We start from the raw sequence: 71889 nt of genomic DNA, 5'->3' as shown, positions 1-71889 counted from the left end.
GAGGAGCCTGGTAGGCTGCAGTCCATGGGGTCGCTAAGGGTCGGACATGACTGAGAGACTTCACTTTCACTTTTCACTTTCATGCATTGAAGAAGGAAATAGCAACCCACTCCAGTGTTCTTGCCTGGAGAATCCCAGGGACGGGGGAGCCTGGTGGGCTTCCATCTATGGGGTCACACAGAGTCAGACACGACTGAAGTGACTTAGCAGCAGCAGCAGCAGCATTGACCAGGAGAGATGAGATTGAAGAGGGAGTGTGAGTATGAGAAGGATCTTGTTACTTAGGAACCAAGAAAGTCATCTTCGTGTTGATCTTGATTCCACGGAGATGAGGATGTGTCTGAGCTCAGGGACTCTTTCTTTAGATGAGTAAAACAGAACCAAAGGTTTAATAGAGTCGACTCTGTGACGGCTGACAGGGGTGTGCCTCAGGCAGTCGGCTGTCCAGGGTACAAGAGCTGGGAGGTGATCCAATGTCAGAATCCTGGTGGACCTCAGTACTCCACATCTCTGTGGTGTTGGATTCCCTGTGGAATATTTCCCAGGTTGTACATATGGTGTAACCTTTTATGTACCAGACGCAATCTAGGAGTAATGATTTCAGAATGCATGTTCATGGTGATGGTTCATATTAAGATGGTTTACAGACTCTGTGATTCTATTGGGCACCTCTGATTCCACAAGTTTTGTCTTTAGGGGCTTCAAGAATCAATTTTTTAATTTTATGTTGGATTACAGTTGGTTAACAATATTGTTTTGCTTTCTGCTCTACAGCAAAGTTATTCACACAAACATGTATATATATGTGTGTGTGTATATGCACACACACATATATATATTCTTTTGCATACTGTTTTCCATTATGGTTTATCCCAGGACATTGAATACAGTTGCCTGTGCTCTACAGTAGGTCCTTTTTGTCTATCCATCCTGTATGCGATAGTTTTTATCTCTCTGTTAATCCCAGACTCCCAATCCATCTCCTCCCCTCCCGTTAGTAACCACAAGCATGGTGTCTGTGTCTGTGAGTCTGGGTTTTGCAGATAAATTCATTTGTGTTGCATTTTAGAATCCACACATAAATGGTATCATATGCTATTTAATATTTCTCTCTCTGACTTACATTACTTAGTATGGGCTTCCTGGTGTCTCAGACGGGAAAGAATCTTTCTGCGATATGGGTGATCTGGGCTTGATCTCTGGGTCAGGACATTCCCTTGGAGAAGGAAATGGCAACCCACTCCAGTATTCTTGCCTGGAGAATCTTTTGAAAAGAGGAGCATGGTGGGTCGCAAAGAGTCGGATACGACTGAGCAACTAATATTCAATATTCAGGTACTTAGTATGATCATCTCTAGATTCATCCACGTTGCAGCAAATAGTATTATTTCATTCTTTTTTATGGTTGAGGAATATTCCATCATACCTATGCATTACATCCTTTCTTTTTACCATATTCATGTGGAAGATAGTGTTTTTATTTCCTTTATTTCTTCCATTTTGCCTCCACAGCAAAATAGAAGCCAGAGTTTAACTTAGATGAGTGCCATTCTCTGACGCTGTCTTAGTTTAGAAAGTTTAAAGATCACACTAAGACAAATTGCCTACTGAGGGGGAATATAAAATAAATGCAAGTCTCAGACTGTGGTTGGAAGGCCTTACAGACAGGTTCTGTAAGAATTATGTGAGATTGAATAGTGGATTTGAAGGACACGTGAGTTCTCTTTACTCACCATTCTCCTGGAGGAGGGGTGTGTGTGGACAAATGTGAGGTCAGGACTGATGGGAACACAAGTTTCCACCAACTTGCGGGGATTCCTGATTCTCTCTGATGACTCTGGTCTGCAAGATTCCTTCAGATTAAAACTTTCTCACCAAAGCGACTTAGTATTAATCAGCCAATCATTTGGAACTTTAATATGACTCAGTGCAGTTCAGTTAAGTCACTCAGTTAAGTTGTGCCCAGCTTTTAGCAACCACATGGACTGCAGCACACCAGACTTCCCTTCTATCACCAACTCCCGGAGCTTGCTTAAACTCATGTTCATCGAGTTGGTGATGCCATCCAACCATCTCATCCTCTGTCGACCCCTTCTCCCATGTTCCATCTTTCCCAGCATCAGGGTCTTTTCCAATGAGTTGGTTCTTCAGAGGAGGTGGCCAAAGTATTGGAGTTTCGTCTTCAGCATCACTCCTTCTAATGAATATTCAGGATTGATTTCCTTTAGGATGGACTGGTTGGATCAAGGTTGCAAAGTCCTTGGATCATTGCAGTCCAACGGACTCTCAAGAGTCTTCTCCAACACCACAGTTTCAAAGAATCAATTCTTCGGTTGCTCAGCTTTCTTTATAGTCCAAGTCTCACATCCATACATGACTACTGGAAAAACCATAGCTTTGACTAGATAGACATTTGTAGGTAAAGTGATGTCTCTGCTTTTTAATATGCTGTCTAGTTGGTCATAGTTTTTCTTCCAATGAGCAAGTGTGTTTAAACTTCATGGCTGAAGTCAACATCTGCAGTGATTTTGGAGCCCCCCAAAATAAACTGTTTCCACTGTTTCCCTATCTATTTGCCATGAAGTGGTGGGATTGGATGCCATGATTTTAGTTTCCTGAATGTTGAGCTTTAAGCCAACTTCTTCACTCTCTTCTTTCACTTTCATCAAGAGGCTCTTTAGTTCTTCACTTTCTGCTATAAAGGTGGTGTCATCTGCATATCTGAGGTTTTTGACATTTCTCCAAGCAATCTTGATTCCAGCATATGCTTCATCCAGCCTGAAGAGGGAATTCATAGGGCCTGGACTCCATCTTAGGCCTGTTCATGCTGATCATGCTCAGCCACCTCTCCAGTGGACTCTGAACTCTGTGCTTAGTGCCTATGGAAACTGCAATAGAAAGATAAGACCCCCTCTGGACCGGGAATCTTGAAGATCACATGCATGTTACTCATCGCCTAAGAGAAAACATAGTCTAATCACCCCTGCCTCCGGACAGGTCATAAATTCATTTCGTGTCTATCAGAATGTAATCACAGTCTTATTGAGTATTAACAGTTTGAACACCTAACACATGAATGATGGGGTTATTGTGATTGTATTTACCCTTCCTTTGTTTTAAATAAGTCTCAAGGAAACTGGGGTGGTGGATTCAACGAACACATAGGGTATAAAAGATTTTCGCAAATGGTGGTCGGGGTCCTTGGTTAAAAGGAGACTCTGCCTTGGACCCACTGGTGTAATAAACTGAACTCCACTATCTGCATTGTCCTTCTGAGTGAGTTTGTTTCCCGGAACTTGTGGCTATAACAAGCCCAGCGTTTTTCACGATGTACTCTGCATATAAGTTAAATAAGCAGGGTGACAATATATAGGCTTGACGTACTCATTTCCTGATTTGAATCCAGTCTGTTGTTCTATGTCCAGTTCTAACTGTTGCTTCCTGACCTGCATACAGGTTTCTCATAAGGCAGATAAGGTGGTCTGGTATCCCCATCTCTTTTAAGAATTTTCCACAGTTTGTTTTGATCCCTAAAAGTCAAAGGCTTTGGTGTAGTCAATAAAGCAGAAGTAGATTTTACTGGAACTCTCTTGTTTTCTTGATAATCTAACAGATGCTGACAATTAAATCTCTGGTTCCTCTGCCTTTTCAAAATCCAGCTTGAATATCTGGAAGTTCACGGTTCATGTACTTTTGAAGCTTGGCTTGGAGAATTTTGAGCATTACTCTGCTACTGTGAGATGAGTGCAATTGTGCGGTAGTTTGAGCATTCTTTGGAATTGCCTTTCTTAGGGACTGGAATGAAAACTGACCTTTTCTAGTCTTGTTGCCACTGTTGAATTTTCCAAATTTGTCGGCATATTGAGTGCAGCACTTTCACAGCATCATCTGTTAGGATTTGAAATAGCTCAACTGGAATTCCATCACCTCCACTAGTTTTGTTTGTAGTGATGTTTCTGAAGGCCCACTTAACTGCATTCCAGGATGTCTGACTCTAGGTGAGTGATCACACCACCATGATAATCTGGGTCATTATCTTGTTTTGAACAGTTTTTCTGTGTATTCTTGCCACCTCTTCTTAATATCTTCTGCTTCTATTAGGTCCATACCATTTCTGTCCTTTATTGTGCCCATCTTTCCATGAAATATTCCCTTGCTATCTCTAATTTTCTTGAAGACATCTCTAGTCTTTCCCATTCTATTGCTTTTCTCTGTTTCTTTGCACTGATGGCTGAGGAACCCCTTCTTATCTCTCCTTGCTAATCTTTGGAACTCTGCATTCAAAGGGATATGTCTTTCCTTTTCTCCTTTGCCTTTAGCTTCTCTTCTTTTCTCAGCTATGTGTAAGATCTCATTAGAGAATCATTTTGCCGTTTTGCATGTCTTTTTCTTGGGTATGATCTTGATCACTGCCTCAGGTACAATGTAATGACCTCTGTCGATAGTTCTTCAGGCACTCTGTCTATCAAATCTAATCTCTAGAATCTGTTTGTCACTTCCATTGTATAATCATAAGGGATTTGATTTAGGTCATACCTGAATTGTATAGTGGTTTTCCCTACTTTCTTCAATTTAAGTCTGATTTTGGCAATAAGGTGTTCATGATCTGAGCCACAGTCAGCTCCCGGTCTTGTTTTTGCTGACAGTATAGATCTTCTCCATCTTTGGCTGCAAAAAATACAATCAATCTGATTTCGGTGTTGACCATCTCGTGATATCCATGAGTAGAGTCTGATCTTGTGTTGTTGGAAGAGTGTTTGCTCTGACCGGTGCATTCTCTTTTCAAAACTCTCTTAGCCATTGACCTGCTTCATTCCGTACTCCAATGCCATATTTGCCTTCTACTCCAGGTAGCTCTTGACTTCCTACTTTTGCATTCCATTCCCTTGTAATGAAGAGGACATCTTCTTTGGGTGTTAGTCCTAGAAGGTCTCGTAGGTCTTCATAGAACTGTTCAACTTCAGCTTTTTCAGCCTTACTGGTCAGGGCATAGACTTGGATTACCGTGATATTGAATGGTTTGCCTTGGAAACAAACAGAGATCATTCTGTCGTTTTTGAGATTGCATCCAAGTACTGCATTTCGGACTCTTTTGTTGACTGTGATGGCTACTCCATTTCTTCTAAGGGATTCCTGCCCACAGTAGTAGATATAATGGTCATCTGACGCTTGCTCCTTGGAAGGAAAGTTATGACCAACCTTGATAGTATATTAAAAAGCAGAGACATTACTTTGCCAACCAAGGTCCGTCTAGTCAAGGCTATGGTTTTTCCCGTGGTCATGTATGGATGTGAGAGTTGGACTGTGAAGAAGGCTGACCGCCGAAGAATCGATGCTTTTGAACTGTGGTGTTGGAGAAGACTCTTGAGAGTCCCTTATACTGCAAGGAGATCCAACCAGTCCATTCTAGAGGAGATCAATCCTGGATGTTCATTGGAGGGACAGATGCTAAAGCTGAAACTGCAATACTTTGGCCACCTCATGCGACGAGTTGACTCACTGGAAAAGACTCTGATGCTGGGAAAGGTTGGGGGTGGGAGGAGAAGGGGACGACGGAGAATGAGATGGCTGGATGGCATCACAGACTCTGTGGACATGAGTTTGAATGAACTCCGGGAGTTGGTGATGGACAGGGAGGCCTGGCGTGCTGTGATTCATGGGGTCGCGGAGAGTCGGACACGACTGAGCGACTGAACTGAACTGAACTGAACTGAGTTAAATTCACCCATTCCAGTCCATTTTAGTTCACTGATTCCTAGAATGTCGATGTTCACTCTTGCCACTCCTGTTTGACCACTTCCAATTTGCCTTGATTCATGGACTTAACATTCCAGGTTCCTATGCAATATTGCTCTTTGTAGCATCAGACTTTCTTTCCATCACCAGTCACATCCAAAGCTGGGTGTTGCTGTTGCTTTGGCTCCATCTCATCATTCTTTCTGGAGTTATTTTCCCACTGATCTCCAGTAGCATATTGGGCACCTACTGACCTGGGGATTTGATATTTCAGTGTCCTATCTTTTTGCCTTTTCATACTGTTTATGGGGTTCTCAAGGCAAGAATACTGAAGTGGTTTTCCATTCCCTTTCTCGAGCAGACCACATTTTGTCAGAACTCTTCACCGTGACCCGTCCATCTTGGGTGTTCCTACACGGCATGGCTCATAGTTTCACTGAGTCAGACAAGGCTGTGGTCCATGAGATTAGATCGGTTGCTGCTACTGTTAAGTCACTTCAGTCGTGTCTGACTCTGTGCGACTCCATAGACAGCAGCCCAGCAGGCTCCCCCGACCCTGGGATTCTCCAGGCAAGAACACTGGAGTGGGTTGCCGTTTTCTTCTCCAATGATTGGTTAGCTAGATTGGTTCTCTGTAATTGCAATCTGTCTGCCCTCTGATGGAGAAGGATAAGAGGCTTATGGAAGATTCCCGATGGGATAGACTGACTGAGAGGGAACCTGGATCTTGTTCCGATGGGCGGAGCCATACTCAGTTCAGTTCAGTTCAGTTGCTCAGTCGTGTCAGACTCTTTGCGACCCCATGAACCACAGCACGCCAGGCCTCCCTGTCCATCACCAACTCCCGGAGTTCACTCAAACTCATGTCCATTGAGTCGGAGATGCCATCCAGCCATCTCATTCTCTGTCGTCCCCGTCTCCTCCTACCCCCAATCGCTCCCATCATCAGAGTCTTTTCCAGTGAGTCAACTGGTCTCATGAGGTGGCCAACGTATTGGAGTTTCAGCTTTAGCATCAGTCCTTCCAATGAACACCCAGGATTGATCTCCTTTAGAATGGACTGGTTGGATCTCCTTGCAGTCCAAGGGACTCTCAAGAGTCTTCTCCAACACCACAGTTCAAAAGCATCGATTCTTCGGCGATCAGCTTTCTTCACAGTCCAACTCTCACATCCATACATGACCACGGGAAAAACCATAGCCTTGACTAGTGGGACCTTGGTTGGCAAAGTAATGTCTCTGCTTTTTAATATGCTATCTAGGCTGGTCATAACTTTCCTTCCAAGGAGTAAGCATCTTTTAATTTAATGGCTGCAATCAGCATCCTAAGTGATTTTGGAGCCCAAAAAAATAAAGTCTGACACTGTTTCCACTGTTTCCCCATCTATTTCCCATGGGCCATACTCAGTAATTCGTTAATCCAATTTTCTGTTGATAGGTGGAACTGTGTTCCCTCCCTGCTATATGAAGTGAAGTGAAGTGAAGTGAAGTGAAGTGAAGTTGCTCAGTCGTGTCCGACTCTTTGCCACCGCATGGACTGCAGCCTGCCAGGCTCTTTCATCCATGGGATTTTCGAGGCAAGAATCCTGGAGTGAGTTGTCATTTCCTTCTCCAGGAGATCTTCCCCACCCAGGGATTGAACCCGGTTCTCCCGCATTGTAGACAGACGCTTTACTACCTGAGCTGCCACCCTGTTATTCACCTGGGGCCAAACTGTGGTGAAGGTAATGAACTTAATGGCGACCTGCTTCAAAACATCCCATGCATGTACTGCTACACTCAGAGCCCCAACCATGCAGCAGGCCTCCACCAACCCACACCTCAGCCAGAGAGTCCCGAACACCCACAGGCAAATCCAGGACAGTCTACTGTAGGGTCACTGCTCCTTTCTCCTCGGTCCTGGTGCTGAAGTTTGTGTTGTGCCCTCCAAGAGACTATTTCCCAGTCCTGTGTACGTTCTGGCAGCTCTGTTGTGGGGTTAATGGTTACCTCCTCCAAGAGGGCTTATGCCATACCCATGTGCTGCACCCAGAGCCCCTGTCCCTGCAGCAGACCACCGCCGACCCATACCTCCACAGGATACACTCAAACACAGTTCTGTCTCAGTCTGTGTGGGGTCCCTGGGACCTCGTGCCCACAAGGTTTGTTTGAGCTCTCCGAGCATTTCTGGTGGGAATGAGGTTTGATTCTAAACGAGAATTCAACCCTCCTATCTGAATGCAGAGTTCCAAAGAATAGCAAGGAGAGATAAGAAAGACTTCCTCAGTGATCAATGTAAAGAAATAGAGGAAAACAACAGAATAGGAAAAACAAGAGAGAGACCTCTTCAAGAAAATTAGAGATTCCAAGGGAACATTTCATGCAAAGATGGGCTTGATAAAGGACAGAAATGGTATGGACCTAACAGAAGCAGAAGATATTAAGAAGAGGTGGCAGGAATACACATAAGAACTGTACAAAAAAGATCATCACGACCAAGATAGTCACAATAACGTGATCACTGACCTAGAGCCAGACATCTTGGAATGTGAAGTCAAGTGGGCCTCAGAGAGCATCACTACGAACAAAGCTAGTGGAGGTGATGGAATTCCAGTTGAGCTATTTCAAGTCTTGAAAGATGATGCTGTGAAAGTGCTGCACTCAATATGCCAGCAGATTTGGAAAACTCAGCAGTGGCCACAGGACTGGAAGAGGTCAGTCTTCATTCCAATCCCAAAGAAAGGCAATGCCAAAGAATGCTCAAACTACCGCACAATTGCACTCATCTCACACGCTAGTAAAGTCATGCTCAAAATTTTCCAAGCCAGACTTCAGCAGTATGTAAACCGTGAACTCCCAGATGTTCAAGCAGGTTTTAGAAAAGGCAGAGGCACCAGAGATCAAATTGCCAACATCCGCTGGATCATGGAGAAAGCAAGAGAGTTCCAGAAAAAACATCTATTTCTGCTTCATTGACTATGCCAAAGCCTTTGACTGTGTCGATCACAATAAACTGTGGAACATTCTGAAAGAGATGGGAATCCCAGACCACCTGACCTGCCTCTTGAGAAACCTGTATGAAGGTCAGGAAGCAATAGTTAGAACTAGACATGGAACAACAGACTGGTTCCAAATAGGAAAAGGTGTACGTCAAGGTTGTATATTGTCACCTTGCTTATTTAACTTATATGCAGAGTACATCATGAGGAATGCTGGGCTGGAAGAAGCACAAGCTGGAATCAAGATTGCTGGGAGAAATATCAATAACCTCAGATATGCAGATGACACTACCCTTATGGCAGAAAGTGAAGAGGAACTCAAAAGCCTCTGGATGAAAGTGAAAGAGGAGAGTGAAAAGGTTGGCTTGAAGCTCAACATTCAGAAAACGAAGATTATGGCATCTGGTCCATCACTTCATGCGAAATAGATGGAAAAACAGTGGAAACAGTGTCAGACTTTATTTTTTTGGGCTCCAAAATCACTGCAGATGCTGATTGCAGCCATGAAATTAAAAGACGCTTACTCCTTGGAAGGAAAGTTATGACCAGCCTTGATAGTATATTAAAAAGCAGAGACATTACTTTGCCAACCAAGGTCCGTCTAGTCAAGGCAATGGTTTTTCCCATGGTCATGTATGGATGTGAGAGTTGGACTGTGAAGAAAGCTGATCGCTGAAGAATCGATGCTTTTGAACTGTGGTGTTGGAGAAGACTTATGAGAGTCCCTCATACTGCAAGGAGATCCAACCAGTCCATTCTAAAGGAGATCAATCCTGGATGTTCATTGGAGGGACTGATGCTAAAGCTGAAACTGCATTACTTTGGCCACCTCATGCGGCGAGTTGACTCACTGGAAAAGACTCTGATGCTGGGAAAGGTTGGGGGCGGGAGGAGAAGGGGACGACAGAGAATGAGATGGCTGGATGGCATCACCGACTCGATGGACATGAGTTTGAGTGAACGCCGGGAGTTGGTGATGGACAGGGAGGCCTGGCGTGCTGTAATTCATGGGGTTGCGGAGAGTTGGACAAAACTGAGCGACTGAACTGAACTTAACCGTCTCGCTGGGACTTCTCCTTTGCCCTTGGACATGGGGTATCTCCTCAGATACTCAGATAGGCTACCAAATACAGAGTGTCAGGTTAATCTCTTAAGAAATGTTGAAAAGCACTGCCTTGCATAAACAAGTCAAAATATTCTGAAACATCATATGCCTACATATGCATTAATGTATATAAAAAAAAGCAGAGACATTACTTTGCCAACCAAGGTCCGTCTAGTCCAGGCTATGGTTTTTCCATTGGTCATGTATGGATGTGAGAGTTGGACTGTGAAGAAAGCTGATTGCTGAAGAATTGATGCTTTTGAACTGTGGTGTTGGAGAAGACTCTTGAGAGTCCCTTGGACTTCAAGGAGATCCAACCAGTCCATTCTAACGGAGATCAGTCCTGGGTGTTCATTGGAAGGACCGATGCTAAAGCTGAAGCTCCAATACTTTGGCCACCTCATGGGAAGAGTTGACTCACTGGAAAAGACTCTGATGCTGGGAGGGATTGGGGGCGGGAGGAGACAGGAACGACAGAGAATGAGGTGGCTGGATGGCATCACCGACTCGATGGTCATGGGTTTGAGTGAACTCCGGGAGTTGATGATGGACAGGGAGGCCTGACATGCTGTGATTCATGGGGTCACAGAGTCAGACATTACTGATGGACTGAACTGAACTGAACTGATAGTTATATGTGTGTGTGTGACTGTATGAACTTGTGATAACTATTACTAAAAAAAAAAAAAAAAAGGATTATCACCACAAATCCAGAAGACAAAGAACACGACAAAACTATAAACAGATGTTGTTTTTCAAATTAACACTGAAGATGAAATTTACACATTACCTCAAAGATGTGTTACTAAAATTAAAACACAGTGAAACAGAAACTTTCTAATGTCCTTTATCTATTAAAGAAATTGAGTACAATATTCCAGAAATCTGCAAGGCAAGAAGACTTAATTGAAAATTTTCCAAGAGGTAAAGAAGAAATATCTCTAGACTCAGACAAAGCCATCCATGTGGTCATATGAGTTACAATTAAAGTATTTTCCATTCAAATTTGATCCTTAATCCCCTAGACAGAATTAGGTACTTCTGAAAGTTTTCATTAAAACCTATCTATGCAGAGAAAACAATAATTTCAAAATGTACATCCACACTAATGTACAACAGCAGTATGTTCAATAGCCAGGAAATGGAAGTGAACTAAATGTTCACCAACAGAGCAATGGATAAAGAAAACTTTCTAACAATTCTGTATACATATAAATGTTTTTTCATTAATGCACAAACATACTAACCTACTGGAAAGATGTCTTTGTTATATACATACATGAGAATTAAAATATAAAAACAGTCATATTTCTGTTTATTTCAAGCACTAATATTTTTACAGATTCTGTGAACTTATAGAGATCTAATGCATGAATGCAATTACTTATATTCCCCCTATGAATATTTCAGAGCTGCTGCTGCTGTTGCTAAATCACTTCAGTCGTGTCCGACTCTGTGTGACCCCACAGACAGAAGCCCACCAGGCTCCCCCGTCCCTGGGATTCTCCAGGCAAGAACCCTGGAGTGGGTTGCCATTTCCTTCTCCAATGTGTGAAAGTGAAAATTGAAAGTGAAGTCGCTCAGTCGTGTCCGACCCTTAGCGACCCCACGGACTGCAGCCTACCAGGCTCCTCCATCCATGGGATTTTCTAGGCAAGAGTACTGGAGTGGCTTGCCATTGCCTTCTCTGATTTCACAGCTACTAGATTGTAAAATCTATTTGTAAATGATTTACCACCATAAGCAACAAACCAGTTAATGGTTTTTGTATATATCGATGGTTTCATCATTTCTTTTAATTAAATGCCTTATCAAAGTGAATGCACTTCTAGAATCTTCCTTGTGGATCCAGTGGTTAGAACTTCACCTTTCAATAAATAGGCTGCAGGTCCCAACACTGATCGGGAGCTAAGACCCTACATGTATCATGTTACAAAAACAAAAACTTAAAATAGAAACAGTATTGTAACAAATTCAATAAAAACTTTAAAAGCGGTGCTGCTGCTGCTGCTAAGTTGTTTCAGTCATGTCCGACTCTGTGCCACCCCACAGACGGGAGCCCACCAGGCTCCCCTCTCCCTGGGATTCTCCAGGCAAGAACCCTGGAGTGGGTTGCCATTTCCTTCTCCAATGCAGGAAAGTGAAAAGTGAAAGTGAAGTCACTCAGTTGTGTCCGACTCTTCACGACCCTATGGACTGCAGCCTACCAGGCTCCTCCGTCCATGAGAGTTTCCAGGCAAGAGTACTGGAGTGGGTTGCCTTTAGGGTACACGTTAAAAAAAAAAAAAATCTTAAAAAAAAAAAAAAAAGGGTGAATGGACTTGTAGAATTTTGATAGATAAACCAACCAAGGGTACTTTTCAAAACACATCTGTGCTTTCTTATCTTGTCATATTTTGTTCTTCTCACAGATTCACACTTAACTCACTCATCCAACTATCCTCAGAGCATCGCTGAAAACCATCTCTATGGAAATATTCCCTTCCTCGGAAACAGGACTAAACTCACTCTAGTTCTCACCTTTCTTTATTCTTCATCCTGCAACATATAAAGAGGGAGAGGGTAGTGAAAAGCTGACTTAAAACTCAACATTCAGAAAACTAAGATCATGGCATCTGCTTACATCACTTCATGACATATAGATGGGGAAACAACGGAAATAGTAAAAACTTTATATTCTTGGTCTACAAAATCACTGAGAACAGTGACTACACCCATGATATTAAAAGACACTTGATCCTTGGAAGAATAGCTATGACAAACTTAGACAGTCTATTAAAGAGCAGAGAGATTACTATGCCAGCAAAGTCCATATAGTCAAAGCTACGGTTTTTCCAGTAGTCATGTATGGATGTGAGAGTCAGACTATAAAGGAAGCTGGGTGCTGAAGAATGGATACTTTTGAACTGTGGTGTTGGGAGAAGACTCTTGAGAGTCCCTTGGACTGCAAGGAGATCCAACCAGTCCATCCTAAAGGAGATCAGTCCTGAGTGTTCATTGGAAGGACTGATGCTAAAGCTCCAATACTTTGGCCACCTGATGTGAAGAACTGACTCATTTGAAAAGACTCCGATGCTGGGAAGGATTGAAGGTGGGAGGAGAAGGGGATGATAGAGGATAAGATGGTTCGACGGCATCACCAACTCAATTGACATGAGTTTGAATAAACTCTGGGAGTTGGTGATGGACAGGGAGGCCTGGCCTTCTGCAGTCCATGGGGTCGCAAGGAGTCAGACATGACTGAGCCACTGAACTAAATTGAGGTAGAGAGCTTCTCCAGGATCAGACCTTAAAAGATGGGCTTGCGGTTCTTTATTTCAACTTAGATTCTAAGTACGCTGAACCTTGGTCAGGAGTCCATGAGGGAACCTGGGTGCTCTTGGTGACCAAGGGCACAAGTTAGCTTGCATTATTTAGATAGGAGTTGCATAATCTAAGACATAAAAACGGTGACCACAGAGAAACATTAAATTAAGACAAAATGAATAAATTGGGTAAGAGAGGCTTCGTACTTCCAGAAATCTGGAGAATCAGAGGAGACACCAGGAAGATGTACCAAGCATGGTTTATCATTATTTGTTGGGGGACTACAAGATTATTGTTTGAGTAAGATGATTCTGCTTTATTAATAAATTTGTTGCATAGATTTTTTGTCACTATTTATGAAGGAGACTGGATTAAAGGTCCTATGACTTCCTTTCGTTACAAACAAGCAGAACTGCTAAAATCTGTTGCAATAACCTCTTGGAGAAACTGTGTTTAATACCCCCCCTCACTTGACTGGCAGTTAGAACGGTCTTTCTGAGATGGGATGGTCCAAGAACACACTCCCAGGTGACATGTGTTGGTAAGAATCTGAAAGGAACACGTGAGAATGTTAGAGGTGCCTAAGGAGAAACGGAAGGGTGATGACGGGTAGATAAGAGGTGTTAGCTGGGATCACACTCCTGTTAAAATGATCTGAATCACGATGACCCTGGTGGTCCCAGGGTTAAGACTCAACACATCCACTATGTGAAGTGATGATTCCACCCCTGGTTGGGGAACTAAGATCCCTGGTTGAGGAAAAAAACAATACAAAGTAGAGATTCTTTGGCTATTTGAGTGACCTTGATAGTAATGAGATGTATAGAGTTAGGAAATTTCCTTTCTTATTTTAAATTCTACAAGTTACAAGAAATACAGTCTGGCTTTTTCACTTCCTTAGAAACAATTGACTCAATGAGTAAATGATATATCACAGATTAGATGGACAAAGGATGTCTTGAAGGGGAGAGATGAACAGAATTGCTCACATGCCTTTTTCAGACACGAGGGTAAGGGGCATTTGGACAGAAGCTCCTCTTAGCTATAAGGAGGACAGGGCTCGCTGTGGGGCAGGAAGAGGTGATAAACACTTTGTGCTGATGTGTTCTTCCCCTCAGAGAAACAGGAGGCTTTCCAAAGGTCTCTTCAGAAATATTTTTAACTTTGTTAAATCACACACTCAACTGAACTTTAGAAAATAAATTTTAGACTATCTCCTAAATGTTAAGGAAACAATACAGGAGTTGGAGATATGTACCTTGGACAGATTATCCCAGCTTTACCTCAGGATACAAAGGTAAATAAATATTCCTGGCCTTGAAATATCAGAGTGTATTGTGATATCTCACTCACTCTGTCACATGTCGTGATCCTCTTAAGCTTCTCTTAAAACAATCCTCATAATAAAGATAACAAAATGATATAACAGCCAGTCCCTGCCAAACAGGATACTGAAGTTGACTTCTGTGTAACCTTGGGCTTAGGAGGAACAACCATTGCTTCGTGACACGTCACACCAACATAATGATCCTATAAAAAGTGGCACAATTCAGACCCTCTCCAACCACTGGGACACACTCAATCTTGACAGACGAAGGACCACGAGAGACAAGATGAAGGTTCTGTTCCTGACTCTTCTCCTTGGTGTGGTTTGTGCCGCCCAAGCAAAGGAAGCTGAGCAAAATCTCTCAGAGGTACCAGGGACGGTGTGATCTGGGACGGGGCCTTGGGTGTGTGGATATGTTTGCGTGTCCCTTTTGTAGTTTTGATATACGAACCCATGAGCCGATCCTTCTCCCTTTGACTCAATACTGCTCCATTAACTGACTCTAGACCTGCTCCATTTTGTCTCTGTATCATCTCTGCTGCTGCTTCTAAGTCGCTTTAGTTGTGTCCGACTCTGTGCAACCCCATAGATGGCAGCCCACCAGGCTCCCCCGTCCCTGGGATTCTCCAGGCAAGAACCCTGGAGTGGGTTGCCATTTCCTCCTCCAATGCATGAAAGTGAAAAGTGAAAGTGAGGTCGCTCGGTTTGTGTCCAACTCTTCATGACCCCATGGACTGCAGCCCACCAGGCTCCTCTGTCCATGGGATTTTCCAGGCAAGAGTACTGGAGTGGGGTGCCATTGCCTTCTCCAACTTTATCATCTCTACTGTGTATTAATTGACTCTCATGCATTTTTACTAGTCTTGTAACAGAAAAAGAGGATCAGCCAAACAGCTGTTGATTTTGAGATTTTTATTTGACATGAGAACTCAAGCTATCTCAGAAATGTCTCAATTCCTTCTTTCACGCTGACTCAGCTTTGTATTATTTCATAAATCCTTCTTTGTCCAGTCAAGGTAGATAATGTGTGCTGACTTGCACTGGGGATGGGAAAGTGATGACTGATGATGCTGGATGAAATAAAAAGAGAAGGACTACACTTTTTTAGGGGAATTTTGCTTTCAGCTTTCAGATCAATGGAGAACAGTGTACATGGGATCCACTAACCCAGAGAAAATCCAGGAGAACGGACCATTCAGGACTTACTTCCGTAAAGTTGTGTTGCATGATGAAAAGGGCACACTGGACTTATACTTTTATGTCAAGTAAGTAAAAATAACCAAGAAGGAAAACACATATGCAAAAAAAAGACACAACTGAGCAACTATCACACACACACACACAAACACACTTTTGAATTTTCATATGGCTAATCCTTCTGAATTCAACTTTATTGAAGTGAGCATGTGGCTTCCTAAGTTGTTTCATAAGTGTCTGACTCTTTTCTAATATATGGCCTGTAGATGACCAGGCTTCTCTGTCCATGGGGATTCTCCAGGCAAGAATACTGGAGTGGATTGCCGTGCCCTCCTCCTGGGCATCTTGGCAATCCAGGGATTGAACCTGCATGTCTTGTGTCTCCTGCCTTGGCTGGTGGGTTCTTTACCACTCGCACCTCCTGGGAAGCCCATGAGCAATTATTATATGCAGCTTTGTGGAAGACATAGGGCTTCCCTGGTGGCTCAGATGGTAAAGAATTTGCCTGCAATGCAAGAGAACTGAGTTTGATCCTTGGGTCAGGAAGGTCCCCTTGAGAAGGAAATGGCAACCCACTCCAGTATTCTTGCCTGGAGAATCCCATGGACAGAGGATCCTGGTTGGCTACCATCCATGGGGTCGCCAAGAGTCAGACGTGACTTAGCAACTAATTCTTTCTTTTGTGGAGTGCATAGTTGAATGTGTTTTGACAGGCGCACATCTCTTTTCGTGAACTCCACTGCGCAGATACAAAATTTCTCCATCGCTGCCCAAACTATCCTCTTCCTCAAAATTAGATGTCTACCCACTGAGTCACAGGTTAACAACAGATCTGCTTATCGTCTCCTCTCTTACAACTTCAGATGACAAGATTACCCGTGGGGATAAAACAAAGAGAATTCCAAGTATATGTCTACTTTTTTCATTGCTTCAACCACCCTGTATATGTTTTGTTTTTAAGGCGGAATGGAAAATGGGAGAATGTACATGTCACGGGAACAAAGCAAGATGATGGTACTTTTGCTATTGACTGTAAGTAGGACTGCTTCACTGGTCAGAGTACATTTGGGTAGAAATGTTGGCACAATTGCCTTCAATAACCCACACACACATGAACTCTACTCCTACTAATGATTAGAGGGTTGAGCAGGCTCCAGTCCTTAGGACATTCAAGCACTTCGCTTTGTTATGAGACGACGATTCAAACACACGGCTTGAAGGTCTCCTCCCAATCAGGAGTGTTAACCACTGAGAAGAACATGTGTAGACCTGTATTTCATATGCTTCTCAGACAGTTTACAACAGCCTTGGGAATTAATGTCTCAAGGGTCTATCTTGAGTCTTCACACCAGTGTCAGTCGCTTTTTTCAAACAATTTTAAACATCTTAACGCATCCAAAGTACAGAGGATGAACTTGAACCCAAGGAAATTATCTTGAGTTCAACCATAAAGGAAACTGTTGGTTAAAGCAGTAGGGATGCTGGCTAAGATTTTAAAGTTCTTTCTAATGGCCCAAAACTACCTTCCTAATTTTAAACGTCCTGAGGAGTACATATTTGACTACGATTTAAATGTACCAGCATGTGACGACAACCCGTGCCTAAACGGAACAGTGGCACAATGCTTATACGATGAACACAAACCAGTGACATTTATGCCTGAAAAATTTCCTGGATGGCTTTTAATATTTGACAACTTTTAAATTATGCTTTTATTTTCTTACTTTTCCTTTGGCTAAATCTCAGTGCTTCCGCTGTCTTTCCTTTTCTCCAGTTTTGTAATCCTTTTTAGCTGCAGTGTTTACAGAGTGACTCAAGAAGGGAGAAATAGGTTATAATCCCTTCTTGTAAGGTCTCTTGGGGACCAGCAATTGCTACCCCCCAAGTGTGTTTTGGGGACTGCGATGTGTACCCACATCAAGCCCAGCACGAGTAGTGGCCTTGATGGTGACCTGACGCCCATAAGTTTGCTCTCACTGTCCCATCGCCATCATGAACGTCACAGCCAATTCAGTGATGCTGCAATGCCCACCTTGCTGAAGTCATGGTCAACCACAGGTGGTCACTGATCATCTCAGGACCTGCCTGATCTGACTTAAGTTGTTCCACCGTGACCCCAGCTTCTAGACTCATAGTGGGCTTGGGCACATCGCATGTAACATCTAGGGGCTATGAGACTATGAAGCTGCTTTGGCTGCTATTTTTTTCTTCTTCTCCATCACACTAATAATTTTCAGCGTTTCAGATACTGAGCAATGGCGTTGGCATGTTTCAGGTACAAAGGTGGGTGGTTTTACCTCCCGTCTTTCTTAGTGATTACGATTAGGTGCGATGGAAGCCAGGAGAGACAAAATGGACGTAGACAGTTTAGACGTGACACACAGTAAGTCAGAACTTCTTCTTGTCCAGGCACATGGTGGGGCAGAGTGGACGGGCGGGGCAGAGAGGAGAGGCAGCCCTCCAGATTGGGATGGAGATCACTGCCTGCACTTCCCAGCAAGTGAACTGTCTTCACACCAATAGACATGTCATACCCTAAGCTCAAGGGCAAATGAAGCAGAATAACCAATATGAAGTGTTCATAAAGTTGCCTGGCACAGTCTAGGCACTCGAGAACACACACTATTATTGTTTTTTCTTTCATTAACTATTTTTAAAATTTGATAACTACGATTTTAACTGCATATTAATTACTTAAATAGCAACTCTAGAAAACACCTCTAATTGTCCCAAATTTCTTTTTCATTTACTTTTAATTGTAGGATAATTGCTTTACAATGTTATGTTAGTTTCCACTAACAAGGTACAAGGTCAATCAGGTATATGTGTATATATATCCCTTCCCCCTTGAGCCTCTCTTCCCTTCCCCCATTCCACCCCTCAAGGTCATTACAGAGCACCGAGCTGAGCTCCCTGTGCTATCCCGCAGCTCCCCACTAGCTGTCCGTTTTACGCATACTAGTGTATACATGTCCATGCTCCTCTCTGAAATGGTAAGTCAATTTTGGTCCTAGAGAAAAATCAGTTCCACGGCTGGAATAACAGAAATACAAGTAATTTTGCATCTTGGATTTGATAATACACTCTTGTTTTAAAAAAAACAAGAACAATCCTGTTGGGTTCATTATAGCACATGTTGTAGAAGACACTTGAGGAACAAGGCAGAGTGACCAGTTAGTTGTATGAGAAGGTGGGAAAAAGGGAAAGCCTTGACTGTTCCTGCTCTCCTTGCCACCATAGCGGCTGTAGGATTCAGCCCACCCATGGAGTGAGACACACATCCGTGCCAGATGTGCTATTGCTATTCCTCTCAATTTGCCATGATGAATCTAACTGAAAATAGATCAAGGTGGAGTCCTATATATGTGCGTATTCTCTCTCACACAGATGAGGGTCAAAATAAATTTAAAGTGATCTCTGCGTCGGAAACGCATCTGGTAGCACAAAACGTCAACGTGGATGAACGCGGGAAGAAGACAGAATTCACCGGACTATTTGGTATGTATGACATCCTCCCATTCACATCAGCATTGTCATGGAGCACTTGCATTGTCAGTGCTGTCATCCATAAAACCATCAAGTGGTGATGATATCTATTGTGCAGCCCACAGGACCTACATCTTTCTGTTCATGGAGATAAGGGCCCTGGAACAAAATCTACCAAGAAAGAGGAGCTCATAGGGGTTGAAGAGATCATATCATCAGACATTTCTAAATAATTCCCATTTGCTGAAATTAAAAATAACAAAGGAGTTTTAGCGGAAATAAAATTGTTTAAATTTTTCTTTTTTTAAAATTTATTTATTTTAATTGGAGGCTAATTGCTTTATTTATTTATTTTATTATTTTTTTTAATTGGAGGCCAATTATTTTACAATATTATATTGGTTGGTTTTGCCATACATTGACATGAATCCGCCCCAGGTGTACATGAGTTCCCCTTCCTGAACCCTCCTCCCACCTCCCTCCTCCCCTTATCCTCCCACGCAATAATTTTCCTTTAGTGCAATACAAATTTACTTTACATTATTGTATTGCACTGAAGGAAAATTATTGTGTGGGTTTCTAGTTTTTTTTTTTTTTTGCACTTTAACTAATTTCAAGATATGGCTATAAGGAAACTGCTCTCATCTGTTGAGTTTATACCAGTTTCTCAATAAACTCTAACTTGGAACAGAAACTTCTTTTTTTTTTTTTTTTTTTAATATTTCTCCTGTGCAATGTTTCAAATGCACTGCTATTATGAACACTGACAGAAGCCCAAATACCTACAGAGACACTGAGAGGAGTGTACACTATTGGAACAACACATGTCCCGTGAAGGAAAGGTTCTGAGCAGAATAGTGGGTTAATTAAAGGATAAAGTCTCTCCCATTTTCATGTGTGATGACGTGAGTGCACAGGGAGAACTCTGTTTGCTTTTTATCTGGGTCAGAACAAGACTGAGCGGCAGGTACAGATACTCAGAAGTTGGTCAGCAAGCAGGTCAGTTCATACTGTAATGGATGAGGCCCCCAAATCCATGGAACTCCTGCGAGTCTTTGAGATACTCCTGCTGATGCTGGGGTGGGGGTTCTAGGTACAGAGTTGGCTGGGGATTAATTCTTAAGACAGACAGCAGACATCTGAGTCATAAAAGGGTACCTGTTTGAGCCTTAATTTACACTGAGTGAAGATCTGCCTTGGGCACTCCACTTCTTGTTCTGCATTCAGAGCGGGTTCTGAGGGGCAAAATTCTGCTTTCTATGTGGTGTTTTTCAGTTAAACTGAATATTGAAGCCAAAGAAGTGGAGAAATTCAGGAAGCTGACGAAAGCCAAAGGAATTGACGAGAAAAATGTTGTGAATTTCATTGAAAATGGTAATGGAATTCTATTTTTTCTAAGTGTATCATTCGTCTTATATACAAATATACTATCAGGAAACAAATCAATTTATTTGATATCTATTTCTCCATAAATATTATTTTATATAATGTTACTTAAAAAAAAAAAAGTCTTGGAAATCCTGTGGAATGGTACTAATTGGTGGATCTTTCTTTCCTGTCCATTTGATTTTCCCCCAGAAGACCATCCTCACCTTGGGTGACAAGGTCCGAACAAACATCAGTGTAAGTAAAAATAATCTCTTACTAATGCTGTTCCATTAAATAAATCAATTAGGACACGTGGTGATTTAGTATCTGCCAAATTTTGTAGATAACAATTATTTTTGGCCCCACAGCTCGCATTTGATCACTTGAGAAATATCACTGTCACAGCAGGTAATTCCTCTTCTCTCTAGTCATATTAAACTACTATTTGGTTGGTTGATTCATCCTGAGCAGCTTTGATGAGAAAGCCTTATCCTGCAGGAATATTGCAGACCAGAGTCGTCAGGGAGAAGCAGGAATGACCATGAGTTGGTGGAAACTTAACTAGCTTTCCCCTCTATACTGACCTCATGGTTGTCCACATACATCCCTCCTCTAAAAGAACCAGGATTGAAGAGTGCTCACATTGACTACAAGACAAATATTCAATCTCACGTAATTCTGACAGAACCAGTAGAGGTCTTCCCATCACACTGTCTGAAACATGCATTTGAATTATATTCCCCTTCACAAGATGATTTTCTTAAAGTGAGATTTTTTAACTTTCTAAAATAAGACAGTCTCAGAAAAGGACACACATCTAGGATAAAGTGTGGCTTTTAATTTTCTGTTGAGAAAAAAAGAAAAAAGCAAAGACAAACGCTAGCTTCCAGGCAAATATGACAAGAAAGATGTACATATATCCAATGGAATATTACTCAGTCATATAAAAGAATTAAATAATGTCATTTGTAGCCACATGGATGGCCATAGATATGATCAAACTGAGTGAAGTCAGAAAGGGAAAGACAAATATCACATGATATCACACATATGTGGAATCTAAAATATGACATGTGAAAATTGCTCAGTCATGTCCGAGTCTTTGTGACCACGTGGACTGTCATCCATGAAATTCTCCAGGCCAGATTACTGGAGTGGGTAGCTTTTCCCTTCTCCAGGGGATCTTCCCAAGCCAGGGATCAAACCTAGGTCTTCTGCATTGCTGCTGGATTCTTTACCAGCTGAGCCACAAGGGGAGCCCAAGAATTCTGGATTGGGTAGCCTATCCCTTCTCCAGGATATCTTCCTGACCTAGGAACCGAACTGGGGTCTCCTGCATTGCCGCCAGACTCTTTACCAACTGAGCTGTCAGGGAAACCCAACAATATGACATGGAGGAACTTATTTAGAAAACAGAAACAGGGTCACAGACATAAATAACAGACTTGTGGTTTCCAAGGGAGAAAGGCTGGAGAAGAGATGGAATATTTGGAGTTAGAAGGTGCACGCTACTACATGCAAGATGGATAGACCAAAAAGTCTTAAAGGATAGCACAGGGAACTATACGCAATACTCTTTAAAAGCCTACATGAGAAAAGAATCTGAAAAAGAATAGATGGATGTACTTTACAATATTGTATTGGTTTTGCCATACATGGACATGAACCTGAAGTAATTAGCCTCCAATTAAATAAATTTAAAAATAATAATAATAAAAGAAAGAATAGATGTATGTATGTATAAACTAACCACTTCACTGCACACGTGAAACTGATGCAGCATGGTTGATCAACTATACTTCAATATAAATTAAATTTTTAAAAATTATTTCTTGAAGACCCTAAAGGCAAAACTTGTAGAGTTAGAGGAATTAACTCTAATCACAGAACCTGAATGTGCATTCTGAAACCATTACTCCTATAAAGGATCATATAGATAAGAGGTCACCATATGTACATCCTGGGGAAAATTCCGCATGGATTCCCAACCTACATCAGAGATGTGGAGTACTGAGTTCCACCAGGATTCTGACATTGGATCACCTACTAGAGTCTGTAGCCTGGACAACCTACTGCCTGAGGCTCACCCCATCAGCCATCACACAGTCGACCCTACTAAACTTCAGTTCAGTTCAGTTCAGTCACTCGGCTATGTCCAACTCTTTGTGGACACAGAGTGCCCATGAACTGCAACACACCAGGCTTCCCTGTCCATCACCAACTCCTGGAGGTTACTCAGATTCATGTCCATCGAGTCAGTGATGCCATCCAACCATCTCATCCTCTGTCATCCCCTTTTCTTCCTGCCTTCAATCTTTCCCAGCATCAGGGTTTTTTCCAGTGAGTCAGCTCTTTGCATCAGGTAGCCAAAGTATTGGAGTTTCACCCTCAGCATCAGTCCTTCCAATGAATATTCAGGACTGATTTCTTTTAGGATGGGCTGGTTGGAACTCCTTTCAGTCCAAGAGACTCTCAAGAGTCTTCTCCAACACCACAATTCAAAAGCATCAATTCTTCAGTGCTCAGCTTTTTATCAACTAAACATTTGGTCCTGTTTTATTCACCTACAGAAATAGTCACGGAGACCAGACACGTCCTCTTCTCCATGGAATCAAGATCAACACGAAGATGACTTCTCTGGTTCCTGATTAACATCATCCTTCTCTCTTCACAGTCACACTCCCTTTCTTATCTCATCTCTCCTGGTCACTTGTCACATCCTGTCTGGTGGTGTTTGATTTCTGAGGGTTTAAATAAATTGGTTCAATTTATAGTCAAGTTACTTGTATTTGTACCGAAAGTCCTCATTTTCAAACACCCAAAAATGCACATTGAATTTAACTATCCAGAAACATATGCCTTTAATAGGATAGGTGTTCCGTCGGAGGCAATTCTGAGGAGGAGTATATAGAGATTCCTAGAGGTGTCCAGTGGAGAAGGAAATGGCAACCCACTCCAGTGTTCTTGCCTGGAGAATCCCAGGGATGGGGGAGCCTGGTGGTCTGCCCTCTCTGGGGTCGCACAGAGTCAGACACGATTGAAGTGACTTAACAGCAGTAACAGCAGCAGAGGTGTCCAGGGGAGAGGGGGAGAAAGGACATGGGATAGGGACAGGTTTATGGATCATCTTAACTGCAGTGAGAAGAGGTAATCTTGTCAAGAAAGATATCCCTGGAAAGCATCGTATTCATGATATGGAAAGGAACTGTGCTCCAGTCTCTGATCTTCACAGAGAGAAAGTATAAGATGCCATGGGTCACAACGTAAGGGAAACGTATATTCTGATGACACCAACACTTCTCCAGCTGAGTTGAAGATACTTCTTAATGACTTGGATCACTGAGAATTAAAGCTGGGCAGAATCTGCACCTTGGTCAATTTGTAGTATTATAAAGTCAGTGTAGTGCTTGGAGGAACAAGATGATTGACAGCTCAGGCAGGAAGCTGCCAATGTTTACAACATCCAAAGGTGTTTCTTCCAGCCTCTTATGCTTCAAAGAGCAGTTCAGTTCAGTTCAGTCGCTCAGTTGTGTCCGACTCTTAGCGACCCCATGAACAACAGCACGCCAGGCCTCCCTGTCCATCACCAGCTCCCGGAGTACACTCAAACCCATGTCCATCGAGTCGGTGATGCCATCCAGCCACCTCATTCTCTGTCTTCCCCTTCTCCTCCTACCCCCAATCGCTCCCAGCATCAGAGTCTTTTCCAGTGAGTCAACTCGTCGCATGAGGTGGCCAAAGTATTGGAGCTTCAGCTTTAGCATAAGTCCTTCCAATGAACACCCAGGATTGATCTCCTCTGGAATGGACTGGTTGGATCTCCTTGCAGTCCAAGGGACTCTCAAGAGTCTTCTCCAGCACCACAGTTTAAAAACATCAATTCTTCAGCGATCAGCCTTCCTCACAGTCCAACTCTCACATCCATACATGACCACGGGAAAAACCATAGCCTTGACTAGACGGAGCAGTAGGTGTTAGTAGTTTGAAGGAGAAGCCATTCCCGCTGTCGTGGGGAGAGCACACTGATCAGATCTCCTTGTTGTTAACAATCTATAAAATTGAATACCCTCAAGATATAGAACTTATGGGACTTGCCTCGTGGTCCAATAGTTAGGAATCCGCCTGTGGATGCAAGGGACAGGGGTTCGATCCCTGATCTTGGAAGATCCCACATACCAAGGGAAAACTAAGCCAACGGAACACAGCTACTGAGTTCGCACACCTGGAGCCCATGCTCTGAAGAGAAGGCACCACAAAGATGAGCTTGGTTACTGCAACTAGAGAGTAGTCCCCATTCCCTGGAGAAAGAGAAGGCCCAGGCAGCATCGAAGACAGCACAGCCCAAAATTAATCGTTAAATCTTTTTGTTTTTTTAATGGTGAAGATGGTGATGGCAGCCATGAAATTAAAAGACGCTTACTCTTTGGAAGGAAAGTTATGACCAACCTAGGCAGCATATTACAAAGCAGAGACATTACTTTGTCAACAAAGGTCCATCTAGTCAAGGCTATGGTTTTTCCAGTAGTCATGTATGGATGTGAGGGTTGGACCATGAGAAAGCTGAGCACCAAAGAATTGATGCTTTGGAAGTGTGGTGTTGGAGAAGACTCTTGAGAGTCCCTTAGACTGCAAGGAGATCCAACCAGTCCATCCTAAAAGAGATCAGTCCTGAATATTCATTGGAAGGACTGATACTGAAGCTGAAACTCCAATCCTTTGGCCACCTGATGGGAAGAGCTGACTCATTTGAAAAGACCCTGATGCTGGGAAAGATTGAGGGCAGGAGGAGAAGGGGACGACAGAGAATGAGATGGCTGGATGGCATCACCGACTCAATGGACATGAGTTTGGGTGAACTCCGGGAGATGGTGATGGACAGGGAGGCCTGGAGTGCTGTGATTCATGGGGTCACAGAAAGTCGGACACGACTGAGAGACTGAACTGAACTGCCATGTAATATTTCCATGGTCAGTATTTTCAAGCAAAAAATTGGTATGTGCTGACAATTTCCTTTATGCAGTGTACAAGGCCTGTCTCTTTATGTTCACTGAGCCAAATCCTGGAATGTAATCTACCACGAAAGAGTAGCTCGGGGTGGGTGGCAGAGGCAGAACAAGATCATCAAACGTTTCAAAATAACTCCCATTTGTTGGCGTTAAAAAATGAAATTTTACTAGAAGATTTTTTTTTTCTTTTTTTAAAGTGCCAACTTATTTCAAGCCAAGGTTGAGGCTGTCCTTCACTAGTTCATTTTATACAGTTGTAAAATGCATTCTAACCCTTGGAACAGAAACCTTTATAATGAATCTTCATCCTATTCAATTACTCAAATGCACTGCTTTTATGAACACTGACATCACCCCAAATACCCACACTGAGAGGTGTGTGTGCCACTGGAATAACACATATCTGTTTCAAAACAGGTATTGGCTAGAACAGTGGGTTAATTGAAGACTAAACCATCTCCCATTATTTTGTGAGACGAGGTGAGTGTGTTTCTGTCAGGGGAAACCCTGTTTCCTAGTTATTATGGTCAGAACAAGACCTGAGTGGCAGGTACAGATACTAGGAAGTTGGTAAAGGAGCAAGTTAGTTCCATACTAAATTCATGGAGCTCCTGCAAGTCTTCGGGGCCCTGCTTAGGACACTTGTAGTGTCTAGTTACAGGGTTGCACTGAAGTTGATTGTTAAGGCAGACAGCAGACATCTGAGCCATGGGAAATGACAACTGCTTGAGGCTTAATGTATAACAAGGGAAGATCTGAATTTCACACTCAACTTCTTGTTCCGTATTCAGAAGTTTTTCTGGGTTCTCAGGGGCAAACATTCTCCTTTCTCCGTGGCATTTTTCAGTGAAAGGAAGTGATACTGAACACGAAGCCTTGGAGAAGTTCAAGGAGTTTACAAGAAAGAGAGGGATTAAAGAAGAAAATATCATGCATATCAAAAAAAGTGGTAAGGGAATGACACTTTTTCCTAACTATATCATTTATTTACCTGGTATGTAATTATGCTATCAAGATACAGATGAGTTTATTTAAAACTTCTTTCTCCATGAATAAACTTTTACATAAGCCCCAATAAAAGAAAAACTCTGGAAATATTGGAGAATGGTTGTAAAGAATGAATCATATATTTCTTCCCCTGGATAACTGTCTTCCTGGTAAGAAGGAAAAGGCTTCACAATAACCTCAATGTAAATGAATATTTGTGTGTTTGTGCTCAGTCGCCTCTGACTTTTTGTGACCCCATGGACTGTAGCCTACCAGTCTCCTCTGAACATGTGATTCTCCAAACAAGAAAAATAGAGTGAGCTGCCTGCCATTCCCTTTTCTAGGGGATCTTCCTCACCTAGGGAGTCCAGCATTGCAGGCTATACTGTACCATCAAATATATCAGTAAGGACACATGGTGGATTTCATATATGCTACATTTTGCAGGCAGCATTTTTTTTGTCCCAATGACTTACTTTCTACCACTAGAGAAATTTCTCTGTCACAGTAGGTGATATCTCTTCTCTTGAGTCATATTAAATTGCCAGTTGGTTGGCTGATTAATGCTGAGCAAATTCGGTGAGAAAACCTTAACCTGCAGGAATCATGCAGACCAGAGTCATCAGTGAAAATCAGGACTCACCACAAGCTGGTGGAAATTATTTAATGTCCCCATCATTCCTGATCTCACAGTTATCCATACACAGCCCTCCTCCAGGAGAACTGGGATGAAAGAAAACTCATGTTTCCTTCAAATCCACTGTTTAATCTCACTTAATTCTGACAGAACCAGGAAAGGCCTTTACTGCATGGTCTGAAGCATGCATTTATATTCCCCCTCAGTAGGAGATTTTGTCTTAATGCGATGTTTAAGCTTTCTAAACTATAAGACAGCCTCAGAAAATGACACTGATCTAAGCTAAAGTGTGGCTTTTATTTTTCTGTTGAGATAAATGGAGGAAATAAAGCAAATAAAAAAGCTATCTTCCAGGTGTATATGGTAAAAAGAAAAGCTGTAATATATAGGTACAATGGAATACTCTTCAGCCATAAAAAAGAATAAAATAGTACTATTTGCAGCAATGTGGATGGACCTAGAGATGATCATATTAAGTACCTGAATATTGAATATTAGTTGCTCAGTTGTATCCGACTCTTTGTGACCCCATGGACTGGAGCCCACCAGGCTCCTTTGTCCATAAGATTCTCCAGGCAAGAATACTGGAGTGGGTTGCCATTTCCTTCTCCAGGGAATCTTCCTGACCGAGAGATCGAACCCAAGTTGCCCACATTGCAGACAGATTCTTTACCGTCTGAGCCACCAGGAAGCCCATGCTAAGTAATGTAAGTTAGAGAGAGAAAAATAAATAGCATATGATATCATTTATGTGTGGATTCTAAAATACAACACTAATGAATTTGTCTGCAAAACACAGACTCACAGACACAGACACCATGCTTGTGGTTACTAAGGCAGGAGGTAGAGAAGGATTGGGAGTTTAGGATTAACATAGAGATAAAAACTATCACATACAGGATGGATAGACAAAAAGGACCTACTGTAGAGCACAGGGAACTGTATTCATTGTCCTGGGATAAACCATAATGGAAAAAAATATGCAAAAGAATGTATATATGTGTGTGTATATATACATGTGTGTGTGAAAAACTTTGCTGTACAGCAGAAAGTAAAACAATATTGTTAATCAACTGTAATCCAACATAAAATTTAAAAATTGACTCTTGAAGCCCCTCAAAGACAAAACCTGTGGGATCAGAGGTGCTTACTCCAATCACAGAGTCTATAAACCATCTTAATATGAACCATCACCATGAACATGCATTCTGAAATCATTACTCCTAGACTGCATCCGGTACATAAAAGGTTCCACCATATGCACATCCTGGGGAAAATTCCACAGGGACTCCAACACCACAGAGATGTGGAGTACTGAGGTCCACCAGGATTCTGACATTGGATCACCTCCCAGCTCCTGTGCCCTGGACAGCCAACTGCCTGAGGCTCACCCCTATCAGCTGTCACAGAGTCAGCTCAAATCTTTGGTTCTGTTTTACACACATAGAGAATGAGTCCCTGAGATCAGACACATCTTTCTCTCCATGGAATTGAGATCAACAACATGAAAACGACTTTCCTGGTTCCTGATTAACACAATCCTTCGCTCTTCAGACTCACACTGCCTCTCCCATCTCATCTCTCCTGGTCACTTAATCATGTCCTGCTTTGTGGTATTTGATTTCTGAGGGTTTAAATAAACTAATTTAATATCTTCCCTGCACATGGGTGTCTGCACAAAAGTCATTTGATTTACATACAAAAATATGCGTTAAATTTAACTATACAGAAACAAATGCCATTAATAGGATAGATGGGCTTCCCTGGTAGCATAGTCGGTACAGAATCTGCCTGCAGTCCAGGAGATGTGGGTTGGATCCCTGGGTTGGGAAGTTCCCCTGGAGAAAGGAATGGCAACTCAGTCCAGTATTCTTGACTGGAGAATTCCATGGACAGAGGACTGTGGTGGGATACAGTCCATGGGGGTTGTAAAGAGTCAGACACTACTGAGCAACTAACACTTTCACTTTCAGGAGAGATATTCAGAGACAATATTCATCAGAGATATTCTTCAGGAGGATTAACTAGAAATGTCCTAGAGGTGTCCACGGGAGAAGGAGAAAAAAACTAATCCATTATTGGACAGGGGACAGGGTTATGGATGCTCTTATTCTAGTGTGAGGGGTCAGTCTGTCAAGAAAGATGTCCCCAGAAAGCATCTTCTTCATTATAGGGAAAGAAACGTGTGTTTGGAATTACTAAGATGTATGCACAGAAAGTGTCAGAGGACATTTATCGTAATCGAGGGGAAATGCCTCTTCCGACAGCACCAACGTTTCTGCAGTTGAGGTGAAGGACTCATATTTCTTAACGACTGCAACAGAAGGAATCAAAGATGGGGCAGCAGCTGACACTTGGGAGCAAAATGAGGCAGCTGTAACTGATCCACATTCACAGGATCTAAAGATGCTCTTTCAGCCACTTGTGGTTCAAAGAGCTGCAGACAGTAGCATTTCCGTGGACTGGGCATTCCCATGGCAATGGGCACAGCACACTCACCGAGGTGTTTAGAATCCAAAAGATCTAGCATTCAAGATATAGAACTTATGAGGCTTCCTTGGTGGTCCAGTGGTAAGGAATCCACCTGCTTTGCAGGGGACTCACGTTCAATCCCTGATCCTGTAAGATCCCCCACGCCGCAGTGAAACTAAGCCCATGCATGACAACTACAGAAACCCATGTGCCTGGAGCGCGTGCTCCCCAAGTAGAGAAGCCACCACAATGAGAAGCCTGCATACTGCAATTCGAGAGTAACCCTGGCTCGCCGCAACTAGAGAAAGCCAGTGCAGCAACTAAGATTCAGAGCAGTCAAAAGCAACAAACAACTACTTTTTTCACAAAAAACATAAAGATATAGAACTTGTTTAAAAGGTTGGACAAAAGTTTAAAGATCTGCTCCAACTTCTGGGAAAATAATACTAGACCTAGTGATATGTCACAGAATAAATGTTTTACTTCCTGAATAGACATGACCTCCAAATGGGCTACAACTGGTCAGTGTCCAAGGTACCAAGAATGAATGCTTCCATGGCTTAGTTCATACTAATGGTGGTCAAGGGCTTTCTTTAAGTTCTCCTACTTGTAAAGCAGAGTGTATACAGTTGCAACTCTGACTCTGGTCTTCACAGTACTTCTGCAAATGCTGGGTTGGATGGGTGGAAACATACATAGGCAACAGAACACAGAGTTATGGGGTGAATCTCCTAACGGCTATTGAAAGTCAAGACCTGGCATAAACAAGTCATAAACTGTGAAATATCATATGCATACATGTATGTATATATACACACACACATATACATATATGTGCATTTGTTTTATCAATATTAATAGCAAAAACAAATTATCACCAAAAATCCAACAGATAAATATCACGGGGTAGCTAGAAACAGATTTATGTTATTTGAATTAATAATCCAGATGAAATGTAGACACATTACTTGAAAGACATGGAACTAAAATTGACATGGGGAAACAGAAGACTTCTACTGTCTTTTCTCTATTAAAGAAATTGAATAGAATATTCCATAAAGTTGGAGGTCAAGGATATTGAATTGAAAGCTATCGAACAAGTAAAGAAGAAATATCACTAAACTTATAAAAAGTCATACATAGGTACATGATCACATAAGTTCATATTAAATTATTTTCTATCTTAATTTGCTATTTAACCTCATAGACAGAATTAGGTTTTCCTGACAGTTTTGTTTAAATCCTATATACCCAGAGAAAACCATAATTCTAAAATGTACATACACCCTAATGTATGGATGTGAGAGTTGGACTATAGAGAAAGCTGAGTGCTGAAGAATTGATGCTTTTGAACTGTGGTGTTGCAGAAGACTCTTGAGAGTAACCTTTGGACTGCAAGGAGATCCAACCAGTCAGTCCTAAAGGGAATCAGTCCTGGGTGTTCATTGGAAGGACTGATGTTGAAGCTGAAACTCCAATATTTTGGCCACCTGATGCGAAGAACTGACTCATTAGAAAAGACCCTGATGCTGAGAAAGATTGAAGGCAGGAGAAGGTGACGACAGAGGATAAGATGGTTGGATGGCATCACCAACTCAATGGACATGAGTTTGAGCAAGCTCCGGGAATTGGTGATGGACAGGGAAGTCTGGCATGCCACAGTCCATGGGGGTCACAAAGAGTTTCACATTATTGAGTGACTGAACTGAATTGAACTGAACACGAATGTTCACAACAGCACTGTTTAAGATACCAGGGCATGGAAGCAACCTAAACATCCATCAGCAGAGGAATGAAAAGAGATGTGATATATATATGTGTGTGTGTATTATATATATACACACACAATGGAATATTACTCAGCCGTGCAGAAACGCAGATGGACCTACATGCTATCACTCACAGGGAAGTTAGAAAGATCAAAACAAGTCCTGTATAATCATGCATATATGTGAAATCGAGACAAATAAGGCCTAAATCTATTTCCAAAATAGAAGCAACGACCAAAAATGTAGAAAAAATATATGGACACCAAGGGAGCAGAGGGGCGGGATGAACTGGGAGATTGGGATTGACACATATACACTATCGATTTTATGTATAAAATAGATAATTAATGAGAACCTACTCTAGAGCATAGGGAACCCTACTCAATTCTCTGTGGTGACCTAAATAGGCAGGAAATCCAAAAGAGAGGTGTTACATGTATATGTATATCTGATTCATATTGCTGTACAGCAGAAACAGCACAACAGTGTAAAGAAACTATATTAAAACACATTTGCTGAAAATTCTATATGCATACACATACTTAACCCTTAACACATGAACATATTAACATACAGGAGAGCAATCTTTGTTTTAAACATACATAAGAATTAAAATATGAAGAGAATTGTATTTCTGTTTATTTAAAGTACAAATATATTCACAGATGATATTGATTTATTGAGAACTAATGTATGAATCTGATTATTATATTTTCCACTATCACTGTGTCACAGCTGCTAAACTGTTAAATTTATTTCTAAATCTTCCTACATTGCAATCAACAAATCAGTTAATGGTTTTTATGTGCATCAATTGCTTCATAATTTATTTAAATCAAATCCCTTATCAAAGTGAATGTACTTTTGGGAACAATCCTGTTGGTTCAGTGGTTAAGACTTTGCCTTGCTATGTAGGGGGTGTAGGTTCTGGTCAGAGAGCCAAGAACCCACATGTGTCATAGCCAAGAGAAAAAAAAAAAAAAGAATATAAAAAACAGAAGCAATATTGTAACAAATTCAACAAGACTTTAAAAATGCTCCACATGAAAAAAGCATTGAGAAACAAATGAAATGCATTTCCAGAATTTTGATAGATGCATGCAACCAAGGGATCCTTTCAAAACACATTTGGATGTCCTATTCTCAAGCCTTATGTTTTCTCCTCACAGATTCACATTTAGCTCACTCTTCCAATGATTCCCATCAGTTCAGTCGCTCAGTCGTGTCCGACTCTTTGCGACCCCATGAATCACACACAGCACACCAAGCCTCCATGTCCATCACCAACTCCCGGAGTTCACTCAAACTCATGTGCTTTGAGTCGGTGATACCATCCAACCATCTCATCCTCTGTGGTCCCCGTCTCCTCCCACCCTCAATCTCTCCTAGCATCAGACACTTTTCCAGTGAGTCAACTCATTGCATGAGGTGGCCAAAGTATTGGAGTTTCAGCTTTAGCATCAGTTCTTCCAATGAACACCCTGGATCAATCTCTTCCAGAATGCACTGGTTGGATCTCCTTGCAGTCCAAGCGACTCTCAAGAGTCTTCTCCAGCACCACAGCTCAAAAGCATCAATTCTTCGGCGATCAGCTTTCTTCACAGTCCAACTGTCACATCCACACATGACCACGGGAAAAACCATAGCCTTGACTAGACGGACTTTGGTTGGCAAAGCAATGTCTCTGCTTTTTAATATGCTATCTAGGTAAGTCATAACTTTCCTTCCAAGGAGTAAACGTCTTTTAATTTCCTGGCTGCAATCACCATCTTCAGTGATTCTGGAGCCCAAAAAATTAAAGTCTGACACGGTTTCCACTGTTTCCCCATCTATTTCCCATGAAGTGATGGGACCAGATGCCATGATCTTTGTTTTCTGAATGTTGAGCTTCAAGCCAAACTTTTCACTCTCCTCTTTCACTTTCATCAAGAGGCTTTTGAGTTCCTCTTCACTTTCTGCCATAAGGGTGGTGTCATCTGCATATCTGAGGTTATTGATATTTCTCCCGGCAATCTTGATTCTAGCTTGTGCTTCTTCCAGCCCAGCGTTCCTCATGATGTACTCTGCATATAAGGTAAATAAGCAAGGGTCACTCAAAACCTTCCCTATGGAAATATTCCTTCTTTCTGATATTAGACTTCAAACACACTATGAGTTTCCACCTATCTTTTCTTGTTTGTTTCCTTTCCCCATATAACATCCATATTTTACTTGCCAATATGTATGCAGTATTTACTTTCTTTAAATTTATTTTTAATTGGAGTGTTATTGGTTTACAAGGTTGGATTGGTTTATGCTGTACTACAACGTGAATCAGCTATATGTATACATATATTGTCTCTGTTTGAACCTCCATCCCACCACCATCCCACCCCTCTCAGTGATTGCAGATCACCCAGCTGAGCTCCTAGTGCAATATAGCAGCTTGCCACTAGCAATCTATTTTACATGTAGTAGTGCATATATGTCTGTGCTTCCTGTTCACTGTGTCCCACCGTCTCCTTCCCTCCTTGGGTTCACATGTCTGTTCTTTATCTCTGCATCTCTATTCCTGCCCTGTAAATATGCTCATCAGTACCCTTTCCCCAGCTTTCTTTATTCTTCCTCCCACAGCTTATATACACGTGCTTTGAAAGTTGTTCAGTCGTGTCTGACTCTGTGCGACCCCATGGACAATACAGTCCATGGGATTCTCCAGGCCAGAATTCTGGAGTGGGTAGCCTCTCCCTTCTCCAGGGTATCTTCCCAGCCCAGGGATTGAACCCAGGTCTTCCTGCACTGCGGGCAGATTCTTTACCATCTGAGCCACGAGGGAAGTCCAATTATTTGTTAAGCTCTTACATATTCTGTCTCCTTTCACAGCAAGGTTGCTCACTGCATGATATACAGAGTCTGTCAGCTTCTTGCTAAATTCTCAGGCTTAGGCAGTTGTAGGCATTAAATCTGTATTTGCTGAATTCAGGACAAAGCATGGAGAGGAGGAATCTTACAAAACACACATTCTTTATGATGTACATGTAGGTGAAATTCACAACACATTGTACTGAACTCAATCTATAGTCTGTTCCTGTCAGGAAAAGGAGAAATCAAGACATTCTGCAAAAAATGAAACTTTGTCTCCTTTGGTGCACACACTTGAGAAGGGCAAAAACTGAGGTTGGCTGTTCTCGATGCTGGCTTTGTGTTCCAACCTGGCATTAGCTAGCAGACACCAATGATAAGTGTAGGGTGGGGGGAGAGGGGATCTTAATGCATGTATAATTGATATTAATAATGAAACATTTCGATCAAGGACCACAGCCAAAGCTTGACTGCCTGCAATACCCACACAGGAATTAACAAACTCACACACGGAACGGGAAACAAACAGACACCAACGGATAAATACCAAGTCAGGAAGAAAAAACCAAAAGTACACAGAGGTGAGTCACATGGAAATTCCATTTGTGGTACCTGCCCTCTCTGATGTCTGGGTGATATTTCTTTTCACCAAGAAATGCGCCCTCTTGTACACATGGCTGCTGAAATTTGCCCACTGAGAGCAAAAACCTCCGAGGAAACACCCTGACTCATCACTCACCAGCTCTAGCTCTGGAGATTCAGCCAACATCAAATGTGAAGACCATGACAATGTGGAAGTTACTCATGAGGGAATGAAGACTGCTTATGAAAAGAATAAGAGATGATGAAGGGGGAAGCAGGAGGGCTTAGGGAGCGTGGGTCTGTGACACCAGAGCGGGGACCACATTCTGTAGAAAATCTACAGGTTCCTAGAAAGACTGAGGCTTCCTTTGGGTCAGAGAAGCAGATTAACTCAGGAGATCCAGGATATTTTAGCCTCTTCATGATGGACACAGCTGGATAATTCTCTGTGACCTACTGTCCTGTGCATTGCAGGCTCTTTGGGAGCCTGATTCATTTATTTCTTTCTTTTTCTTTTTTTTTTTTTAATGGAGGCTAACACTGGAAAAGAGTCTGATGCTGGGAGGGATTGGGGATGGGAGGAGACGGGGACGACAGAGAATGAGATGGCTCGATGGCATCACCTACTCGATGGACATGAGTTTGAATGAACTCCGGGAGTTGGTGATGGACAGGGAGGCCTGGTGTGCTGTGTTTCATGGGGTCTCAAAGAGTTGGACATGACCGAGCAACTGAACTGAACTGAACTGAACTGAATTACTTTACAATATTGCATTGGTTTTGCCATACATTGATATGAATCAGCCCCGGGTGTACATGTGTTCCCCATCTTGAACACCCCCTGCCACCTCCCTCCTCATATCATCCACATAAACACAATGGATTATTACTCAGCCTGATTCATTTCTAATGACCAGATGGAAGGTGTCAACAGCCACTTCTCCCACTGTGATAACCAGAAACATCACCGTACACAAGTGCGTCTCCTGGGAGCCACAGCACGTCTGGTGGAGAAGCAATACCCTAAAAGTAGACTTGGAATAAATCTTTCCGAGTCTATTCAAACCAAAGCTGTGTGTTAAGGACAGAGAAATCCACACGGTGAAATGTTATGGCAGGGGACTCCTAGAAAGGGGACAAACTTTGGGAAGACTATTTGTGACCCCCATGAACTGTGTAGCCTTCCAGGCTCCTCCATCCATGGGATTTTCCAGGCAAGAATACTGGAGTGAATAACCATTCCCTTCTCCTGGGGACTTTTCCAACCAGGGAATGAGCCTGTCTCTCATATTGCAGGAAGATTCTTTACCTCCTGAGCCACCATCAAAGGGCAATGATCTATAACGATCTGCCTCAAAGGACACGTCCCCTCTGCATGATGGTAAACTCAAGTGCCTTTCTTCAGTTCATAGAGAGATCGTCTGAACCTGACCACCGGTGAGTGGCTACAAAAAATGAAGAGATAGACACACCCCTTCCAAAGGCTGGTCCTTCCCAGAGATGTCTTGCCAGACTGAAGACACAGTTTACATTACTTCCTCACTGTCTCTCACCTCTGTTTTCCCTTTTGATAAGAGTTCCTCATTGCTTCTCCCCATCTGACTCTATAAAAGAACGTGGCATGCAGACCCCAAGAAGATGGCTGTCCTGAGACGTTAGTCTGCCATCTTCTCCGTCACCTGGCTTTCCATGAAGTCGTATTCTTCATATTCTTGGCTTCCGTGCCTCGTCTCTCAAATGCAGTGGCCTCTTGTGTGGTGACCAGAGGGAGCTTGGACTTGGTAAGAAATCTAGCTTAGCTAGCCAGCCAGCCAGGAGCCTAGCTGCTTGAGGCTAGCTGGCCATGATCAGAAAATATTTGGACAAACCCTATCTGCGGAGATCATTTGTCCTCAGGACCTCCATTCAAATGAGGCAAATATTCGTTCAAGCAAATCACTGATGCCACTTCTCCCTGCCTGCTACCTTCCTGGCAGGACCATGCAAACTTCCCAGTCTGTCTTTCCTGGTACCTTCACCTCTTTCCCCTTCAGTCCAGATTGATTTACAGGAGTCTAGATGTTGCCTCTGAGCCTTCCCAAGAGGTCTTCTGTCCTAAGCTAAATGAGTAAAAGTAAAGCTTTCCCACATAGGTAACGGGTATGTCAAGTCCTTCAATTTCATTGAGGAAACCGTCTCCAAATCTTTCAAAAAGAAAGACAAACCTGTCTTTGTTTTACAAAGGTAGTCTTTTCAGGACACAGGGTGGCTCCAAACCTTACCCATTTATCCTAAGAGGCTTGTGAATATTAAACAAGGGGAAAACAAAGTCATCCTAGAAAGAATTTGCCTGTAGTTTTGAGATGAAAATGTCCCATCTGGTCTTCTCAGGAACACTTATCTGAGCTGCCTTTTGTACATGCAAATTTAAGAGAGTGGAACAAAATTTAGAAGTTGGTTTGTACAAGATAGTTATAAATATCTTTTTCTGCAAATATTCAGCCATCTAGCCAAGAGAGCTTCACCTGTTCCATGTCAGAAACCCCATTTGAATCTAAACTCTTTTACAAACTGATGGGTTTTTAGATTGCCCTACCTGACTTAGGACTGAATTTTTGAAGTATAAACTGAGGCCTCTTTGTTGCTGTGTGTATGCATCTTTGTCTTTGTATAACGCTGCCACAGTTGATTTATAAAAGAGCTCTATTTATTTGACTTAAGTGAATGTTAGTACTCACAAACATACAAACCAAACAATTCTAAATAAAAGAAAAAAAATATGCTAAATGAATGTCACATTCACATGAACCAGTATATTGCATATTAAATTAGTGTCTGGTATTAATGTTTAATTTTGTTGATCCAATTAATATAGACCTGTCTTGATCATCAGCATTAGATATGACTTTAAGTATGGTTTTTCCAGTGGTCGTGTATGAATGTGAGAGTTGGACTATAAAGAAAGCTGAGTGGTAAAGAATGGATGCTTTTGAACTGTGGTGTTGGAGAAGACTCTTGAGCATCCCTTGGACTGCAAGGAGATCCAACCAGTCCATCCTAAAGGAAATCAGTCCTGAATATTCAATGGAAGGACTGGTGCTGAAGCTGATGTTCCAATCCTTTGACCACCTGATGCGAAGAGCTGACTCACTGGAAAAAATCCAAATGTTGGGAAAGATTGAGGGCAGGAGGAGAAGGGGAAGACAGAGGATGAGATTGTTGGATGGCATCACCGACTCAATGGACATGAGTTTGAGCAAACTGGGAGTTGGTGATGGACAGGGAGGCCTGGCATGCTGCAGTCCAAGGGGTCACAAAGAGTCAGACACGACTGAGCAACTGAGCTTACTGAGCTGAATTGATAATATTTGAATTGTGTTGATGTTTAACAGAAGCTAAATAAAATCTTATTATATGGCTTACAAATCTGTCAGCAAAGAAAGTAACTCAATGTGAAGAAACTTTTGAGGAAAGTATGCAAATGAAACAGGAGTTTTGAGTGAACTTGTAGAAAGGCTTCCGCCTTTTAGGATCTCTCCGGATATTCTACAACTTAGAAGTTAAAATCATGCTGAAACTATTACGTGACCAAAGGTTTGTGGATAAGGAACCCCAAAATGGGTTTTGTACTTGATCACTCAGGACTGAGTAAGTTTAAAGCAAGTTTAATTGAATAAATGAATTTTTAAGGTAAGTGGATACAAAATGTAAACACGTTTTTCTTTTAAAAAAGGGAAGTTTTCTAAAGATTTCGGCTTTTGATAGCAAATGTTGTTTCTTTACCTTTTTAAGTGATCTGTTCTGTATTTGCCTTTGAACTTTTTTATAATCACTTTGGCTTGGTAAATAACTTCTTTCACAGAGACCTATAAGCCTGTTGTGTTTACAAAAATTTTTTTTCTGAAAGTTCTTTTGACAAAATTCTCAAATCTAATTACCTCTACCTAACTTTGGGATTGGCAGGCCACTCCAGTACTATTGCCTAGAAAATCCCATGAATGGAGGAGCCTGGTAGGCTGTAGTCCATGGGGTCGCTAAGGGTCGGACACGACTGAGCGACTTCACTTTCACTTTCACACACTGGAGAAGGAAACGGCAACCCACTCCAGTGTTCTTGCCTGGAGAATCCCAGGGACGGGGGAGCCTGGTGGGCTGCCGTCTATGGGGTCACACAGAGTCGGACACGACTGAAGTGACTTAGCAGCAGTAGCAGTAGCAGCAACTTTGGGATGCTTCAAAGGGCCCCCAAACACCCCAAAGGAAGATACTGACCTAATTAAAACTCACTTGGTATGTTAAACTGCATAGGAGGTGTTTTCAGATTAGTAATAAATCTTAAGTTATATTGTAAATGATAAAGATAGTCTAGAGATTATACAGAGTCCCTAAAAATCTGATATGTTCTGGTAGAATATTATTAGTCACAATTTTAGTTGTTATCTGAAAGTGTTGTATGTCACAGCAGTAATCGGGTTGGTTTGTCAATTGCATTGTAACCAGATTTAAACTTGACTTCTGAAGTCTTTGCTCATTATAGACAGCTATGGTTTCACTCTTATGCCTTTGGAGAAATGCTTTCCATTCAAGAACAGTGATTAAAAAAAAGAATTTTGGATAAACACAAGTTTCTGACATTCAGACTATAATACTGAACTGATTTAAAAAATATATGAAAGAATTCTAATGGGAAATCTGAAGGCTTCATAAAGCTCTTAACATAAAGAATTACATACATAGCCCTGAGTGAACTAATACATACGGCTATAAATTTTATGGTTTCTATATAAAAATTTACTGGTTTAAATCTGTATTTTCCAGGTGTAAGAAAAATCTTCTCTTAAAATTATTATGACTTATACTAACTTGATAAATTATGACTTTTGTGAGTCAAGCTGAAACATCTATCTTTTTCTCTCTACCTAGTTGATTCTGTCAGTATAAGCTTGTCTCAAACAATGATTTGAGTCCCTCATTGCTTCTGTCTGGCTGTATATAAGATCACGGCATCGGACCCTGACAAGATGATTATTTGGGGACATTAGTCTGCCATCTTCTCAGTCCAGCTTTCTGAATAAAGTCATATTTCTTGCCTCAATACCTCATCTCTTGGATTCATTGGCCTGCTAGTGATACAACTAGACAGTCCATGCACCATAATTAAAAACCAGCCATAATGAAGCCTGGTCCAAGCCAGGCTTCAGCAGTATGTAAACCGTGAACTCCCAGATGTTCAAGCAGGTTTTAGAAAAGGCAGAGGCACCAGAGATCAAATTGCCAACATCCGCTGGATCATGGAGAAAGCAAGAGAGTTTCAGAAAAACATCTATTTCTGCTTCATTGACTATGCCAAAGCCTTTGACTGTGTGGATCACAATAAACTGTGGAACATTCTGAAAGAGATGGGAATCCCAGACCACCTGACCTGCCTCTTGAGGAACCTGTATGCAGGTCAGGAAGCAACAGTTAGAACCGGTCATGGAACAACAGACTGGTTCCAAATAGGAAAAGGAGTGCGTCAAGGTTGTATATTGTCACCTTGCTTATTTAACTTATATGCAGAGTACATCATGAGGAACGCTGGGCTGGAAGAAGCACAAGCTGGAATCAAGATTGCTGGGAGAAATATCAATAACCTCAGATATGCAGATGACACTACCCTTATGGCAGAAAGTGAAGAGGAACTCAAAAGCCTCTTGATGAAAGTGAAAGAGGAGAGTGAAAAGGTTGGCTTGAAGCTCAACATTCAGAAAACAAAGATCATGGCATCTGGTCCCATCACTTCATGGGAAATAGATGGAAAAACAGTGGAAACAGTGTCAGACTTTGTTTTTTTGGGCTCCAAAATCACTGCAGATGCTGATTGCAGCCATGAAATTAAAAGACGCTTGCTCCTTGGAAGGAAAGTTATGACCAACCTTGATAGTATATTAAAAAGCAGAGACATTACTTTGCCGACCAAGGTCCGTCTAGTCAAGGCAATGGTTTTTCCCGTGGTCATGTATGGATGTGAGAGTTGGACTGTGAAGAAAGCTGATCGCCGAAGAATCGATGCTTTTGAACTGTGGTGTTGGAGAAGACTCTTGAGAGTCCCTTATACTGCAAGGAGATCCAACCAGTCCATTCTAAAGGAGATCAATCCTGAATGTTCATTGGAGGGACTGATGTTAAAGCTGAAACTCCAATACTTTGGCCACCTCATGAGACGAGTTGACTCACTGGAAAAGACTCTGATGCTGGGAAAGGTTGGGGGCGGGAGGAGAAGGGGACGACGGAGAATGAGATGGCTGGATGGCATCACCGACTCTGTGGACATGAGTTTGAGTGTACTCCGGGAGTTGGTGATGGACAGGGAGGCCTGGCGTGCTGTGATTCATGGGGTCGCGGAGAGTCGGACACGACTGAGCGACTGAACTGAACTGAACTGATAATGAAACAAAGATTCCATGTGCCTCAACTAATACCTGAAACAAATAAATAAACGTAGAAATAAATATTTTAAAAATATCTTTTTGGTAATATAAGCTACATATGCAAGTATTTTCTTTGAAAAAAGTGGTCTTGTGGTTTATGATGTCAAATTAAATTCTAATTGCATGGAACCTTGCTCATGAATGCTAGAGGGAATGCAGCGTTCTTGGTAGCCAAGCTCAATATCCTTCCACTGTTTAGATAGGAGTTGTGCAATCTACAATGTAAAGAGAGTGCTATCAGAGAAAACAGACAAGCAAGACAAAAGTAATATACTGGGAGAGAGAGGCTTCCTAGTTACAGAAATGTGGATAAATTCCAAAAGGAGACATAGGAAGCCGAGCTTTAGCATTATTTTTCACTCGTTGCAGAGTTAACATTTGAGTAAGACGTTTGTCTTTTTATTTATCATTAGATTATCTGTAATTTGACCACTATTCATGACATAGTTTGTATTAAAGGCTGTATGACTTCCTTTTGGTACAGAACAATAGGATTTTTTTTTGTTGTTAATGAATTACCTTTTGAGTGGCAATTTTCTGTTTTTAGTTTATTTTTTAATTGGAGAATTGCTTTGCCATGTTATCTTCATACCTTGTATACAGCAAGCTAATCAGTCAAAATCGTCCTCACATCACCTCTCTTTGGAGCCGGTCCACTCGCTCTATCCCACCCCCCTAGGCTGTCATAGAGCACATGGCTGGGCTCCCTGTGTGAAAGCAACTTCTCAGCAGCTTGGCAGGGAAGGAGTGGAGACTCAGATACAGAGAAGAGACTTGAGAACACAGTGAGGGGAGGAGGGCGTGAGACGAACAAAAGACAACAGGATTTTCACAGCTGTTAAGACGAACTGATGTTTAATTTCCCTGGATGGGCAGACGGTGAGGCCTGCCTGAGGTGCGATGGTCTTCGGATACATTCCGAGGGGACACATGTTGGTGGGAACCCAAAAGAAAAACCTGAAAATGCTGGGAGTGCAGAGGTAGAGATGGAAGGGTGATGATGGGAAGATAAGAAGTGCTAGCTGGGATCACATCCCTGCTTGAAATGCTCTGATTCAGGGACTTTCCTGGTGGTCCAGTGGTTACCATCCTGCACTTCCGCTTCGCTGGGTACAGGTTCTATTCCTGGTTGGACAAGTAAGAACCTGCATGCTGCTGGGTGCAGCCAAAAGAGACAAACAGCCAAAAAAGCCAAATTATTATCTGGATCGAAGACCAAAGAGAGGGAAATATTTCAGGGTCCTTTGAGACATGAAAGCCTTCAATCACCCAGATTTCACAGCCAAAAAGTACAAGATACTATACAGAGAAATGTGTGAATGAAAGACAAAAAATGACATGGCAACCAAAAGAAAAGAATGAGGACAAAACAAAAGATAACACTGTTGTTCCACGTAAAGACGGAAAGGATCAACTGAAGTGAGCTGAAGACATTCTTGAGCAAGGTTCAATCAAACAATAGGACTCTCAGCTCTGATTTGTCCCAGAAGCAGCCAGTGCTGGTGAGCCCTCTGGGGATTGTCCCTCAGCTGACTTGGGAAACACTGCTTCTTCATTTCTATACTCAAAACAAAACTAAACTTTTACTGTATTTATTTGATAAATCACTATCAATGAAGATGAACATAAGTAATTTTTTTAAAATTTTAATTGGAGGCTAATTACTTTACAACATTGTATTAGTTTTGCCAAACATTAACATGAATCCGCTCTGGATGTACATGTGTTCACCATCTTGAACCCCCCCTCCCACCTCCCTCCCCATCCCATCCCTCTGGGTCATCCCAGTGTACCAGCCCCAAGCATCCTGTATCATGCATCGAAAATGGACTGGTGATTCATTTCACATATGATAATATTTTAATTAATAATACAAAACAATAGATTCTTTCATATGAAGCTAGGAAAATAACTAGACGTATAGAGTTAGGAAATTTACTTTTCCCATTTAAACTCTAAAAATGACGAGAACTACTATCCTGCCTTTTCGCTCACCTGGAGAAACAACTTTGTCAGTGATAAGGTGGGTAAAGAGTGTCTTGGTTAAGGAATAATGAAAATGAATTTTTGACCTGCCAAGCGGGGACTTGAACCCTTCCTGCAGTGTTTGTATCAGATGGTGCCCACTGAGCCCAGAACCTGAAGGTACTGGGTATTAGTATAGGGTTAAGGGCATTTGAATGGATCTTCCTCTTAGAAGTTAGGAGGAAAGAGCCAACTATGGGACAGGAAGAGGCGATAAATGCTTTCTGCTGACATGCTCCTCACCTTTGAGAAACAGGAGGCTTTTCAAGGGTCACTTACAAAACGGATTTTACTTGGCTAACCCACACAGTCAATATTGACTTTTACATAATAATTTTTAAACACTCTCCTCTGTTAAGTGAACAATATTGGGGGGGGTTGCAGGCGATACATACCTTGGACAGCTCATCTTATTTTCGATCTCTGGATATAAAGAAAAATAAATATTCCTGACCTTGAAATTGTCAGATATGTACTGTGATTTCTCACTTATTCATAAGCTTCTCTTGAAACAAATCTCATTATGAAAATACAAAATGCCAGATCCAAGTAAGCTTCTCTTAAGATGAATCTCATTATTAAAATGACAGAGTGCCAGGAAAGCTTATCTCTACCAACCAGGAAACTGAAGATGACATCTATGTAACTTTGATTGTATGAGGAACAACCATTGGCTCGTGATGCATCATGCCAACAGATGCACGCTATAAAAGAGGCACCGGTTTCGCATCCTCTCCAACCACTGAGACACCCTCAGCTTCTACAGAAGGAGAGACAGCGAGATGAAGGTTCTGCTGCTTGGTGTTGTCCTTGGTCTGCTGTATGCAGGCCAAGGTGAAGCTCAGCTACTTCTCGTACCGGTACCAGGGGTGGTGCAGGCTGGGAGGAGGTCCTGGGGAATATGTGTGCGCGTGTCCCTTTTGAGGTATGGTCGTGTGGATCCCTAAGTCTGGCCATGTCCCTGGGACTCAAAGTTGTTCCATTCACTCTCTATATACCTGTTCTGCATGGCCTCCATGTCATCTCTGCCGTCTATTCGTTGGTCTCATGCTTGTTCACTGCTCTTGTAAAACAGAAGGAACCTCACACGGCTGTTGGTAGGGCTCTTGCATTTGACAAGACAGCTCAAACTATGTCAGTAATGCCTCAATTCCTTCTTTTGCACAGCTCAAGCTATCTCAGTAATGCCTCAATTCCTTCCTTTGCACAACTCAAGCTATCTCAGTAATACCTCAGTTCCTTCCTTTATGTGAGTTGCGTTTTCACATGATTTTATACCTAGGACTGTGTCCATGAAGATAGGTAGCTTCTGCCCAAGTGAAAGGACAAGGGAAACTCCTGAGGGATGATGGAGGGCAGAAATTGCAGAGAAGGCCGAAGCTTCCTCACAGGAATTTGACTTTAGTTTTCAGGGGAATGGAAAACCCATTACATCGCAGCCAGTAACAAAGACAAGATTACTGAGGACGGGCCATTCCACATTTACGTACGTCATATTCAGTTTCATCCAGACAACACGGTTGATGTCGACTTTTATATCAAGTAAGTAAAAATCACCCCATACGTTCTAGAGTCTGGTGGAGGGTGTGGCTTCTCCATCTGCAGGGAACTCTCTGGATGCTGTTGAGAGCGTAATGCCATGAGTTGTGGATGAGCAGGGTCTCAGAGCTGGGGTGCGGGCAGTTCACTTGTGAGCCTCCAAGGGAAGTCCTGGTGCTTTTGCTTAGAAGAGGGTGGGAGTTCCAGAAGCTCCACTGGCATCAACTCATTAAAGGAAAGAAGCACTCGGCAGCAGGAAGAGGCTCGTGTCCTGGAACCAAGCAGGGGCTTGAACCCTTCCTGCAGAGTTTGTAAGAGACGGTTCCCACCGATCCCAGAACCAAGGGTACAGAGAGAGTCCACAGTGAGTTTTGTTCTGCCTGGCTTCCTAACGAGAGATTTCATCACCACTGAATCTACTAAAATCCTCACAGCTTCCCAGGGGTAGGGAATACTGGGGTTAAAGAACATCGATTTCTCCTGGCAAGAATTCTGGAATGGGTTGCTATTCCCTTCTCCAAGGGGATCTTTCCGACCCTGGGATGGGACCCTGGTCTCCTGCATTGTAGGCAGATTCTATACCACTGGGCTGAGATACTATATATACAGTCAAATTATAACCACACATACAGAAACAGACTCATACAAACACGCAGATATATGTCACACACACATATATATACACGTGTGTGTCACTAATATTTTAAGAACACCTATTATCATCCTCTGCCGTCTTTACAATTTGTGTGCCCTGTGTTTAACTTTTCACGTGGCCACCATTTCTGAAACTGGCTTTACTGAAGTGTATTTATGCATAATCTGCACCTTTGTCGAGGTCTTAATTCAATGAGTTTTCATATATCCACATCTGTTCCATGAGGTCCACAGTCGAGATACAGAATTCTGGGCTTCCATGGTGGCTCAGGGGTTAAGAATCAGCCTGCCAGTTCGGGAGACACAAGTTGCATCTCTTGTCGAGGAAGATCCCACATGCTACGTAGAAACCAGGCATGTGTGACCCAGCTGCTGAGCCTGTACTCTAGAGCCCATGTTCCAGAGCCTATGTTCCACAAAAGAAGTCACCAGAGTGACAACCCTGAAACTCCAGAGTAGCCCTGGCTCACTACAACTAGAGAAAGACCTAGCAGTAAAGACCTGCTGCTGCTGCTGCTGCTGCGTCACTTCAGTCGTGTCCGACTCTGTGTGACCCCATAGACGGAAGCCCACCAGGCTCCCCCATCCCTGGGATTCTCCAGGCAAGAACACTGGAGTGGGTTGCCATTTCCTTCTCCAATGTGTGAAAGTGAAGTCGCTCAGTTGTGTCCGACCCTTAGCGACCCCACGGACTGCAACCTACCAGGCTCCTCCATCCAGGGGATTTTCCAGGCAATAGTACTGAAGTGGCTTGCCATTGCCTTCTCCGCAGTAAAGACCTAGCACAGTCAAAAATAAACATTAGGATTAATATATATATATATACATAATTTCTCCATCACAACTCCTTTTCATCACTCATTATTCAACATCTACCTCTCAGGCAACAGGTAAGAACTGGCCAGTTTATTCTCACCTTTTCTGGATCTTCTGAAGACAAAGTTATTCACTCTGCATGATTTTCTTTGGTTTCTCTCACTGAACACAAAGGCTTTAAAATTTAACTTTGTGTCTGCATGTACAGGGAGCTGTGTTTTTCACCCACATGAAAGGGCTTGGTTTGCAAAGGTAAAATTTTGTATATTTGCAGCTTTTGGAAAATTATTCAGTACCCACCTTAAGGTTCTTTTCAGTAACTTCAGTGTATTTCCCAAAAGACTGATAAGAGTAAACTCAATTCACTGTGGATATTCCTTTACAAGGAGTCTGTTCAATATTAATCCAATTCTTGTTATTTCCATTTTAATATTAGTTTCTTGTGCATTCCATGTGCCAAATATACTTTTTTTTCCATGCACATGCACAGAGACAATATAGGAAGTCACCCAAACTCTTTTGTTACATAGGTGACAATATATACTTAACATATATTATATATGTGTAATTTCCTTATATCATATAAGCATATCATGTGCACTTGTGTATTTGCTTGTGTGTCTGTATGTGTCAATGTGTAGACATGCACAGATGTGTCTTTAAAGCTTAATCCTTTTATGGTGTTGTGATGAAATATCAATAATCTCAGATATGCAGATGACACTACCCTTATGGAAGAAAGTGAAGAGGAACTCAAAAGCCTCTTGATAAAAGTGAAAGAGGAGAGTGAAAAGGTTGGCTTGAAGCTCAACATTCAGAAAACAAAGATCATGGCATCTGGTCCCATCACTTGATGGGAAATAGAAGGAAAAAGAGTGGAAACGGTGTCAGACTTTATTTTTTTGGTCTCCAAAATCACTGCAGATGCTGATTGCAGCCATGAAATTAGAAGACGCTTACTCCTTGGAAGGAAAGTTATGACCAACCTTGATAATATATTAAAAAGCAGAGACATTACTTTGCCAACCAAGGTCCATCTAGTCAAGGCTATGATTTTTCCCGTGGTCATGTATGGGAGAGTTGGACTGTGAAGAAATCTGATCGCCGAAGAATTGATGCTTTTGAACTGTGATGTTGGAGAAGACTCTTGAGAGTCCCTTGTACCGCAAGGAGATCCAACCAGTCCATTCTACGGGAGATCGATCCTGGGTGTTCATTGGAAGGACTGATGCTAAACCTGAAACTGCAATACTTTGGCCACCTCATGCGGCGAGTTGACTCACTGGAAAAGACTCTGATGCTGGGAAAGGTTGGGGGCGGGAGGAGAAGGGGACGACAGAGAATGAGGTGGCTGGATGGCATCACCGACTCTGTGGACATGAGTCTGAGTGAACTCCGGGAGTTGGTGATGGACAGGGAGGCCTGGCGTGCTGTGATTCATGGGGTCGCGGAGAGTCGGACACGACTGAGAGACTGAACTGAACTGAACTGACCTAATGAATGAAGAGTGTGCCTTTTGAGAAAATTAAAAGTTTTCTTCTGACTCTTGGGGATATTTGGTTCTCATATTCTCTAATGAATCACTCCCAGGATTGTGAGAACGTCCAAGGTCTGTCATGATGGCTGTTCCTCTCAGTTTTCAGAAACCATATAAAGGAAAGTCTCATTTTTATTAGGTTTTCCTACAATTCTAGACGTCTCCCTGTCTGTTGGCTTTAAACAAGACCTATATTGTATTTGAAGTTTATCTTTGGAACTACTAGTCAGCTCTAATGTGCAGACAAACCATCCTTGTCACCTGATGGTTGCTTGATCCAAGACAACATATTTCTTCTCTGTGTTCACATTGCTCACAGGTGCTAAGGTTACACAAGCGCAATCTGGGGTGTGATGCAAAAAGAAATTCTAACTACATACCGAATTTTGCTATTTTAATAAAACAACTGAATATATTTTGTCTTTAAGGTCAAATGGAGAATGCGTAAAAAAACATGTCACAGGAGTAAAGCGAAAAACTGGAGTTTATGATGTTGAATGTAAGTATTTGATGTTGAATGTAAGAGAGTTTTACTGGGAGGAATGTGTTTGGGTGAAAATCTTGGTCTTGACTTCCTTCAGTTACCCCCGTACACCTGCATTCTACTCCTACTAGCAATTAGAAGTCAAGGACTGGACTGTCTCCACACAACTGAGGTTTACTCAAAATGACTAAAGCCAGACATCCTAGAATGTGAAGTCAAGTAGGCCTTAGGAAATATTACTATGAAAAAAGTTAGTGGAGTTGATGGCATTCCACCTGAGCTATTTAAAATCCTAAAAGATATTGCTATTAAAATGCTGCACATAATATGTCAGCAAATTTGGAAAGCTGAGCAGTGGCCACAGGACTGCGAAAGGTCTTTTCTGTCCTCATCCCAGAAACGGGCAATGTCAAAGAATGTTAACTACTACACAGTCATTCAAATTTCACATGCTAGTCAGTTTTTGCTCCAAATCCTTCAAGCTGGACTTCAGCAGCACGTGAACTGAGAATTTCCAGATGTACAAGCTGGCTTTTGAAGAGGCAGAGCAACCAGAGAGCAAATTGCCAACATCTGCTGGATCATGGAGAAAGTAAGGGAGTTCCAGAAAAGCACTAAGTTCTGCTTCACTGATTATGCTAAAATCTTTGACTAAAAGTTTCCCACAAACTGTGGACAATTCTTAAAGACATGGGAGTACCAGAACACCTTACCTGTTTCCTAAGAAACCTGTATGCACAAGAAGCAACCATTAGAACTGCACAGGGAAAAATGCATTGGTTCCAAATTGGGAAAGCAGTACCTCGGGGCTGTATATTGTCACCCTGCTTACTTAACTTCTATGCAGAGTGCATCATGTGAAATGCCAGGCTAGATGAATCACAAGCGAGAATCGAGATTGCCAGGAGAAATATCAAGACCTCTGATATGCAGATGATACCACTCAAATGGCAGAAAGTGAAGAGGAACTAAAGAGCCTCTGAATGAGGGTGAGAGAGGAGAATGGAAAAGCAGGCTTGAAACTCAGCATTCAGAAAACGAAGACCATGGCATCTGGTTCCATTACTTCATGACTAGTAGAAAGGGGAAAGTGTGGAATGACAGATTTTATTTTCATGGGCTCCAAAATCACTGCAGATGGTGACTGCAACTATGAAATGAAAAGATGCTTACTCCATGGAAGTAAAGGTGAGACAAACTTAGTGCATTAAAAGGCAGAGATGTTGCTTTGTGGACAAAAACCTGTAGAAGCAAAGCTATGATTTTTCCAGTAGTGGTGTATGGATGTGAGATCAAAAAGTTCATGTGATGATTGGATCATAAAGAAGGCTGAGCGCCGAAGACTTGATACTTTTCAACTGTGGTGCTTGAGAAGACTCTTGAGAGTCCCTTGCACTGCAAGAAGATCAAACCAGTCAAGCTTAAAGGAAATCAACCCTGAGTATTCATTGAAAGGACTGATGCTGAACCTGAAGCTCCAATCCCTTGGCCCCCTGATAAGAAGAACCAACTCATTGTAAAAGAACTTGATGCTTGGAAAGAATGATGGGAAAAGGAGAATGGGGTGGCAGGGGATTAGTTGGATAGATAGCATCACCTTCATGATGGGCATGAGTTTGAGCAAAGAGAGAGATAGTGGAGAACAGAAGAGCCTGCTTTGTATAGTCGTCAGATCGCAAAGAGCCAGACGTGACCTAGCCACTGAACAACGAGAAAAACGAGACTAAGCACAGGTGTCAAACTTGCATTTTGTACGGCTCTCACGGAAAATTTACAAGAGCCTTATGAACTGATGTCTCAAGGTTCTGTCTTGAGTTTGCAAATTGGTGTCAATCACTTTTAAAAAACGGTCTTAAAACATCTAAATCTGACCAGGGTTTTGCAGAAGTACTTGAATACAAAGAAACTATCCTGAGTTCAATCATAAAGGCAGCTTGTGTTCAAAGCAATGGGGGTGCTGACTAAGATTTATATCCTTAAGTTCTCCACGCGGGCTCTAAGCACCATTCCTAATTTTAAGTGGCCTAAGGGGTACACGTTCGATGAACATTTGAATATATCCATATGTGATCGCAACCCTGCCTAAACGAAGTATTGGCACAGTTGCAAATGCAATGACAACAAAGAAGTAAAATTTATGCCTGAAATATTTCCCCATACTTCTTTGGATAATATCTAATAGTTGATGATTTTTAAACTATGCTCTCATATTTTTCAGTTCAGCTCAGTTGCTCAGTCATGCCTCTTTGCGACCCCACAAACTGCAGCACTGCAGGCTTCCCTGTCCACCACAAACTCCCGGAATTTGCTCAAACTTATGTCCATCGAGTCTGTGATGCCATCCAACCACTTCATCCTCTGTCTTCCCCTTCTCTTCCTGCCTTCAATCTTTCCGAGCATCAAAATTCCCATATTATTTTTTCCTTTGAATCATGATTGCCTCCACTGTTACTGTTTCCTTCTTTTTTGAAATACTTTTTAGCTGGATTTTTACAGAGCAAATAAGAAGGGAGAGAAACAGAATAGTTTGCTGTCTTGCACAAGGCACTTTCAAGAGCTAACCCCCAAGAGTGTTTTGTGGGGTGATGTGTCTCACATGAAGCACAGCACAAACGGCGACATTGACAGTGACCTGACTCCCAAAAGACAGATTTCCTCTGACGGTGCCATCGCTTCACAGCCAATTCAGCGATGCTGCTCTGCCCACATTGGTGAGGTCATGGCCAAGAACAGGTGGTCACTGATAATCTGAGGACATGCGTTGTCAGGATTAAATTATTCCAACGTGATCCAAGGTTCATGGACTTGTGGTCGGCTTGGGCGTGTTGTATATAATTTTGTTGTTATGAGACGGTGAAGCAGTTTCAGCTGCTATTCTTTTTTTTTTCCTTCTCAAGCAGACTGATGATTTTCAGTAATCTAGACACCGAGGAGAGGTGTTTTCATATTTCAGGAACACAGTTTGGCAGTTTTACATCCCATCTCGCTGAGTGATTGCAGGAGATGTGATGGAGGCCAGTAGAGACAGAATGGACGTAGATAGTTTAGAGGGGACAGACACGCAGTAGGTCAGAGCTGCTTCTTGTCCAGGAACATGGGGCAGAGTGGATGGGCAGGTCAGAGAGGAGAGGCAGTGCTCCAGGGAGGACGGAGCTCACTGCCTGCACGTCCCCGCAGGTGAACTGTCTTCAGAAGAACAGACACTGCAGTGGGCTCTGCCATCCCCCAGATGGAGGGGGCAGAAAAAACAGAGAAACTAATGGAAAGTGTTCTGAAGGTTTCCTGGCACAGGCTAAGCACTCAGGAACACAAGCTTCTGAATGGTAGGCTGATTTTGGTCCAGAGAAATCAGTGCCCTGGCTGGGATAACAGGAATACAAAGGCTTTTCAAACTTCTGTTTGACAACACCCTCATGCTGTTGAAAGCACTGTTGGGGACTTTTCCGGTGATCCTGTGGATAAGATCGGCCGGCCAACACAGTACACATGGATTGGATCCCTGGCCTGGGACGATCCCGCACACTGTGGTGCCCAAAGCCCTTGTGCCACAGCTACTGAGCAGGTGCTCTAGAGCCGGCGAACAGCAACGACAGAGCCCATGCCTCCTAGAATCAATACTAGAGCAAAGAGAAGCCACTGCAACGAGAAGCCCATGTACCACAACTAGAGAGTGGTCCCCGGGTCAACGCAAGTAGAGAAAGCCTGCGGACGGTGACGACGATTCAGAGTAGCAAAAAATTAATTGAAATTAGATAAATTAAAAAAAAATACATCTCTTGGTTTCACTAGGACACAGGTTCTAGAAAGCATCTTAGTAAGACAGCAAGGAGTGACTGGTTAGCTATAGGAAATGGTGCGAATGAGACAAAGTCTTGCCTGCTTTTCTTGCTGTTGTAACCACGGTAGCATTCAGCGCACCTATGGAATGAGGCAAACATCAGTACCGCACGTGCCATTCATAATGCGCTCAGTCTGTCACAGTACATCTAACTGACAACAAATGAACACGGAGTTGTACATATGTATCTCTTTTCTCTCTCACAGATGCGGGTCAAAACGAAGTTACACTTGTTCAAGTGACACATGAAAGTATAATAGGATATATTCACAATGTGGATGAAGAAGGAAAAGAGACAGACTTGGTTGGAATAATCGGTATGTGTGGCTTTCTAAAATCCCCATTGCCATTGACATGCCACATGTCCATGTCTGAACTTTCATTCAGAAAATCATGAGGTGGTGACAATATTCACTATTCAGTGTACAAGGTCTTCGTATTCGTGTTCATGGACTTAAGTATCCTGGAAGGTAATCTACTATGAAATAGAGGCTGAAAATAATTTTCAAACATTTGAAAATAATCTCTACTGTTGATATTAGAAAAATAATTTGTACAGAGTATTTTTAAAAAATGCATCAACTAAGCTCAAGCCATGGCTGTAATGAGGCTGGCCTGAATTACATCATTTTTATATCAGTTTTCCCATGCATTATAACCCCTGGAACAGAAACTTGTAAAAAGAATCTCCATCCTGTTCAATTATCACAATGCACTCTTCTTATGAACAGTAACATGACCCCAAATGACCACACAGAAGCACTGAAGTGAATGTTCCACTGCGATAGTAGATGTCTATTTCAGAAAAGCTACTGTGTAGAGTGGTTGGCTAAGGAGTAAATTGTCTCCCAAGTGGATGCGATGGGGTTAATCTGTATCCGCAATGGGAAAACCCTGTTTCCTGTTAATTTGGGTCCAGAGCAAAACAGGAGTGTCAGGTACAGGTTCTGGGAAGCTGATAAAGAAGCAAGTCAGTTGCCTACTGTGATGGGTTAACTCTCGAAGTCATGCAGCTCCTGCAACACTTTGGGGGTCCTACTGCTGATGCTGGTATGGTTTAGTTACAGAGTTACAGGGAAATAAAGTCTCAGGACAGCAGACATCTGCAAAATGGGCCATGGAAACTGTTTGAGGCTGTTTTAAATTATGCAGGTGGAGATCATATTGGCACATTCAGTTCCTTGTTCTGTATGTTCGGAAATTTCTGTGTGTTCTAGGAGACAATATTCTCCTTTTTGCATGGTGATTTTCAGGCAAACGTGACGAACTTTCAGACACAGACTATCAGAAGTTCAAAAAGGAGACGAGTGACAAAGGGATTCCAGAAGAGAATATCGTGAATTTCACTGATAATGGTAATGAAAACATACTTTTTCCTGACTATATCATTCACCTGGGATGTAAATATCAGGAAACAAATCAACTTATTTAAAATTTCTTTTTCCATAAATAGCCTCATGTAGAATGGTTGTTGTTGGTGGTCTAGTGGCTAAGTCATATCCAACTCTTGTAAGTCTATGGACTGTAGCCTGACAGACACTTCAGTCCATAGGATTTTCCAGGAAAGAATACTGGAGTAAGTTCACATTTCCTTCTCCAAGCCAACTTTCAGACCCAGGGGTAGAACCTGGGTGTCCTGTACTGCAGGAAGATTCTTTATTGAATGAACTACCAGGGAAGCTCGTATTATAAATTACCTTACTCAAAAAAGAAAAGAAATCTTAAAAGTACTAGGAATGGTAGTAATCCAGAGGCTCTTTTATTCCTCCTATTTCGTTTATCCACAGATGAATGTTGAGCTTTAAGCCAACTTTTTCTCTCCCCTCTTTCACTTTCATTAAGAGGCTCTTTGGTTCTTCTTCACTTTCTTCCATAAGGATGGTGCCATCCAGTACTATTACTTCATGACAAATAGAAAAAATGTAAGCAGTGACAGTTTTCGTTTTCTTGGGCTCAAAAATCATTGTAGACACTGACTGCAGCCATAAAATTTAAAGATGCTTGCTCCTTGGAAGAAAAGCAATGGCAATCCTAGACAGTGTAGTAAAAGGTGCAGAGTTCACTTTCCAGACAAAGGTCTGTGTAGTCGAAGTGACAGTTTTCCTGTAGTCATGAACAGAAGTGAGCTGCACCATAAGGAAGGCTGAACACCGAAGAACCGATGCCTTTGAATTGTGCTGTTGGAGAAAACTCTTGAGAGTCCATTGGACTTCAAGGAGACCAAACCAGTCAGTCCTAAAGGAAATGAATGCTAAATATTCATTGGAAGGACTGATGCTGAAGCTGAAGCTCCTATACTTTGACCCCCTCATTGGAAGAGCCCATTCAGTGTAAAAGACTCTGATGCTGGGAAACTGAAGGCAAAAGGAGAAGGGGGCGACAGAGTATGAGATGGATAAACAGCATCACCGCATCAAAGGACATGAATTTGACAAACTCTGGGAGACAGTGAAGGACAGAGGCCCCTGGTGTGCTAGTGTCCATTGAGGTGAAAAGATTCGGACACGATTTAGCGACTGAATGACCAGAACGGGCCTAAGCGCAGGTGTAGAATTCATATCCCATAGGGTTTTCACATTTTCTCCTATTTCGTTTTACCACAGATGACTGTCCAGAAGAGTGAATAAAATTGACTTCAACACTTTCTGTAAGTAAGCATCGTTCATTATTAATGTTGCCCCACCAGATAAATCAATAAGGACACATTGTTATTTTATGCCTAATGCCTCATAAGTGGCTTCAGTTGTGTCAGTCTCTGTATGACCCCATGGGCTTTAGCCCACCAGGCTCCTCTGACCATGGGATTCTCCAGGTGAAAATACTAGAGTTGGTTGCCATTCCCTTCTCCAGGAGTACTTCTCAACCTGGGGATCAAACAAGCCTTTTACATTGTCTGTATCAGCAGGTGCGTTCTTTACCACAAGCGCCTATTTCATACATGCCAAACGTTCTACGTAACAATTATTTGTCCCAATAACTTACATTCTAGCACTAGAGAGCTTTGCCTGTTACATTAGGTAATTTCTCTTTCCTTGAGACATATGCAATTACCAACTGTTTGCTTGATTATTGCTGAGCAGCTTTGGTGAGAGAGCCGTAACCTGTAGGAATTTGCAGACCAGACTCATCAGAGAGAAGCAGGAATCCCCACAAGTCGGTGCAAACTACTTAGTGTTCCCGTCAGTCCTGACCTGATAGTTGTCCACACATGTCTGTCCTCCAGGAACACCGGGATTAAACAGTGCTCACAGTTTCTCAAGACAGGGGTTTAATCTCACACGATTCTTACAGAATTTAAATACCTTCCAACCACACTGTCTGAAATATGCATTTGAATCATATTCGCCTTTAGAAGGTAATTTCTGTTACTGGGATCTTTAAGGTTTCAAAAGGAGGACAGCCTCAGAAAACAACACTGATCTCAGCTAAAGTGTGACTTTAATTTCCTGTTGAGAAAAAAAAAATGAAAGAAAAATGGCAAAGACAAGCACCAGCTTGCAGATGAATATGATTTTAAAAATGCTACAAATATTCAATGGAATATTACGCAGCCATAAAAAGAATGAAATCATGCCATTTTCAGCAACGTGGTTGGGCCTACAAATTGTCATACTGAGTGAAGTAAGTCAGAAAGAATAGAGAAATGCAATATGTATCACTTATGTATGGAATAAAAAATAAGAGATGGAGGAGGTTATTTACAGCACAGAATTAGTCTCAGACTTGGATAACAGACTCACTGTTGCAAAGGGTAAGGGATATGGGAAAGATATGGATTGGGAGTTTGGGTCAGCAGAGGCAAATTATTATGTACAGAATGGATAGACAACAATGTACAATTGTATAGCTGCTGCTGCTAAGTCGCTTCAGTCATGTCCGACTCTACGAGACCCCACAGAGGGAAGCCCACCAGGGTCCCCCATCCCTGGGATTCTCCAGGCAAGAACACTGGAGTGGGTTGCCATTTCCTTCTCCAAAGCGTGAAAGTGAAAAGTGACAGTGAAGTCGCTCAGTTGTGTCTGACTTTTAGCGACCCCATGGATTGCAGCCTACCAGGCTCCTCCATCCATGGGGTTTTCCAGGCAAGAGTAATGGAGTGGGGTGCCATTGCCTTCTCCAGGACAATTGTATAGCACAGGGGACTAAATGTGATACTTTGTGAAAATCTAAATTGGAAAAGAAAGTGAGAAACAATCAATATTAATATATGTATGTATAAACTTTAATCAGGTTCTAGTACCCCTGAAATTAACACAACATGATAACCACCTATATTTCAAAATGAAATTAAAAATAAAACAAAAATTAGTATTTGAAGACCCAAAGGATAAAATTTATGGAATTAGGAGAAGAATGTAACTCAACTACATTGACAGTAAGCCACCTTTAGATGCAACGTTACCATGAGCATGCATTCTGAAATCATTACTCCTCAAGTCAATCCCAAATGGAAAATCCTCCATCATATGTACATTCTGGGGAAATTACTCCACAGGGAACCTGCCATCTCAGAGATGTGGCATATCGACGTCCACCAGGATTCTGTCCACTGGATCCCCTACCAGCTCCTGTACCCTGCACAGCCTGTTGCCTGAGGCTCAACCCTGACAGCCATCACTCAGTCACCTCTACTAAGCTTTTGATCCTGTTTTATTCACCTACAGAGTCGCTGAGACCAGGCACATCCTCTTCTGCATGGAATCCAGATCAACTACACAGATGACTTTCCTGCTTCCTGATTAACAGGATCCTTCTCTCTCCACACTCACACTCTCTTTCCCATCACACTTCTCCTGCTCACTGGTCATGTGCTGTCTGGGGGGATTTGACTTCTGAAGGTTTAAATAAATTGATTCAATATGTGCCCTGCAAATATGTGTCTGTGCAAAAGTCACTTGATTTCAAACACACAATTTTCCACTTTATTTTTTTTTTCCACTTTAAATATCCAGGAAATGTGAAAGTCACTCAGTCATGTCTGACTCTTTGCAACCCCATGGACTATATCAGTTCAGTTCAGTTCAGTTCAGTCGCTCAGTCATGTCCAACAATTTGTGACCCCATGAATCACAGCACGCCAGGCCTCCCTGTCCATCACCAACTCCTGGAGTTCACCCAAACCTATGTCCATCGAGTCGGTGATGCCATCCAGCCATCTCATTCTCTGTCTTCCCCGTCTCCTCCGGCCCCAAATCCCTCCCCGCATCAGAGTCTTTTGCAGTTAGTCAACTTGTCTCATGAGGTGGCCAAAGTATTGGAGTTTCAGCTTTAGCATCAGTCCTTCCAATTAACACCCAGGATTGATCTCCTCCAGAATGCACTGTTTAGATCTCCTTGCAGTCCAAGGGACTTTCAAGAGTCTTCTCCAGCACCACAGTTCAAAAGCATCAATTCTCCGGTGATCAGATTTCTTCACAGTACAACTCTCACATCCATACATGACCACGGGAAAAACCATAGCCTTGACTAGATGGACCTTGGTTGGCAAAGTAATGCCCCTGATTTTTAATATGCTATCTAGGTTGGTCATAACTTTCCTTCCAAGGAGTAAGCGTCTTAATTTCATGGCTGCAAACAGCATCCGCAGTGATTTTGGAGCCCCAAAAAATAAAGTCTGACACTGTTTCCACTGTTTCCCCATCTATTTCCCATGAAGTGATGGGACCAGATGCCAATATTTTTGTTTTTTGAATGTTGAGCTTCAAGTCAACCTTTTGACTCTCTTCTTTCACTTTCATCAAGAGGCTTTTGAGTTCTTCTTCACTTTCTGCCATAAGGGTGGTGTCATCTGCAAATCTGAGGTTGTTGATATTTCTCCCGGCAATCTTGATTCCAGCTTGTGCTTCTTCCAGCCCAGCGTTCCTCATGATGTACTCTGCATATAAGTTAAATAAGCAGGGTTACAATATACAACCTTGCTGCTAAGTCACTTCAGTTGTGTCCGACTCTGTGCGACCCCATAGACGGAAGCCCACCATGCTCCCCTGTCCCTGGGATTCTCCAGGCAAGAACACGGGAGTGGGTTGCCATTTCCTTCTCCAATGTGTGAAAGTGAAAACGAAGTCGCTCAGTCGTGTCCGACCCACAGCGACACAACCTTGGTGTATTCCTTTTCGTATTTGGAACTAGTCTGTTATTCCATGTCCAGTTCTAACTGTTGCTTCCTGACCTGCATATAGTTTTCTCAAGAGGCAGGTCAGGTGGTCTGGTATTCCCATCTCTTTCAGAATTTTCCATGGTTTATTGTGATCCACACAGTCAAAGGCTTTGGCATAGTCAATGAAGCAGAAATAGATGTTTTTTTGGAACTCTCTTGCTTTCTCCATGATCCAGCAGATGTTGGCAATTTAATCTCTGGTTCCTCTGCCTTTTCTAAAACCTTCTTGAACATCTGGAAGTTCACGGGTCACATATTGCTGAAGTCTGGCTTGGAGAATTTTGAGCATGACTTTACTAGCATGTGAGATGAGTTCAATTGTGTAGTAGTTTGAGTATTCTTTGGCATTGCCTTTCTTTGGGATTGGAATGAAATCTCCAGGCCAGAATACTGGAATTGGTAGCCTTTCCCTTCTCTAGGGAATCTTCCCAAACCAGGGACTGAACCCAGAACTTCATCATTTCAGGTAGATTCTTTCTCAGCTACCAGGGAAACCCCAGGCAACTGTGCCTTTATGAGGACAGGTGTTCATCAGAGGCAATTCTGATGAGGATTCAATAGAGATGCATTCAGGCATCCATGAGAGAGAGAGAGAAAAAAAAGACTAAACAACCATGGGAGAGGAGACAGGGGACATGATCTTCCCTTGTCCTCTTAGATGCAATTAAGACTACATGCCTCTTCGTGTCTGCATATGCAAGGAGTCATGTTTTTCAAGCCAATTGAAAGGACTTGTTTGCATAGATAAAGTTTTGTGTATTTGCAGTTATTGGAAAATTATTCTTAAGCAGGAATCATAGTTCCCTGACCAGGGATGGAACCTGCCCCCCCCGCCCCCCCTGCTGTGGATCAGCAAGAAGATCCAAGTTTTACTGAATAATGGACAGTTGAATTCCTTTGTGAGCATTTGAATTAGTCGGCCTCTTGACTTAGTCCTTTTTCAAAGTGTGTTATTATTAAAATCAATTATATAGGAATTGGAGTTTTCTACCCTCCACCCTATGTAATAATGAGTGAGTGTTAGCTAATGTTGCTGCTGCTGCTGCTAAGTCGCTTCAGTCGTGTCCAATGCTGTGCGACCCCATAGACGGCAGCCTACCAGGCTCTCCCGTCCCTGGGATTCTCCAGGCAAGAACACTGGAGTGGGTTGCCATTTCCTTCTCTGATGCATGAAAGTGAAAGGTGAAAGTGAAGTCACTCAGTCATGTCTGACTCTTAACAACCGCATGGACTGTAGCCTACCAGGCTCCTCCATCCATGGGATTCTCCAGGCAAGCATAATGGAGTCAGGTGCCATTGTCTTCTCCATTAGCTAATGTTAGGTTGGAAACAAAAGCGAGCACAACAGTGGAAAATCTCAGACCAGCATTTCTCAACGTGTGGGCATGACTGAGAGAAATGTTACAATCTCTGCAGGTGTCTTGATTTTTCCTTTCCCTGATGGCAACAGACTAGAGAAAAATTCACTTGTGCAATGATGTACAAACTTGTACTGTCATGCACATCATAAAGAATGTGTGTTCTGTAAGATTCCTCCTTGTCCACGCTTTGGTCTGAATTCGGTAAATACAGATTTAATGCCAACAGGTGCCTAAGCTTCAGAATTCAGCAGGAAGCAGACAGACTCAGCACAGCATCCAGTAAGCTGTCTTCCTGTGAAAGAACACAAATATGTATTAATACAAGAAGCAAGAAATTGCCACATAAATCCTTGTTTATACGTTGCAGGATGAGGAGTAAGCAAAGATGGGAACTTAGAGTGTGTTTCAGGTCCTGCTTTGGAAAGAAGGAATATTTTCACAGAGAAGTTTTTGAGTGATGCTCTTGAGTATAGTTGGAGGAGTGAGTTTAGTTTGTATCTGTGAGAAGAACACAATTCGACTTGAGAACAGAGAATGCAAATGTGTTTTCAACGGTCACCTTGGTTGGGTGTACCTCTCAAAATTCTACAAGTGTGTTCACTTTTTTAAAAGGTTTTATTTTTTTTTTTAATAGGATCCGTGCTTTAACACTTTATATACACGGTTGCATATTTGCTTCTGTTTCATCCTTTGGTTTTTTGCCTCCAAGGCGTGTGTGATCCTACCTCCCCAACCATGGCTCAAACCCACATTGAAGGGTCCTCACCTCTGGACCATCAAGGAAGTCCCTTGAAGTGCATTCACTTTGATAAGGCATTCCACTTAAAAGAATTATGAGACAATTCATACAGACAAAAAGTGTTAACTGGTTTGTTGATTGTGGTGTTGAAACATTTAGAAATAAATTTAACAGTCTCATAGTTGTTTCAGATTCATAGTGGAAAATGTAGGAAATGGGATTCGTAAATGGGTTCTCTGTGAATCAACACAATCTGTAAAATTATTACTGTTTGAAATAAACAGAAAGATGATGCTCTTTATATTTTAATTCTCACATATGTGTAAAGCAAACAACGTCTCTCCAGTTTGTTTGTGTGTTTGTGCAATGATGAGAAAGCATGCATATGTATATAGAAATGCTATAAAAATTTGTTGTGTTTTTTACATTGCTTTGTTAGTTTCTGCTTAAGCAAAGTGAATCAGTTATCCATATCCATATATCAATTTTTTTTTTCAGATCTTCCCATTGGGTCACCTCAGAGCATTGAGTAGATGGGAGTTCCCTGTGCTGTACAGTAGGTTCTCTGTAGTTCTCTATTTTATGTGTGGCAACAATAGTATCAAAAGAAAGAAGAAGAGAAAGATGCTGGGAAAGACTGAGGGCAGAAGGAGAAGGATTTGACCGGGGAAGAGAGAGCTGAATGATATCACCACCTCAGTGGACACGACTTTGAGCAAACTCCAGGAGATAGCAAGTCAGTTCAGTCACTCAGCCGTGTCCGACTCTTTGCAACTCCATGAACCGCAGCGTGCCAGGCCTGTCCATCACCAACTCCAGGAGTTTACTCAGACTCATGTCCATCGAGTCGGTGATGCCATTCAACCATCTCATCCTCTGCTGTCCCCTTCTCCTCCTGTCCTCAATCTTTCCCAGCATCAGGATCTTTTCAAATGAGTCGGTTCTTCGCATCAGGTGGCCAAAAGTATTGGAGTTTCAGCTTCAACATCAGTCCTTCCAATGAACACCCAGGACTGATCTCCTTTAGGATGGACTGGTTGGATCTCCTTGCAGTCCAAGGGACTGTCAAGAGTCTTCTCCAACACCATGGTTCAAAAGCATCAATTTTTCAACGTTCAGCTTTCTTTATAGTCTAGTCCTCTTCTCTAGTCAAGGAGATAGAAAAGGAGAGGGAAACCCAGTGTGCTACAGTCCATGGGGTCACAAAGGGTTGCACACAACTTAGGGCCTGAACAACAGTAGTATATATTATGTCAGTCCCAATCTCCCAATCCATCCCATCCTCCCCTTCTCCCATGGTACCCATATGTCTGCGTCTCTATGTCTGCTCTGGATTTCAGTTTATCTGTAACAGTTCTCTAGAATCCACATACGTGGGTTAAAAGACAATACTTGTTTTCCTGTTTTTAACCTACTACACTCTTTCTGACGGTCTGTAGGTCCACCCACTTCTCTGCAGATGACGAAATAGTGTTCCATAGTGTATATCCTGTATTTTTTCCTTGGAAATACCATGAGCAGAGGAGCCGAGTGGGCTACAGTCCATGGGGTCACAAAGAGTCAGATGCCTTAGCAAGTAAACAATCACAAAAGTACTGACATCTTTTTCCATTCCTCTGTTGATGAACATATTGCTGGCTTCTATGTTATCACTATTGTTCATAGTGCTGCTAAGCAGTGGCATGCATGTACATTTTGGAATTATGGTTTTCTGTGGGTTTAGTGGCTCAGATGGTTAAGAATCCACCTGCCATGTGGGAGACCTGGGTTCGATTCCTAGATAGGGATGATCCCCTGAATGAAGGCATGGCAGCCCACTCCAGTATTCTTGCCTGGAGAATTCGCATGGACAGAGGAGCCTGGTGGGGTACAGTTCATGGGGTCGCAAAGAGTTGGACATGACTGAGGGACTAAACACAGCACACCTGGGCTTATAGAGTTTAAAGAAATCTGTCAGAGGTACCTAATTCTGTTTAAAGAATTAAGTAGCAAATTAGAATGGAAAAAAACTTTACTATGAACTCACAGGGTCCCAAGATTTGAAAACAACCTAGCAAATGGACCACCACCATTACCACATATGATCATGTGTTTATGGATGGCTTTCTCTAAATTTAGTGATGTTTCTTCTAACTTTTCTATTAAATATACTAGGCCTGCAAGTTAAGCAACAGTCTTCTCCATTTCTTATATAGGCAAATGATATTAGAAATGTTTGGATTTATCACATATTAATTTTTATAACCCGTCGTGCATGTAATGTGTACATTTTTGTCAGGAGTATTAATTCCAAAAGCGTTTATCTGATTATAGCCTCCTCATAGTCTGTATCTTTTGACTTTGTGGTGATAACCCATTTTTTATTAATATAGTTGTCACACATACACATAGTCACACACATGTATATTTGAGTATATATCTGTATGTGTATATATGAGTGGATATACCTATACACACATAAATACATATATGTGTATATGATATTTCAGAGTTGTTGACTTGTTCATGACAGGTCTTGTACTTCACAGTTTCTTAACAGAGTCACCCCATTCCTCTGTGTTCAGTTGCCTCTGTGTGTATCCACCCATCAGTCCAGCATTCCCAGACGTCCTGTGATGATCATAGTCAGAACTTCAACTGCATACACTGGGCTATGCAAGTGAGAATTTAAAACTTTCCTTGACCTCTGTTACTTCCAACTAAGCCAGGGAAACTTTCATTCCTGGTACCTTTGACATTGGCCAGCTGTAGCTCATTTGGAGGCCAAGTCTCTGTAGGAACTTAAACATTAATTCTGCTACATGTCACTTAGGTTTAGTTTTATTTTGCCACCTCTTAAGCTGAATCTCTATGCTTTGGCCCAACTATTAAAAATAAAAAGTCATATATCCTGAGAAAAAAGAGATCATGGCATCTGGTCCCATCACTTAATAACAAATAGATGGGGAGACACTGGAAACAGTGACAGACTTTATTTTTGGGGACTCCAAAATCACTGAAGGTGGTGACTGCAGCCATGAAATTGAAAGATGCTTACTCCTTGGAAGAAAAGTTATGACCAACCTAGATACCATATTAAAAAGAAGAGACATTACTTTGCCAACCAAGGTCCATCTAGTCAAGGCTATGGCTTTTCCAGTGGTCATGCATGGATGTGAGAGTTGGTCTATAAAGAAAACTGGGAGCCAAAGGATTGGTGCTTCTGAACTGTGGTGTTGGAGAAGACCCTTGAGAGTCCCTTGGACTGCAAGGAGATCCAACCAGCCCATCCTAAAAGAAATCAGTCCTGAATATTCATTACAAGGACTGATGCTAAAGCTGAAACTCCAATAATTTGGCCACCTGATGTGAAGAGCTGACTCATTTGGAAAGACCCTGATGCTGGGAAAGATTGAAGGCAGGAAGAGAAGGGGACGACAGAGGATGAGGGATTGGATGGCATCACCAACTCAGTGGACATGAGTTTGTGTGGACTCTGAGGGTTGGTGATGGACAGGAAGGCCTGGCGTGCTACAGTCCACAGAGTCGCGAAGAGTCATACATGACTGAGTGACTGAACTGAACTGAGCTGTAGCTCATTGGAGGTCAAGTCTCTGCAGGAACTAAAACATTAATTCTGTTACATATCACTTAGGTCTACTTTTATTCTGCCAGCTCTTAAGCTGCTTTGGCTCAACCCTTGAAATAAGTCCTGTATCCTGAGGCTGCTAGATGTTGTAGGTTGTAAACCCCACGAGCAGCATGGGGAGCCGAGCAGTGTGCCCCATCTGTGACAGTGGACGAAAAACACTAACATCCCCTGCTCTTTGAAGTATAAGAGGATGGAAGACCACCTTTAGATGCTGTGAACAGTTGTGACTCCTTTCTGACCTGTCAATCATCTTGTTTCTGTAGAGACTTCATTGACTGCATGGTCCTATGAACTAACCAAGGCTCAGTGTCTGCCGACCTTGGATTCGTAGTGATCCAAAAGGTAAGAAACATCAGCCCTTCGGCTCCATTGTAAACGTTCTTGTGCTGTCAGGAAACCCACTGATCCTGTTGTGGCCCATAGCATCTTAGCCTTTCTCCCCATGAAGCTCAGAGAGTGGAATACCTGTTTCTTTCCTAATAATGAAGAAGATGCTTTCTAGGGACATCTTTCTTGACCAGACTGTCCCCTTCCCTACAGTGAGAGGATCCTGAACCCTGTCCTCTGTCTCATGAAGACTTAGTCTTTTTTACTCTCTCCCCTGGACACCGCCAGGACATCTCTATTTATTCCATAAGTATCTTTAATGGAGCGGATATCCATTTAAAGGCATATGTTTCTGGATAAATTTAAGGTGCATCTTTTAAAAAAGGAGATTTTCTCTACAGATACACATAAGTCAGGTGTGCATTAAACCAATTTAATTATATTCTCAGGAATCAAATACCACCAGACAGAATGTGATTTACAGACCAGGAGATTTGAGACGGGAAAGACAGCGTAAGTGTGAAGAGAGAAGGATCATGTTAATCAGGAACCAGGAAAGTAGTCTTCATGTAGTTGATCTTGATTCCACGGAGACAAGGGCCTGTGTGATCTCACGGACTCTTTCTGTAGGTGAGTAAAATAGAGTCAAAGGTTTAGGAGAGTCGACTGTATGACAGCTGACGGGGACGAGCCTCAGGCAGTAGGCTGTCCATGGTACAGCAGCTGGTAGCTGATCCAATGTACAGAATGCTGGTGGATGTCAATATTCCACATCTCTCTGATGTACGTGGGGGTCCATGTGGAATTTTCCCCAGGAAGTGCATAAGGGGTGGCGTTTCCCAGCTGGGTCAATTCTAGGAGCTACAATTTCGAATTGCCTGTTCAGGGTTGTGATTGGAGCACTTGCCTCTGATGCTGAAAGTTCTGTCTTTTCAGTCTTCAAGAATCAATTTTTTAGTTTTCATTTTATATTGGACTATATTTGATTGACAATGCTATATTAGTGTCAGGAGTTCAGCAAATCGATTAATTTACATGTACACAAGGTGAAAGTGAAGTCACTCAGTCATGTCCGACTCTTTGCGATCCCATGGACTGTAGTCTACCAGGCTTCTCTGTCCATGGGATTTTCCAGGCAAGAGTACTGAAGCAGGTTGCCATTTCCTTCGCCAGGGGATCTTCCTGACCCAGGGATCGAACCCAGGTCTCCTGCATTGCAGGCAGACGCTTTTACCCTCTGAGCCACTAGGGAAGCCCCAATATGTACATGTATAAACATCTATTCTTTTTCAGATTCCTTTCCTAGGTAGCTTTCTACAGAGTACTGCAGATAGTTCTCTGTGATATATAGAGACCTTGTTGTCTATCCACCCTATAGATCATAGTTGCATCTCCTAACCCCAAACTCCCCATCCTTCTCTTCCCCAGCCTTCTTCCCCTCGAAAACCAGAAGTCTCTTCTCCATGTTACTGAGTCTGTTTTGTAAATAAGTTCCTCCATGTCATGTTTCAGATGCCACATATAAGTGATATCATGTGATATTTATCTTTCCCTTTTGAATTGCCTCACTTGGTATGGCAATCTCTAGGTCCATGTTGGTGCAAATTCATGATTTCATTTTTTATGACTGAGTAATATTCCACTGACTATATGCCCTGCATCTTTCTTATCACACTCACTAAGAAGCTAGAGTTTTTCTTTGATTTTTGTCTTTCATTTTTTTCTTCAACAGAAAATTAGAAGCAACATTTTACATGAGATCAGTGACAATTTCTGAAGCTGTCTTAGTTTAGAAAGTTTAAAGATCTCACTTTGAGAAAATCTTCTGAAGGGGAATATAATTGAAATGCATGCTTCAGACACATGGTTAGAAGTCCGTTAGGTTCTGTCAGAAACATGTGTGATTAAACGCTAGTCTTGCAGAAAGCGTGAGCTCTCTCTAATCCAAGTTCTCCTGGAGGAGGGATGTGTGTGGACAACCATGAGGTCAGGTCTGATGGGAATACTAATTAGTTTATACCCACTTGTGGCCATTTCTGCTTCTCTCTGATGACTCTGGTCTGCAAGATTCCTGCAGGATACGGCTTTCTCACCAAAGCTGCTCAGAATTAATCAAGCAACCCACTTGCAATGTAATATGGCTCCAGAGAAGAGAAATAAACTAATGTAACAATAAAAATTCTCTAGTGATAGAATGTAAGTTGTTGGGACAAAAAACCATTACCTACAAAATGTGACAGGTATGAAATCATCATGTGTCTCTATTGATTTATTTAATGCAGCAACGTTAATAACAGATGTTTTTCACTTACCCCGAGGCTACTTTGAAATGCGTAGTTTTCCTCAGGGAAGCTAGTCATCTGGGGGAAGATGAAAAGGACAGGAAATAAAGATTCACAGGTTACTACCATTCCAAAGGATTTACAAGGGTGTTTTTGCTTTTTAAAGTAAGAGATTATGGAAAAGATTATTTCTGGAGAAAGAAATTTTAAATAAGTTGATTTGTTTACTAATAGAATATTTACCTATCAGGTGAATGATATATTTAGGAAAACATATAATTCTATTACCATTTTCGATGAAATTCACAACATTTTCCTCTTCAATCCCTTTCTCTTGCGTCAGCTCCTTGAACTTCTGCAAGCCTTCCTCTCCAATATTTAGTTTAACTGAAAAATACCACGCAGAAAACAGAATTTTAACCTCTTAGATCCCAGAAAATTTTCTCAGTGCAGGAAAAGTAGTTGAGTGTGCAAGACAGATCTTCACTTGTTACAAATTAAGCCTCAAACAATTTGTGTTTCCCATGACACAGATATCTGCTGTCTGTCTTAAGCATTAATTTCTGTCCAACTGTGCAACTAGATCCCCAGCAGTATCAGTAACAGGACCCTTAAAGACTCACAGTAGCTCAATGAATTTGGGGCCCATCCATCAGAGTAAGGAAATGACCTGCTCCTTGACCAGCTTCCCAGTATCTGTAGCTGCCAGTCGGGTCATGTTCTGGACCCAGATAAATAGGAAACAGGGTTCTCCCCTGACAGAGAGACGTGTTCACCACGTCACACGTCATTAATGGGACATAAACTATTGTGCAATAATACACTGTTCTACCCTATCCCTTTCCTGGAGTAGACACCTGATATCCTGCTGCTTCACATACTCTCCTACCTCTCAGTGCTTCTGTGTGCTTATTTGGGGGTGTTATCAGTGTTCATAAAAACAATGGATTTGAAAATTTGAAAGGGATGAAGTTTTATTATAATAGTTTTTGTTCCAAGGCTTAGAGAGTATTGAGAAACTAGTATCAACTGAGGGAATTGAGAGTAGCCTCATTTTAGCCATGGCTTGACATTAATTGAGGTGTTTAAAAAAAAACCAACAACAACTAGAAACCAAAAAAACATTGTAATTTTCCTCCCATTAAAATTTTTAAAAAAATTAAGCTGTTTTTAGTAAAATTCAGCTTATTTCGAAATTTCCACAGGTGAGAATTATTTTTAAATTCCTAATGATCTGATCCCCATACCCCTACAAGCTCCTTTTTCCTGGTAGATTACTTTCTGGAGTCCTAACTCCATGAACGTAAAGAACTAGGACCCTGTAGATTGAGTCATGGATATAGTCACCATATACTGATTTTATGGACAAAAATACAGAAGAAGGAAATGTTGCATGATCGTGTCCACGTGAGCAGGAGGTTGTCATACGTACCAAATAGTCCGGTGAGTGCTGTCTTCTTGCCGTGTTCATCCACGTTGATGTTATGTGCTACTAGAATGTTTCCGGATGCATGCGTAACCTCAAATACATTTTTACCCTCATCTGTGAGAGAAAGAGAAAGATGCATATATACAACCCTGCCTTAATGTATTGTCAGTTGGATGTATTGTGACATTTTGAGGGGCAATGGTACCTGCGATATAGATCTGTGTCTCACTCCACGGGTAAGCTGAATGCTATGGTTGTTATGGCAGCAAGCGAAACAGAGAAGACTTCTATTCCGAAATTTTCTAACAGTTGATTGGATACTGTAGTATCCAATTAAGTTGTAGTCAAATAGGTACCCTTCAGGCCCCGTAAAATTAGAAATATATTTTGGAGCTGTTATAAAGAACCTAGAGATATAAATGTTAGCCAGCAACCCCATGGCTTTCAACAGAAGCTGCCTTGAAGATTGAACTCAGGATCATTTCTTTGGATTTATTCATCCACTGAGCCTCGGATGGATTGAGATGTTTTAAGATTTTCTTTTAAGTGAATGATACTGATGTGCATACTTTAGACTCAGGAGACATCAATTCATAAGCCTATTGTAAATGATCTATGGAAACCATATGAAATACAGGTCTCCATGTGCTATATCACTGGGTAACACTCATAAATGAGTGGAGACCTCCAAGATGTTTGTTTGAACCCTTGTCTCGTGACAAAATAAAGTGCTTGGAGATCTGAGGGACAGGAGCATGCTCACTTCTCTGACTGTTCGTAGGAGTATAATTCAGCTGTGTGGGATTACTGAAGGAAGTTGTGCCAAGATTTCCACCCGACCATACTCTGACCAGTGAAATACTCATACTTACACTCAACAGCATAAGTGCCATCATCTTGCTTTATTCCTGTGACGTGTTTATATTCCCATTTTCCCTTGTGTCTTAAAAACAAAACACATTCAAGCAGGCTGATTAAAGTCACGAAAAAAATTTTGATATAAAATTAGGATTTTCTTTGTTTCTCTACAAAGATTAAGTGTGATGTGTAAGCTTAGTGCCTGTAATAATGTGACCTTCAAAAGAGAGGAAACATGTTCTCTGAGGACAAGTCACTATCAAGTGACAAAAAGGTCTATTAAATCTGAGCCGTAGTTCCAAAGATAAACCTCAAATACAGGGTAAATCATATTAAGGCAGAATATGGAAGAATCTAGAATTTTAGAAAAATAAAAGAATACTTGTTTTTAAAAAATACTTAGTGTAAATAGTTGTGGTCATCACGACAGACCTTGGGTGTTCTCATAACCTGGGCAATGATTGATTAAATAATACAATAGGAAAAAAAATATTAGGAACACTTAGGAAAAGAAATATTTAATTTTATGAAGACACACACTCTTCTTCCATCCCAGAAGGAATGGGATTAAACACTGAAAGACACAAATGGGGGGACCGGACTCAGGGCATAACAATATAAGCCTATGTGTGCTTGTGTGTTTCCTAAGACACAAATGTTAAGACCTATATATGCACAAGGAAACACACACGCACACATATGCTTATATTGTTATGCCCTGAGTCCAGTCCCCCCATACTGGTAGAATAAGACACTCGCATCATTGCAAAAGTAAGAATGGGGTTTATTTCTAGCTCGAGCTAGGGCTCATGCCTCCTCCAGCGCAGTGGAGTGTGGACAAGAGCCCTGAGCCCAGGTCACATCAGTTTTATAGTCTCAGATTACATAAGCACCTATTTTTGTTCAAAAGATCAAGCTGGCAGAAGCTCATTGACCAGTTTATGCGCCCGCGTGGGGTTTTTCTTGGGGATTTCCCTTTTTCCTCTGATTGGCCTGATTTTTGGCGCTGGCGGGACTTTTCTAGGGAGGAGTTTCTTAATTTTGGCGCCAGCGGGATTTTATTAGGGAGGAGTTTCTGTGAACTTAGCCTCCACCCTGTCTCCAGGAAATCGAAACATGGGCCTAAGGAAGGTCTCAGGCCTATCATGGCTACTCAGATGTTAGGGCTCCTAACAATATAATGTAAGGAGATTGTATATGTGTCCCTCTTTCTTTTAATGAGTTGATGCTAGTGGAGCTTCTGGAACACCCCTCCCTCAAGCCAAAGCTCCAGGACATTCCCTGGAGGCTCACAGGCGAATTGCACCCCCAGCTCAGAGACCCTGCTCAGCCCCACAACTCAGGGCGTCATTCTCTCAACGCATCCAGAGAGCTCCCTGCAGACGGGGAAGACACACCCTCCCCGAGGCTCGGGGTTTGCGTGTGTTTTCCTTCTGGGTGATTTTTACTTACTTGACATAGAAGTAGAAGTCTACTGTGCCCTGTTCATCATCAAACAGAAGTTTGTGGAAGTAAACTCTGAATGGCCCGTTGGGCTTGATCTTCTCCAGGTTGCTGGATGCAATGTACACGGTTCTCCATTGCCCTGAAAGCTGACAGCAAAATTCCCCTTCAAACGTGTAGTCCTTCTCTTTTTCTTTCATCCAGCCTCTTTAGGCATGAGTTTCCCATCCGTCATGCAAATCAGAGACATAATCAAAATGGACTGGACAAAGTAGGGTTTATAAAATACGGTAAAAGTGAAATTAGAGTGAAAGAAGCAATTGAGACATTTCTGAGAGAGCTTGGCCTCTGATGTCAAATACAGGATCTCGAATCCAACAGCTGTTTGGCTGGTCCGCTTTCTCTGTTACTCAAGCAGAAAAAATGCACAAGAGGAGACTAGTACACAGTAGAGATGAGACAGGCATGAAGCAGAACAGGGATAGAGCCAGTAAATGGAGCAACATTGGAAATGGAGGGAGATGGCCCACATTACGGATTCACGATGACAAACTCACAAAAGGAACACATACACACACAGACACACTCCAAGACCTCCCCCCAAGACCAGACCATCCCTGGTACCTCTGAGAGACTTGGCTGAGCTTCCTCTTCTTGGGCAGCACAAACCGCACCAAGTAGTAAACTCAGGAACAGGACCTTCATCTTGATGCTCCCGTTGTCTTTCTTCTGTCGAGGATGAGGGTGTCCCAGTAGCTGGAGAGGATGGAAACTGGTGCCACTTTTATAGGACTGATATGCTGGCGTGATGTGTCATGAACCAATGGTTATTCTTCCCAAGACCAAGGTTACACAGAACTCATCTTCAGTATCCTGTTTGGCAGGAGCCATCTTTTATGTCATTTTGTCATTTTTATAATGACAATTGTTTTAGGAGAAGCTTGAGGGAATCTAGACATTTGACCTTTAGAGTGAATGAGAACTCACAAAACACATCCGCTATTTCAAGGTCAGGAATATTTATTTTCCTTTATATCCTGAGATCAAACTGGGATGTGCTGTCCAAGGTACATATCCCCCACTCCTGTATTGTTTCCGTAACATTTAGATAGTTTAAAATATTTTTTTCTAAAATTAAATTGAGTGTGTCATTTAATAAACTGAAAGATATTTCCCACGAGACTATTGGAAAGCCTCCTATTTCTCTGGGGTGACAAATATGTCAAAACAGAGTCTTTGTCACTTCCTCCAGCCTCACAGCAGACTCTGTCCTTCTTATAACTAAGAGGAGGACATGATCAGTGCTCCTTAACCTCATGCCCTAGGAAGTTTGTCAGCAACTTATTTCCAGCTGGACCTGTGAAGGATCTTGAATCCAGAGCCAAGGGTCATTCAGTCACATGCATAGGTGCATGGCTTTAGCAGAAGTGGTCCCCGTTAACACCATCTATTGGACAAGGAAGAAGGGTTAGAAGGATTGTGTATACTGGCCCCAAGTGAGTTTAGAACTCACCCCACACCCCA

General features: G+C 42.1%; 3 protein-coding genes across 4 annotated transcripts; 2 read left to right on the top strand and 1 right to left on the bottom strand.

Annotated features, from left to right (window-relative positions):
* The first annotated feature begins 14660 nt into the window (after positions 1 to 14660).
* Positions 14661 to 23280, top strand: LOC148773018 (odorant-binding protein-like). 2 transcript variants are annotated; one of them, XM_088834472.1, is made up of 7 exons: positions 14661 to 14818; positions 15577 to 15716; positions 16610 to 16680; positions 19036 to 19146; positions 20410 to 20508; positions 20716 to 20757; positions 23073 to 23280. In XM_088834472.1, exons 1-6 carry the CDS (start codon positions 14738 to 14740, stop codon positions 20733 to 20735), a joined length of 522 nt encoding a protein of 173 aa, XP_088690598.1. In that variant the 5' UTR covers positions 14661 to 14737; the 3' UTR covers positions 20736 to 20757; positions 23073 to 23280. The 2 variants fall into 2 exon arrangements, with proteins under 2 accessions (XP_088690598.1, XP_088690597.1); XM_088834471.1 differs by having other exon boundaries at positions 20713 to 20757.
* Positions 23281 to 44023: 20743 nt separating this feature from the next.
* On the top strand, positions 44024 to 56906 carry LOC148773017 (odorant-binding protein-like). Its single transcript, XM_088834564.1, has 7 exons — positions 44024 to 44130; positions 44676 to 44812; positions 48245 to 48315; positions 52345 to 52455; positions 53392 to 53493; positions 54742 to 54785; positions 56803 to 56906. Exons 1-6 carry the CDS (start codon positions 44053 to 44055, stop codon positions 54759 to 54761), a joined length of 519 nt encoding a protein of 172 aa, XP_088690690.1. The 5' UTR covers positions 44024 to 44052; the 3' UTR covers positions 54762 to 54785; positions 56803 to 56906.
* A 9799-nt stretch (positions 56907 to 66705) lies between these two features.
* LOC148773016 (odorant-binding protein-like) lies at positions 66706 to 71070 on the bottom strand. Its single transcript, XM_088834374.1, has 6 exons — positions 70990 to 71070; positions 70375 to 70514; positions 68937 to 69007; positions 68068 to 68178; positions 66924 to 67022; positions 66706 to 66713 (listed from the first exon to the last, which is right to left on the bottom strand). The coding sequence occupies exons 1-6, from the start codon at positions 71068 to 71070 to the stop codon at positions 66706 to 66708; spliced, it is 510 nt and encodes a 169-aa protein (XP_088690500.1).
* Positions 71071 to 71889: the final 819 nt, after the last annotated feature.

This window comes from Moschus berezovskii, chromosome Y, assembly GCF_049115385.1.
Source record: "Moschus berezovskii isolate FMDL1 chromosome Y, NW_MosBer_1.0, whole genome shotgun sequence".
NCBI lineage: Eukaryota > Metazoa > Chordata > Mammalia > Artiodactyla > Moschidae > Moschus > Moschus berezovskii.
Note: the sequence above shows the minus strand (reverse complement) of the source record. Positions and strands in the feature narration are given on the sequence as shown.

What these genes read in the sequence shown, in the direction of transcription:
- LOC148773018 (XM_088834471.1), top strand. Translation starts at nt 14,738, where the DNA reads ATGAAGGTTCTGTTCCTGACTCTTCTCCTTGGTGTGGTTTGTGCCGCC. An exon ending in GACTTATACTTTTATGTCAA is followed by an intron (nt 15,717 to 16,609) that starts GTAAGTAAAAAT and finishes TTTGTTTTTAAG; the next exon opens with GCGGAATGGAAAATGGGAGA. An exon ending in AGAATTCACCGGACTATTTG is followed by an intron (nt 19,147 to 20,409) that starts GTATGTATGACA and finishes GGTGTTTTTCAG; the next exon opens with TTAAACTGAATATTGAAGCC.
- LOC148773017 (XM_088834564.1), top strand. Translation starts at nt 44,053, where the DNA reads ATGAAGGTTCTGCTGCTTGGTGTTGTCCTTGGTCTGCTGTATGCAGGC. An exon ending in TGGAGTTTATGATGTTGAAT is followed by an intron (nt 48,316 to 52,344) that starts GTAAGTATTTGA and finishes TCTCTCTCACAG; the next exon opens with ATGCGGGTCAAAACGAAGTT. An exon ending in CGTGAATTTCACTGATAATG is followed by an intron (nt 53,494 to 54,741) that starts GTAATGAAAACA and finishes GTTTTACCACAG; the next exon opens with ATGACTGTCCAGAAGAGTGA.
- LOC148773016 (XM_088834374.1), bottom strand. Translation starts at nt 71,070, where the DNA reads ATGAAGGTCCTGTTCCTGAGTTTACTACTTGGTGCGGTTTGTGCTGCC. An exon ending in TGGCACTTATGCTGTTGAGT is followed by an intron (nt 68,179 to 68,936) that starts GTAAGTATGAGT and finishes TTTCTCTCACAG; the next exon opens with ATGAGGGTAAAAATGTATTT. An exon ending in AGCACTCACCGGACTATTTG is followed by an intron (nt 67,023 to 68,067) that starts GTACGTATGACA and finishes GGTATTTTTCAG; the next exon opens with TTAAACTAAATATTGGAGAG.